The sequence below is a fragment of the Phoenix dactylifera genome, chromosome 9 (genome assembly GCF_051530095.1).
Source record: "Phoenix dactylifera cultivar Ajwa chromosome 9, Ajwa_hap1_PhDact_Kaust_v1.1, whole genome shotgun sequence".
NCBI lineage: Eukaryota > Viridiplantae > Streptophyta > Magnoliopsida > Arecales > Arecaceae > Phoenix > Phoenix dactylifera.
In genome coordinates, this window is record NC_143198.1 from 25,935,860 (window position 1) to 25,987,881 (window position 52,022).

At 39.5% G+C, this 52,022-nt stretch overlaps 4 protein-coding genes across 8 annotated transcripts; 1 reads left to right on the forward strand and 3 right to left on the reverse strand.

Annotated features, from left to right (window-relative positions):
• Positions 1-224: 224 nt before the first annotated feature.
• LOC103715143 (uncharacterized) lies at positions 225-4,827 on the reverse strand. Its single transcript, XM_008802680.5, has 4 exons — positions 3,301-4,827; positions 3,120-3,201; positions 2,743-2,859; positions 225-605 (listed from the first exon to the last, which is right to left on the reverse strand). The coding sequence occupies exons 1-4, from the start codon at positions 3,420-3,422 to the stop codon at positions 555-557; spliced, it is 372 nt and encodes a 123-aa protein (XP_008800902.3). The 5' UTR covers positions 3,423-4,827; the 3' UTR covers positions 225-554.
• Positions 4,828-6,069: 1,242 nt separating this feature from the next.
• LOC103715142 (protein transport protein SEC24 A-like) lies at positions 6,070-21,824 on the reverse strand. Of its 5 annotated transcripts, XM_088704580.2 has the most exons (15): positions 21,406-21,605; positions 21,082-21,214; positions 19,957-20,033; positions 14,574-15,681; positions 14,354-14,492; positions 13,034-13,224; positions 12,770-12,877; positions 12,390-12,593; positions 12,028-12,259; positions 11,784-11,933; positions 11,499-11,655; positions 10,445-10,572; positions 10,037-10,359; positions 9,531-9,716; positions 6,070-6,652 (listed from the first exon to the last, which is right to left on the reverse strand). In XM_088704580.2, exons 4-15 carry the CDS (start codon positions 15,639-15,641, stop codon positions 6,422-6,424), a joined length of 3,117 nt encoding a protein of 1,038 aa, XP_088560706.2. In that variant the 5' UTR covers positions 15,642-15,681; positions 19,957-20,033; positions 21,082-21,214; positions 21,406-21,605; the 3' UTR covers positions 6,070-6,421. The 5 variants fall into 5 exon arrangements, with proteins under 5 accessions (XP_088560706.2, XP_008800901.4, XP_008800900.4 ...); XM_008802679.6 differs by lacking the exon at positions 21,082-21,214 and having other exon boundaries at positions 21,406-21,824; XM_008802678.5 differs by lacking the exon at positions 21,082-21,214 and having other exon boundaries at positions 14,574-15,678; positions 21,406-21,647.
• A 9,928-nt stretch (positions 21,825-31,752) lies between these two features.
• LOC103715172 (homeobox-leucine zipper protein HOX3) lies at positions 31,753-37,829 on the forward strand. Its single transcript, XM_017844728.5, has 4 exons — positions 31,753-31,905; positions 32,104-32,294; positions 32,594-32,673; positions 34,509-37,829. The coding sequence occupies exons 1-4, from the start codon at positions 31,827-31,829 to the stop codon at positions 34,825-34,827; spliced, it is 669 nt and encodes a 222-aa protein (XP_017700217.2). The 5' UTR covers positions 31,753-31,826; the 3' UTR covers positions 34,828-37,829.
• Positions 37,830-42,455: 4,626 nt separating this feature from the next.
• On the reverse strand, positions 42,456-46,164 carry LOC103715141 (auxin efflux carrier component 3a). Its single transcript, XM_008802676.6, has 6 exons — positions 44,457-46,164; positions 44,063-44,387; positions 43,854-43,939; positions 43,323-43,480; positions 43,018-43,094; positions 42,456-42,925 (listed from the first exon to the last, which is right to left on the reverse strand). The coding sequence occupies exons 1-6, from the start codon at positions 45,688-45,690 to the stop codon at positions 42,859-42,861; spliced, it is 1,947 nt and encodes a 648-aa protein (XP_008800898.2). The 5' UTR covers positions 45,691-46,164; the 3' UTR covers positions 42,456-42,858.
• Between the last annotated feature and the right edge of the window lie 5,858 nt (positions 46,165-52,022).

The following is a 52,022-nucleotide window of genomic DNA, read 5'->3' on the forward strand; positions in this document are numbered from 1 at the left end:
TCATTGGGAGGAGGTTCTAGATTCAAATTTCAAAAAATATTTCTCAAATTTTTGACTTAGTGATTATTTCATATTTTCTATGAAATGATCCGTAACACTGATACAAGTTTTTTAATAAAAAAGTATGAATAATTTATTTCATATGGATTAAAGTTAGGCAATAAAGTTAGACACAAGCTCCAAAAGTAGTTTAGCAACAATGTTCAGACATAAAAGTTAACATGTAAACAAAGGACTTCTAGATAATATGCATAAACACAAAGTAGGTCCTGCAACAATTTAGATACATCTCCATCCAGCCATACTATTAAAATGTCCGAAAAGTAAAGTTGATAATGTATAATCCAAAATATTGCTTTGCGATACAAAAATTGATTCACAATAGGAGTTCCTATCCTTTAATCACTCAATGCTGCTTAACTATATGATTTTGTGTTTATATAATTGACTGGAATTTCGCTACCTTCACTGATGTCCTAGAGGTCCAAAATATTTCTTAGCTGCAGTAGACAGAGCACTTGAATATGCTGTTTGGACAGGTACTTATCTCACCATTAGCCGCTGCCATCAAGTTGTCCATGAGAAAGAAGGTGTGCCATATATTGCTGGAAAAACGCGACACTTCAGAATTTTCAAGAACCATGATAGTGTTAAAAATAACCAAACCAATGTTTGTAAAGCTTCAAGCTGAATGCATGTGATTTGAAAATTTTGGGTGGACAAGCATGTGATCCTTCTCAGATGAAAGTTTCTTGATATCCTCATGCAAAAGGGCATGCATTCAGATGCACTGATATGTACAACAATGCATGTAAACGTCAAGAGAAGTAGATAATTCTTGACTGCATGACATAGTGTCTTAGTAGATATCTAAGATATTGGCATGAACAGATACAAACTTGAGATCATCAATAGATAAGGGGAGAAATAATTTGTAATCCAGCAAAATCTGGGAGAAGCTCAGCCGCGATCAACCTCTGTATCAGTGCATTTTACAGTAGCTTATATCTTAGACAAAGTCAAGAATTCAGAGTCTAGTTAAATACTTTTATTATGGTTTTCTAAAGACAGCTAAATACTTTTCTTGGTCATGAGTTTGGCTTTTAAAGTTGGCAGGCCTTATTAATCATGGTTCATGCATGCCTCCCTTAGATTTTATAAAAGCAATTATTGCATGTGTCTTTAGAAAGTTGTAATCTATTGATGTAAAGGGATACAAAGGTCGTCTCATATAGTGTGGTAAGAAAGACAATGAAGAATTAGTACGAAAATTAAGTTAATATTTATTTGAATCTAGTGCTGGATTCCACTCAACATACCCTTCTTTTCTTTCTCTTTCTCTTTCTCGATCACTTCATCTTGTAGTTAAAGGACTACAGTTCCATTGTTGAAACTCAATATGTTGGTGAGTAAATGAAAGACAAGAATAAAGGAAATTGAGAACAACCCAATAAATAGGAAAAATTCAAAAATTCATGTTTTTACTGATCAAAATCATTAACGAAGAAGTTCTTGATCCATTGTATCCAGATCAACTGATAATTGGCATGGATTGATGAGTTTTAAAATCATGCTCTCTTCCTAAATATTTTAAAGACGATGCATTTGCACTGCCAAGCCTCAACCACTCTGACAACCACATGCAGCCCGAGCTGCTTAAGGCTAAATCATGAAGGTTGCCTTCTATTAAGGACCAGAAGATACCTCTATGCCCTATCAAAGGATGTTAATGCAGATGATGGCACAAATTCTCAAACAATATTAGCAGCAAGTCTGCAAACACTTCTACTTACACACACACACACACATTTTCATATTTATTAATATTTTGTACTTGTGTTGTACTGATGTGCCCTCATGTTAGGGTTGTAGGTGATCTAAGCATTGAACACTTTGCAGCATGTAGACAGCTGTATCCAACATCTAGTCTTCTAAGTTAAAAATAAGTACCACTCCTACCCAAAGTTGACCGGGAATTCAGCACAAATTCATAGAGGTAAGCATTAGATCGAGAATGGGGCCAAAAATATAATAATATCTTGATTGACAAACCAACCTCCTATAAATCAAACTTGTAGATCAAGGTTAGAACTTTTCTTAAGAAAGTTTTTACAGGATTCCTTTTTTATAATGAAAATAAGAGAAATATTTGGTCGAATGAAGGTCAATATTTTAGTTTTGTAAGGCCTAATGTCCTCTCTAATAATATATTCACAAAGGCCACTGTTATTACAACTTAAAAAGCACATTCTCCAACTATAGGATCACACTTCCATTATTCTCTTGCTAATGCTAGTTTAGAGCTTTCCCTCTTAGACCCTTATGTAAATCTGTCTATCCTCTCCGACAGATTTCCTTTTCCACTTCAGAAAAGTATGGTTTCTGTGTTGTTTGGTGTTGTGGTGTACCAGTTTCACTCTTTTTGTTACGTTCAACAGGTGACGATCTTTTAAATCAAAAAAAAGAAAGAAAAAAAAGATAATGTATATCCAGTTAATTGTCACGCTCCTAGAACCTTTTATTTTATCTCTCATATTGCAAGATGGATGTGTTTATAAAACTATATTTTATACCTAAACAACAAAAGGTTGTTATACTCAGATGTTGCCTTGTACCTATTCAACCATGGTTATAGTAGCAGTTAATATTCAAGCATGAATAAGCCTGACATTTTAATGCATATACATACCGCACAACTGGAAAGGCAAAAATTAAAATCCTAAAGAAAGAATTCCTACACACCGCATGGTATGCATATGGAGATTTGCCTTGCCGATCGAAATGCTTTGCCATGATGGAGAACTCGATCGGTCCCCAATCCTCTTCCTCGAAGCAATTACCAAGTGCCGCCTTGTAGAGCTGCCATTCACATCAAAACTCTCAAACATCAAATCCGCACAAAAAAAAAAGAAAAAAAAGAAACAACTCTATCCGAAACCAACATGGGAAAATCCGATTTTGAGGATAGAACCCCCAACATAATCCTATGATCATAACCCTAACCCTAATAATTGCTTAGTGGAACTCAACATGCTGAAAACTAAACAACAGATTGAGGTGAAATCAAATCTGGACAGCAATTTCATCAAGAACGGAGATATGCAAGAAATTGATCGAACCTTTGCGGTATCGGCGAGCAGCTCGGTGCCGGCCGGGTAAGAGGCGTAGAACTGGTCCGCCCTCGACATCCCAGCTCTCGTCCTGTAACATTAACCAAAAACGAAAAAGAGATAAGAGGCTTCTCGTCTCACAGAAAGATCTGGAAACAAGCAGGTGGAGAGCAAGAGAGCGCAATAATACGTGTTGCTGGTGTAGGCGTAGCTAATGAGGGAGACGAAGCAGTAGAAGCCGGCATACGATGCCACCCTCCGAAACTTCTGGATCTTTAGAATCGCCTTCCACTGCTCCAGCATCTCCATCATCGTCGCCTGGATCTCGAAAACAATGGGGCTTTTTATTTTTCTTTCTTTCTTTCAACTTTGGAGCTCAGAAGGGGAGGTAAGAGCGCGCCGCTCGATCCTATGGCATAAACCCCCCAAAAACCTTCGTTTATGGGCGTCGAATTGTGACTCTAATAGGTAACATCATGCACTCTAGAGACAGAAAGAGAGAGAGAGAGAGAGAGAGAGAGAGAGAGAGAGAGAGAGAGAGAGAGAGGTGGAGGTGTCGAGGCCGCAGTCCGCCGTTCGCCGCCGGCGTCGTCGGTGGAATGGTGCGGACGCCCTCTTCGGGGAGATCGAGCCCCTGACGCCAATGGAATCCCTTTGCTATAATTAAACCGAAACCGTCCGGTTCACTCGAACTGGACCGCTTCGATCGAATTGCCGATTCAACTGGATTATCAGAAGGTTTAACCAGGCCTACCAAGCGGTTGAAGAGCTCCGGGAGCCGTATGCGGGGGCGGCCCATATATTTGGGGCAATAAGATTTTTTTTAATAATAGAATTTTTAATAAATATAAAATATTTTAAAAAAATATATGAAAATAGATAACTATTCAGTATACTATTTCAACAAAAATATGTAAATCTATAGGTAAGAAGTCTTTTCAATTTAATATAATTCTTAAATAGGAGCACAAAAAAATAATTATTCTAGAAAAAAAATCATGAAACTGATTAAATAATTAAAATAATGCTTGATAATATTTTTACCCTGTCAAGCAAAAGCAAAATAGGAAAAGGTCATTCCTGGACACGGTAAAGAAAAGAATTTGTCCAGAAAGAATCCTAGAGAAAGTAGGGGCATTATGGGAAATTCACTCCATCTAATTAATAAAAGTCCCATTCCACCCTCTCCCCTTCAAGTGAGTACTCAAGCAGCAACTGCAACATCACAGCACAGCAGCCATTCAACCCCCTCCCTCCTTTTCTCTCTCTACTACCCAAGAGGGGAGAAGAAACCGAAAGGAGAAAATTAAAAGAATCTCCACCCTCCAAGAAGTCCATTTCCAATCCCCCTCTTTTCCTGATGGCCCTGTTGGGTCAGGAGTAATGTGACGGAAGGAAAACCAGGACCAAAACCAAAAAAGAGAAGGGATGAAAGATAAGAGCGGCTTCAGGCGTGTATCAAGCCAACCAAATCCCTTCTCTCTCTCCCTCCCTCTCCACCCAAAACAAAACTACTGTCCCCAACTTCCCAAATTGCCCCTCTGCAGGCCAGGAAACTCTCCACCTACCTTCCATCAAGGGGGAAGACTCGTAGCCAGCTCCTGTTCCCGTTTTATATGGGACTTTGCTTCCTTTTGGTCACGATGCAAGAATCTTCCCTCTCTCTCTCTCTCAATCTCTTTGCTCCCTTCGCCTCCCGAAGGCCTTCCATTGGCCCGAGGCCTTAGGCGATCGCCTCGATCGCCTAAGGCTCGGATCGACTCTGGCCATATGGACGTGGAAGTATTGCATGGACCAGGTCCAATGGACCTGGCCTAACCCGGGGCACATGTACGGTGGATAACAGGCACTTCTCATTTGATCTTGAATTGTTTAAAATACAAAGGCGTAACGTGGCAAGTGACCATTGGGCTGGTTCACAACCCGCTGGTTTGGGCTCTGTTTGGTTTCTAATTTGGAACCGCACTCACTCGGCCGGAAATGGGCTGGGCCATTTCGGAATCAAAAATTTCCACTTTTTTGCGTGGTGGGGCCTGTACACATGGCCCATTGTATCGGCCTAATCTCTCCATCCATAACGACGATTTGGAGACTGACGGAGAATATAAGCCAACTACTTTTCAACTGATTGCCTTTAACAATAAAATGTGTGGGCTTTAAATATAAAATTGCATTGGAGCCTAACCCTTGAACCGAAAAAAAAAAGAGGAAAGAAACTTCAGAACCAGATATCATAAGGGAGTTTGCATTTTGACTCGAACCTCCCATGAATCTCACATCAATTTTATAAATGCACCAATTACTCGTGTTATGCATTAGACTGGCTGAAAAGTATATTTTCTTGGTCCCAGGGTAGCATCATACTCACGAATCCTCCACAGTTTAGTATTGCACAGGAGAGGGCCAGTTTACCAATCACGACCATCCATTTGTGTCAAAACGACTACGATTGAGCAAGCCACCGTAGACATGAGTAGCAACCGTGCAGGCCCCACCCAATCACGTTATACATGGACGGCCGTGATGGGCAAACCAGCCCTTTCCGGTTCAACAGCGAACTTGAGAGGCTCCCAATTTCTTTTTCCCGAATGTTGCATCTGCCTAACCGTTTGTTTTTTTGTTGTAACCCTGCCTTCCAGGTGTTTGCCATAACTTTCTTGGCTACTCATATGTCACACGCTAACCGCTTTCAAATTTAGCTAGGCGAGATTTGATCGTAGCCATGCATATCTAATTACCTGATTCGCGGCAAAAATTTTACCTCATTGAAATACTTTCTTCAGTCGTGGTGTAAATTATCTGGAAGCTGCCAAAAATTTGGCACAAGAGACTGAATGCTTCAATCAAAAAGAAAGAAAAAAAGATGAAAAAAAGAGACTGAAAGCTCTCAATCGAATGGCCGGAGGGCTTTGCAGGTAAACAGAATTGCAAGCTGAATTGTCCACTTGCAACGTCGAAATAAGCCAAGATTAAGGGTCCCGGTGTTGGAATCCCATGCCCAAAACAACTTAATCAAGCCCAAGTACAGTTCATATTGTGATACAACAAGAAATTTCTATTGACCAGAGAAAAGAAACGAAAAAGTAAGCAAACAAATATAATATAAATACTAAAACTAGCAACTCATATTACAAATGGAATGCAAACCAAATGGCAAAACTTGATTGTTGGTCGCCTCTTGATTCAGGCTCAGTGGTTCCTTCAGAACACAGAAAGGCTCAGAACTCAGAACTGAATACCTATTCTTCTTCATGCCACAAAATAAGGACCAGTAGTTCCCGAGAAAATGGACTGAAGCCATATTACCCTCTTCATGAGCTTTGTGATTGGCGGTATATTTGGAGAATCCAATCAACATAGCTGCTCGTTCCAGCAGTCTGATCCTCGATGAGGTTGGAAAGCAGCAAGGAACCTTCTCTTGGCTGTTCACCTTGCCTAACCACTCGGCATAATTGAAAACAAGAAGGATCCTTCTCCCTCAATCTTTTTATTATCCTCATCAGTTTTCTTGAGTACTCATTATCATGTTCAAGCAATGCAAGCTGCAACTCGAGAAGCGAAAATATTAGACTACAGAACATACGAATGTCGATAATACCAACACACAAAATTATAGAATCAGACGATAAGACCATTTCTCTTTCCTTTTTTTCGTTTTTTTTTTTGGTTTGGGGTGGGGGTGGATGGGTTGGTCCCGATTATATTCCACTATAACCCAAGACTATCTATATGAAATCTTTGTATAGAATAGCAACAAACACCAATTGCTAGACAAGATGAACTCAGACCATTGGCAGATTTATGGAGCTCCTTTATTTCTACAAAGTCACTCCCAAGAGGCACCTTTAATGCAGATCGGTGTTGATATTTAAAAATCTGTAAATGAATTCCGATCAGTGCAGCAAAATCTGCAAGGGAAACGAATATATGCTCCCAACATGATCATATTTACAAGCTGGGAAGAACACTAGAGAATCAATATCACAAGAGAGGAAAAGACAGAAGAATAGAATTTAATTCCCTTCACTCATCACAAAAATTGATTTTTACACCATCTCCTCTCCTTATGTATCTAAAGATATAATAAGCTTACTAAATAGGCTCCTCAAGTAACTACAACACCTCTATATGCTTTCTGAGGAAAAATTTTAAAAAAGAAAGCAAATAAGACACTTTCAATCAAACTTTTTAAAAAGCCAAGTTTGTATGTTTTGCAATAGCCAAAAAACCATCCAAGTCAATTAAAAGCCACAGTTGCAGTGGCTTAAAACCTTTCCTACACCAACCTAGATGTGAATAGGACTCTGGATACCATTCCACACAAAAAAGAATTCAAAAACACACAAAAAACTTTGCTCTGCCCAAAGAGTATATAGAATCCAATCTAAACCTAAAACTAAATCAACTTAGTAAAAGTTCTTAAAAAATAAGCCCTTCTTATGCAATTGGCTTGTGGTAATCACATGCACTCCTTCTGGATCCTATAGATGAAAATTTTGATTGCGTACGTCTCGTATAATCTAGATTTGAGTTCAATTTTTGAGCTCGAACTTGACTATTATCTTACCTAGCTAATTTGGCCAAGCTTGGGTGGGGTAGACCTATAAAACTGGAAATTCAATCATAAGTTTTAACACTTAAATCCAAATCCAATATCCAGACAATGGGTTTCTGTTGGACTTAAATCAAATTCAGTTTTGGTAGAATATAGGTCTAGCTAACACTATAAAACCTCCATTAAGATGAAGTAATGAGAATTGCCCTATATAGCACAGTCAGTTCATGTCTAACAAACATGGAGCAAATACAAATAAGAATAAGCAAAAGCTAGTTTTTCTAATTTCTTCTAAAAGGAGTCCTTTGCTCTGAACTTATTTGAGAAGCATTTTTACAGAGATCATCACTACAAAATATATCAAGCATTTTCTTAGCTTAAAATCCATAAAAGAAGTTCTGCATATAAAAGAAACAAACTCAAGCAGCAGACCTTGAAATGCTAGATGAACAAATGTTAGAAAAAGATGTTGCCATACCACTGCGGATCGAGGACAAGCTACAGAACTAAATGCCCCCGTGTTAATCATCACATTAACAATACACAGAAAGCTATGTTTAATGAGAGAATACAGTGCTGCAAGTATAATTAGAGCACAACTTACTAGTGTTAGGGCAATTGGATTTTGAGACAATTACACAAGGCTTACAATACAACTTAAATTGGGCCATAAAGCATTCAAGCATCCTGCTGGCTATGGTGGAGATGGGAGACAAACAGACTCTGTCTAGAGTTCCCAACCCTTTGATGGAGGTGACCCGGGATGGACCCACGCCAAAGAAGTCACAACTGAGTGGTGTGAGGAGAGAGGCAAGGGTGGTCGGAGTATAAAAGAGGAGAGGGTGTGTAGAGGTGTAGGGTTGTGCTTCTCCTTTGTAAGAACAACCAGTGATAGAATATACTGCACTGAGTCTATGAGTCTATTTGTAGGACCACAAGTCTTTCTGCTTCCAATAGGAATTTAGACATAGGAATGACCCACATCCAATAATAGAGGCCAGAAGCATCTTGTGAACTCTTTGAAGCTCTAGACAGAGGAACATACATTGCAGCTTAATGGCTTTTTTGTGGAAGGTGGTGTCTTCCCTACATCTTAAAAGGGGTAGACAACCTCCTGCCTCCTCTTCTTCACTCCCATCAACAAGAATTACTGGATCCCCGTTAATGATGTGGTAGATGGCTGAACAATGGACTCCCAATTATATTGCTCCCTGAATATTATTCTGGGAATAAGGATGGAACCCCTCTCTAATGAGAATGCATAGTGTCCCCTATTTGGCTGGAATTGATAAAAAGAGGCCTTTTTTTTTTTCGTAGACAGACAGTTAAGCTGGGAACTCCAGCCCGTAGGTTTAACTGCATGGTAGACCATTAAATGAAAGTCCAAAGAACCTTCTAGATCTTAGGGTATTTACCAATTCCAAGAGTCCAACAACTCAAGCCTAAATATGGTGAGATAATACATTTGGGAACAAGATTGCAAGTGAGATGCCTCAAGTCATTACAACGGTTGCTTATCTATTGTTTCAACATCATGTTCTGAAATTCATTTCCTGAAGAAAATTCTGATTTGAATTGCATCGGATTAAGTATTCCTACAAAAAACAAGCATTCGGTGGTCTAATTCATAAAGTAGGCAATAAATAACAAGCTCTAACATGGTGCAAGTTATTCAAACAGACGTTTATTTACTATTCCAGTAACATACTAACACGTTATAATATGTACTTCCTAAGAAAAATTTTAAGTTTAAAATTTATACTTGAATCGGACGAAACATCCCTACTACACAACAGGAATACAGTGGTCTAAGTTATAAAGTTAGCATGAATAAGCTTGAGAATGGTTTAAGGCAAGAACCATACCTTCGACAGATCAGGGAACCCAGATAAGTCGAATCCAAGTATACCATTAACTAAATCAGGTGACAGCATCCTGCCTAACCAAATAATGAAGCTGAATCCATCGTCATAAATGTACAGGGCTCTGGGATCTAAGCTTTGTGCACTCAAGGCTAACTGTTTCAAGGATTTCTCAAAATCCTCTGGACCCTGTAAAAATGAAATTCATAATGAATAATTAACTACCAGACTAATTTTAAAGAGATGGCATATATGCTGATGAAACAGTTCCTTAGAAAGATTTCTGAAAGTTAAAACATGTACGAACTTAATGATATAAACATAACATTCATTTTAATTTAAAATTTCATTTAATAGAATCAGAATTTTTTGGAGAATGTGTAATTTTCTTTAGAACTAAATAAACTCAGTGCTCTAATACGTAATGTCCAAGTAAATTTCAGGCCAGTATCTTCTTGAAAGTAGCATAGATTGACTTAAACAAGAAATGATAACGGATGGAATAATACCTTTATGAGGTTCTCATCTATCTTATATAAACCAGGATAGAGAAGTCGAAGCATCCTTCTTATAGGTAAGATCATCATATTGTAACCAGCCGCACAGCGTTCATCAAGAGAAGCATCAGCATATCCTCCACGAAGAGCTACAGACTTGCAAAGAGACAGTACATATAATGGCAAGAATTTTAAGGATTCTGGAAATATCAGCCTCCCACCCAACCGATGTTGCATGACATATAGATTCCGATACTCTTTAAGGCTTTTCACAAGCTTTAACTGCATTAACTGGCGAGCATCGTCCAGCTTATGAGATTGTGTCTTTTCAATAGCTGTAGGTTTTTCAGACCATTAATCAGTAGAAAAGTATAGTAGGATGTGATCATTCTTAGAAAATTCACAAAATGTTTAGCTTACCAAGCCTGCTTAACAACGAGATAATGGCCCCAGTATCAGCCTGGCGGTACATTTCCCCAAGATCTGCTACTACAGGTGCAGCTGCTGTATGAACTCTAATTCGTCTTTCACCTGAAGAGGAAGTATATCTTGTCCATGCTAAGGACACACAATAAAATTTAATCTGACATAAGAAGAAACTCAAGCATACCTAGAGATGCCAATGTATTTCACATGCATTCTTTAAACATTTGGCACAAATTGCACATAAAAGAAAATCTGAAGAAAAATAATAAAAAAAAACAGTTGCCAGTTTAAAATTGAAATCATCATGAAGACCGGAAAACAGGTCCTTAAAATCCAGCAAAGGAAATTAAGTGCCAGGACATTAAATTCCAACTTGCCTACCGACTGCTAGACTAAACAAATTGAATAGAAAGGACGGAATAAAATAATGACACAATAAACCCAAAAGAGGAAAACAACTAATGCCAAAATACAATCAAATAACAGTAACAAGCAAGCCCCAATCTAACTGTTTCAGCTAGGCAAATATATAAGAGGGAAAAAGATTTCAATATAAGGTTGCAATAATGTCTTAGACACATATCAAACGGCAAAGAACCACAATGGGACTGCATCTCCCGCTGCTGTTGTTGATGTTCATAGTTCAAGCATAAGTTCACAAGTTTTGTGACAAGAACTATTATCCCTCCATCTCTTTGCTGCTCTCTTGCCAGGTGCATGTAAAGACATGCTCACACTTCCACATGCCATTCACAAGTGTAATTGTCTATTCTAGTAATTCCCACCCCACCCCCCCCCAGTCTTGTGTGTTTTGCAGATGTGAAGGGGCATTAAGAAATTGCTTCATAATGATGACTATTCTCTTAAGTGTTTTTACTTACTCTGATACTTTTCACCCACTCCCCTTTCTTGCATCTAAAGTGTTGCTTCTGAGAGTTAACTTGTTTGTGAGCTTCCATTTCTGAGGAAAAGAAAGCAAGAAGAGAATAGGATGATTATAAGACCAAAAAAAAAGGACTCTACAAGCACCTACAAAGAGAAAGGATACAGCAGGGCAACTTGAAAGTATACGGTCTGAGTTGTCATCAAGGTGTCCTCCAAAGATAATTGCATCGCGAAGGCTTTATCACAATCCACAGCTGGAAGGGCTAATAAATCTGTTGACCTTAGCATAAAATGGCCATGATAAGTTGTAAAGCGCACCCCTGAAGAACGGCAAAATTACCTTAGAATATCAAATAGCATTTTTAAATTTTCTGAGAATATCAAATAGCATTTTTCACAAGAACATATCAAGAGGTTTGGGGGGGAAAAAACTACTCTATCTACTTACCTTTTCCACATCTAATGCGCATCACAGCTTCCCAGGCAGTTTCCCTGGTGAGGTCTCTGGCCAGTTCATATCTAAGTTTCTCCTGGTGAGTGGTTGCCTGAAAAGATGGATGATGATACACCTGGCCACCAGTATATTTGGCAAGAGATCCTGATATACGATAGAATGAGAGATATACATGTCAAAAAAGGAATGCCAATATTCGACTAGATGATTGCAAAAACAGTTTTGCGCCAATTATTACCTAAGGAAGCTATATCGGTGTACTTTTCACTGAAAGCATATACGTCCACTGCAATTTGATTCTTCGTAAATTCAGCAGCCATCTGCTTATAAAATGGATCTTCAGGCATCCTTAAAGTGTGTTCTTTATCTGTTCCATAAATACGAAGATCATCTCCTCGTAGCCTTAGGCGCCCAACACCGAGAGAAGGTAATGTACTTTGAAACACCAACAACTTTCCTCCAAGTCGACTCTGTCCAAAACAAAATAAAGGGGGGAGGGGAGGTCAGATGCATAACATAATTTGGTATACACAAAATTATCAAATCCACTTAGAAGCACTGACATAATCAACAATAAGTCACCAGCGGATATCATCTTACCATAATCATGAATGCTGCTTTAAGAGCAGGGCCCAGGGCAGATTCTACATTTACATTGTCTTGAAACATGCTAGGCAAGCTATCCAGTAATGCATCCACAACATGTCTAGAATCGGATAAATTGACAAGAAGATCATCAGGCAATGGTAAAAATATATCATCCAGATCTGCTACCACCAGCATTTGAGGCTGTGTCAAGGAAGACTGGAAGAACAAAAATAGTTAATTGATAGCAAGGTTGCTCATCTTAAAGGATCATCAAGAAAATAGGACAAAAGTATCAACCTGCAAAAGTGGAATTATAGGAGCAGAAAATTGCCATAAGATCAACAGAGTAACTATGTTCAGCGTTCAGATCATTGGAATGTAATAATACATGCCTTTAAATTATGGAAATGCAATGCACTATCGAAAGTTAAGAAGCCAATCTGTGTCCTAGGGAAGCCAGGTAGCTCATCAAGACAAGACTTTATGGTCTTTGCCACAATCTGCATAATATGTTGAAAATGAACATGAATTCCATGTTTCAGATGAAAGAAATAGAGTAAAATCACAAAAATTGATCACAAAGTGAATATAACAATCAGGGGTATGAAAGTAGACATAGAAATAAAGACGAGCTTAACAGAGTCAAAAGTGGTTACCTCAAGCAACCCACACTGAACTGCAGATATTGACACATCAATAAGGAAAAAATATACTGGTGGCATGGGTGGCCGCACCATATATTCAGTAGGAGCAACAAATTCCACACTTCCCTTAGAAAGCTCAGGTCTTTGATCAAAATCACATCTTCTGCCACTAGCATCCAAAGCACAATAATATTCCCCAGGAACTAGATGAGACAAACAGATATATATTAGCATAAAACTTGGCAGAAAAAAGTTTAGAAATAAGGGCAAGATGACATGAACTAGAAGCCATGTTATCAAATCTTATCCACAAAGCTTGTAAAAAAAAATACTTCATAGTATAATTTTATTAGTACAGATGAATGATTCACTAAATAATGTTTTTAGTAGAATACCTATCAAGATATATAAGGAAATCAATAAAACTCAACACTCGGGTCTGCAAGAATGTTTTACTGAATGATGAAAACATACATACTAACATTTATATAACAAGAGATGTGTAGTTAATGAAAATGCTCCCTACACAGGAGAGCTATATCCATTGCTTAGATGGGCAGATCATATACAAGATTACATATAGTTGGGCTGTGTGAGTGCATGCCTAAATTAACTATTAGTTGCATTTCATTTTTCATGAGAGGACTTATTGCCTGATGCCTAAACATTAATTTGCTTTATTGCCTCCTACCTAAGGCTGTCAAACAGCCGAGCTGTTAGCAGCTCGTATTTGGCTCGATAATACAACACTGCAAGACGACCATAATACAGCACTTGCAAACTTGTCCTATGTGGTAGACTTGTAAACACTTAAAACTTAAAAAGATCATCAACATCTTAGCTGGTTCTTGCTTCCCTTGCCCTGAATTGGTGCTTATTAGGAGTGATTTTTTCATAAAGATTCCTTGTCCTTTCCCAACTCCACCACCACTAAGATATCAATTAGCCCAATTCACAACACCTTAGACTAGAAAGCTGTCATATGATTTATCAATAATTGCAGTAGTCTGATGATACTCCTTACAGCAAAAGAGACCATCCTAATTTACTCCTAATTTGTCAAAATGGTCCACTCCTTATGAATTTGCAGTCTTAACCATTACAATAAACTTCACCAAGTAAGCAGGAAATATTATCAAAAGGAAGGTGAGATAATATCAAAACTAATCAATTATATAGGGGAAAAAAGCCTTATCAATTAGCAACTGTGACATCTATATCACTACAATAGAATTAAAAAACAAATAATTGCATGACTCAGGGCCCAACATCTCGGTAAACAGAGTTATATAATCATATTTATATTAAAAAAAAACTCAGCTTGGTAATTACCATCATTGAGCAAGGAACAAAGGTTGCAACGCCACTTCCTTCCTGCATCCGTGAAAGTCACATATGGATTCACATATGTGCGACATCTCCTACACCGAATAACACCAGCTGGTCCAAAATTGACAATTGGTACTTCCTCCTGAAAAACAGAATTGTTAACCAGTAGTTCGCAGGAATATAAGAGAACCACTATCATGAGCAAAAGAAATTATAAAGTTACCCCATCAGGAACTTCTGCTAGAGGATGAACCACTGCACCAAGAGGCAAATGCCACCTAGCAAGCAATGACTGAGAAGTTGGTATTGCATGAGTTGTCAGTCTAAAAAATCTTTGGTGACAATTTAAAGGGTATGTCTCTTGAATTTTAATAGCCTCTTCATCACCATTTAATGGTCTTGGCAGTGATTTGGCATCAACACCATGATCAAGTGACCCAGGAGCAGACCCGACAGACAATGACTGGAACTCTTCAATCAAACCTTGAAGGCTACCTCCCATAGGAGGTCCTGTGTTAGGGTATTGCATTTGCTCCCTTGAATTATAACCCAGAGGACCCCCTAAAGGTGGTGGTGGTGGTGGTGGTACAACACCACCTTGGTGAACATGATAAGGAGAAGCATGAACTGGAGGAACATGGAAAGATGGAAAAGCCTGCTGCGATGGTGGCTGTGAAACTGGTCTAGGAGCAAGGAACTGTGTCTCTGCAGGAGAGGGCGGCATGTTACCTCTGGGGAGCACATTGGAGTATCCATGCAAAGATGGCTGAGGAGGTGGTCTGGGTGCAGAGAATGATGATTCTGACAGTGGCGGGGGCATATAACTTCTAGATGACAAGTGGGTTCCAATTTGGGGTGCAGGGCCCATCGGCACAGAGGGAATCTGGGGCTGAGGACGAAGAGACCCGATAGGGGGTGTAACTGGCAGACCCACAGAAGGAGGACCCCGCAAGGGAGTTCCAGGTTGAGCAGGAAGAGGAAACCTAGTAGCATGTGTTTGCTGATAGATAGTTGCATCTTGTCCAGGGTAAGATGTTGGAGGGGGAGGACTGGATGGACCATTATACCTAATTGGTGGTGGTGGTGATGGTGATCTATAATCTGACATCTGTGTGCCAGTAATGGGTCGTGAGGATAAAAATGGTGCTGTGGTTTGCGGAACACCTGATGCCCCCAAGCCAACAACAGGACCCGGAGATATGAAAGGTGTTGAAAGCTGTGGAGCTGCTGGAGAGGGCAACACAGGTCTTCCAGGAACATTTGCTGGCTTATCATTCCCCATGGGCTGCATATTTTCTTGATAGTATTCAGCTTATTGCAGGACTGACCTGCTACAACACAACATGAACATTTAAAGCTTAACATATAAAGTCTCATTAACATAAAATAACTGAATGCACGGATGTAATATTTTCACGTTATATTAATAAATTAACCACCTTATCTGAAATGAACACATAATGAATAAAACAAAGAAGACATCAAATCAATTTCAGGATGTAACTCTGTGGATTTACATTTCCACTGATCATAACCTCCCAGGTAATTAGTAGATGCATCCAATAGTAAATCTACAAGTTATCATTGTGCCATATTTTTAACATCATGAACAACATGCTTGACTTATAAGGAAAGAAAGGTTATGATTTCATACAATTGTTATTCAATCCCTCATATTAAGGCTGTTACAATAGTCTGTGATAAAATGCAACATGAGATTCTCACAACGGATTTAGCATCTGATCTCCACTCTTTGCTGAGTGCTCAACAAAAGGCCCCTAATATAATCGATATACCATGTCAGAGACCACTATTGGCAAATATACCTTTACATGCATAATACTTTACCAATCACACTCCATGCACACAGCTAAAATAGTTTGGAAGATTCAGAAACAATCAGTAGCATATTAATATCCACTCAAATCTCCTGTTCATATTCAAAGCAATTAATGTGACTATCCCAATTAGTTGCTGTTATTTTGAACTCCTTCGCAGAAAATGGCTTTTCAACTCTAAGATGAATAAAGATGTGTCAGACAGGCAAGCAGTTAATTATCCCCATTAAAGGCTGACCTTCAAGCTGAACTCTTACAGCAAATTCTTTTGGGAACCTGGGACCTTCCAGCATTCGAGAGGCTACGAAGGATCATAGTGACGAGGTCCTCATGGTCTGTGAAAGGCATCAAGAGAAGGGCTTTTGCTTCCTCTCAGAACACTAACTCACATTTAATTATATGCCCGTAAAGTCATTAGTAGGATTAAGGAAACTAGGCCAATTTAGAATTTTTGTTGCATCTGATATAATATTAAAAATGATAGCAGATATATAGTGTATTCATGAAGTATTTTTAAAGAAAGTTTTGACCTATATTGTTGGTATGTGGAAGCAGAAAAACAAGATCTTTATGCTGGCAAATTATTACTTTGTTTCACCTCTTGGTGTTTTATTTCTATATTTTCACTCAAACAAAATCTAATATTTTTTAATATTTTTTATAAATTTATAATTATGTTGCTCAACCTTAATAATATATATAACCAATTAATCATCTTCCACATCTCATTCCCATAACTTGTTTTAATTGCATTGGAATCCTACAGATCTGAAGTAGATTCAATATGCCTTTATATGTCTTGACTAACTACCAATGCTTTCTATAAATAAAACAGCTCCTTTAAAAAACAACTCCCACTCTAATCTCCATCATCAATTCAGCTTCAAAGAACAACTCTACATTAGCTCATCACTCCGAAGATTGATATCAACAAAATCAAATTCCAATCTTCATGTACATCATCAGAACATTGGGAGAGACTAGAGAAAGGCTAAATAAGTTGTTTGAGTCACCTGCTCAGATCCATTTAACAAAGGTTTCTGGATGTTTGAGGGGTTATAAGTTAAGGATAGGATTAGGACACACACACACATAAACACAGAGAGAGAGAGAGAGAGAGAACCAGAGTCTCCGGTAGCATAGCTGAGAGAGAACGGGTTCTCTACCCCTACAAGAATGGAGCAATAGAAGTATTGAGAATCCAAGATAAGGTCAAGGTAAGACGAGCCATTTATCATTGGGCAAGAGAGAAGACTTTAACATCAAACAATCAAGAGCTGTTTCATCTAGTCATTGCATAACACAACTATGTTAACTTATGGTGGTGTAGTATGAACAGGGAAGTAACTTTATGCACACCAAGTATCCATGTGCTTGAATGACAATATAGTCAAACCTATCATGAAAACATGCATGCTTGCACATTACTTTTAGGGATCACATGTAAAATGTAACAATTCAATTATATAAAAGTAAGGCAATTTACATGTTATAGTAAGTCTTAATTAGGCATATATTAGAATTTCACTTAAGAAAGATTTCACTAAAGGGTTGAGTAATTATTAATAATTTAAGCAACTTGTATATGACAAGAAAAGATCATAATTGCAAGCAAAGACCAATAATACGACTGTTTATTATAGCAGTTTCTAAGCTTTTACATCCTATGCTTCACTAAAAGAAAAAATCTTGAAATTTGGAGAAAATCATTCGAACATGTCCCCCCATTTTCGCAATTGGTTAACAAAAATATATATAGCTCTGTTAGGTAATCTTATTACACCTAACTATATAACATCTCTAAAGTTTCTTCGGGCAACTTCTTTAAGCACTCTTTCCCATAAATTCGCCTTCTATATTACAGTCAACTATGTCAACCTATCAAATATGATTACACACTAAACAATTGAAAGAATTGAACACGTTAACTCAATCCACCAATCCCAACCCTAGATTTGACTTGTGTAACTTTTTCATATTCCATCTTTTATTCATTTCTACTGATATCTTCCTCTGTTTTAAGTGTTGTACATTAGTACTCTCTTTCTCTAAACACAATTTCCTCCATAATACTCAGAATTTGGATAGAATTTGGAATAGAAGCAAGAGCAAACACAAAGATAGAATGTTGATCCAAAAGAAGATGGATACAAAGTGATGATGAATGATGCATATGGTTGGCAAAAGGAAGAATAAACTGGGAGGGGCCTCTATTTCGTTATATTCTTCAGAAGCATCTAGTGTAATTTTAACCTAATTTTATATAAGAATGATACCATATTAGGCCAAGATTTTGTTAAATCTTGTAACTAAAGGGTATAACGTTTTTCTTACTGTTATCCCTTTTTTTAAAATTTTGTTTGTACAAAGCATGCTTGTACTCTAAATTCTTTTCTTTATGAGATACTCTTTGTTACTAATGCTTTCTTCCCCTTCTCCAAAAAATGTTTTGACACAAGATTTAACTAACTATGATTAAGGCTTTGTATTTTTTAAGAAATTTTAACATTAGTACCACATCTCTCTTGATGCTAAGATAATGCGTATAATCATCAGTTCAATTTGCCTGAAACTTTGGAAACAAATTGACATGGTTAGGCCTCTATCAAAACCAGGGCTGGTCTGGGAGTTTCTAACAGAACTCTGACCATATAGATCATTTGTGCATATTATTTTGTCGATTCTTCATTTTTTCCAATTTCTACAAAGCATTTTTCCAAGATTAGATGAAACTTTGCAGGTTCTGAGAATATATGAAAGCATCTTATGTAACATTCCTAAAAACATTGAGAAAGTGTAAATAGGTTGGGTATACTAAAGCTCAATTCTCAAAGATACATAGATAGTCATGTGTCAAATGAAATCAAACAATGAATTGATAAGTTATAGTTTAAAATGATGTGAAACATTTTTAAATTTTCTTTTAAAAAATATTAAAATGATGCAAACAAAGGTCCCAAAATTCAGTATATAAACTAAAATGATGTCTAAGTTATCTTTTTTGAGTTATTCTATTTTATATTTCATTTTCTCTAATTGGATCAAAAACTGAACTTCTATGGGCTGCTGAAGCCAAGATTTCTTATTATGATATAAATTGTGAGTATACCTTAGCATCTTATATAATTGATTTTTCAATACCCAGACTATTGTTATTAATATTATTTTATGTTTAATTTTGAATTTTGATTATGTCATAACTCCTTGAAAAACAAGGATTCACAAAGCCAACCGCAAATAGTTGGGAAAAGATTTGATGGTTGTTGATATCCTAGTGATATGTGAGAATATCAAACTGCTTTCTTCCCCATATATAATGCAATCCCAACATGGATAGACCACTGCTCTCTCTTCTTTATCAAACACACTTCCGATTCTCTCTAGATAACAATTTAAGAGCGAAAGAGACAAAAGAATACATCGACATCAAGCAAATCTTTATGTATCAATTGACATAACACAAGATGTTCTCATGTCGAAACACCAAACTCCCGAAAAATCACTATTCTATGAAGGTTACAAGCAATCCATCATATAATCCCTTTTAGATCAGCTGCACGCATCATACAATGCCAAGCATTGTTGCAGATAATCAGGAAACTAGAAAAATTAACTTTTTATAAAATAGTCTTTGCATCAAATACCGAAGGCAAACCTTATGTAGCAAAAATTACCTTCAAGTGCAGATACATTAAATATAAAAAAAGGACTGGCTTAGCAATCAAATCATAATACAGAAAATATAAAAAAGTTGAAGCAAAAACTCACCTTGACATCGTGAGGACAAAAATACAAGAAAGCCAGTCTACTTTCCTTATCTGATATGCACAGCAACAGATCATTACCTTGACATTATAAGTAAAGGAAAAAAATACATAAGGATTGTAATCATATCAAAGGAAAATCAAGAAAATAATGTGAAAGCACACAAACCCCAAAAAAGAAAAATTATGCTCAAAATATTATCATAAACATCAAACAGCGGAATATCTAGTCACAACAAAATGAAATTTGTGCATACCAATGCGGGCATCAAACCCTCAACTTAGCATACAGGAACAGTAATTCAAACACTAAAGTTCAGACTCTAGGGTGACAAAACCCAACAGGACATATTTCTCTGACAACAAGGAAATGAGGCAAGTACCTGCATGAAGAACTCCCGGAATATGTCAAAATTCAAACAAAGATTGGAGGAGAGAGTACAATTTAGAATTGTAAATTCACCTAGACATATTGGCCAAAATCCAAGAAACCTAGACCAGGAAGTTCTAGAGCAGGTCAGATAATGGCTGAAGAAGGAACATGCATGCACAAGGAGGGGACGGTCACAAGTTGAAGATTTAAACCGGTCCCTTGACCGCACGAAGTAAATCATCAGTCTGCACATCCTAACACTGATCAAAAGGGTTAACTGGAAGGGGCATACCTCCCAGTTCAGATTGTAAGAAGCACAGTTCAAGCAGCAATGTTACAGATTATACATCGAGTTTAGCATGCCAAACAAGCAATCACACATCATGCCATAATAAGCAGCAATGCTATAGATACTAAGCAGCAGTATATAAAGACCCCAGCATTAGTAGACATCAAAGCAAAGCATGAATACTCCATAGCATAAGCAAAATACCAAAACATGGCATAAATTCAAGCAGTATAGTAAGATCTAAGAGTGAATTATTATATCAATGAAAAGACCAGAATTTCGCATAATTAACCATCAGAGCACAACGTTAATAATCACACCACATAGAAAAGATCCTAATATAAGAATAAGCAAAAGACTTAGATCGAGGCACAAAAATTCATAGCAAGAAACAAGTGAAGTAAACATCAAAGCAAGCTAGAAATCAGAAAAAAAAAACAACAATTAAAAATCAAACAAAAAATTACAGATGCAAACACACAGATCTACAGTGGGAGTAGGTTAGGCCTTGAAGGATAATTCCGTGGGCCAAGGCATGAAGCAGAGGTGGGCGATCCGCAACTGGGGTTAAGGCCAGGTCTTGAAAGAGAGGTCGGAGATCTGCACATGGATTACGATTAGAGCCCGAAGGAGAAGTAGGAGATCGGCCGGGCGTCCAACAAAATGGTGACCTTCCATTTAGGGTTAGGATTAGGTTTCAAGTAACGACGATGGGAGAGAGGGATGAAGAGAACGAAATAAAGACGCAAGGAAAAGGAAAAGGAATCCAGTGACAGGAATTGGAGAACCACCAGAGAGGAGGACGACCGGCGGAGATCCGAGGGGCAGCGATGTTGTCGTCGATGGAGGGAGGGCTGTCGATTGGAATGACGGGCGGCGGAGTTCGGAACGCGGACGATCGGCGGAGCTCGCCGGCCGGGGGGTCGGAGAGCGAGAACCCGCGAGAAGGGAGGGAGAGGGCGGGGTCAGAGAGAGAGAGAGAGCGAGGGGTGAAGGAGCTCGACGAGGTAAGGCGAGAGTCTTGAAGCGTTTCTAAAACTAGTCCAATGTCATCAAGGTTCGGCCCAGTCCATCTACGGTGCGGATTCCAAGCAAGTCATGGGCTCGCTCTCCATTTGATGACGCCTCCACCCACGTCGTCGGCATCTTCTTGGCAACTCTGGCGAGGTACGAACTCCTAAGAATTAAGATTTTCTATCATAAATAGTATAATTGCCCTAAAAATTTAAACCTTTTTATTTTTTTAGAACAGTGTTGTAAGAATCAGTGCCAAACATCTCTTCTATAATAACACGAGCTTCCGTCATATTTTGGTTCAGACATTTGCTCATATAATCTCACTAAAGAAAAAACTATTTTTATTGTTACTAACAGTTAAAATTAAATCCGGTTATCTAGGATTCGATTTTGGAACCATTTGATATGTATGGTCCATAATTTAATCTTATATACATCAACAAGTGGCACAGATTCTAAACATGTGCTTCCCGCTCTCCTACCAATGTATTTTTACATCCCATAACTTCTCTCTCCACCTTTTTAGATTAGCTCGAATTAAAAATAGCACTTACAATGGGGTGGTTTCTTTTTCTTCTTTTTTTTGTGCACATGCTTCCTTTCAAGCTCAAGATGGCCCATCGTACCAAAGAAATAAAAAAAGAAAAAGAAAAAGTTCAAGGTAGCCCAAGTTTTAGGATAGCTTAATTCCTTTTCATGTGATGATGACCTACAATAGGGTTTATGTCTTTCATGTCCTACACAGCTGGATTTTTGTGATATTGTATGTGTTCCTTTTTTTTTTTGATGATATTGTATATGTTCTTTGGAGGTTACTTTGTACGGTCATTTGATCCAAAAAATTGTGGTATGGTAGTCCTTATGATTAGATCGAGATCTTACTATTATATATTGATTGCTGTCGTTTTTCTTGTACCTGTGGTTTCACCTGAATGGTAACTTCCTGACTTTTGGCATTAAAATATTGCATCTGAAAATAAGCAGCCAAAAAATTTCTATCGTGCTATAAAATTGATATGGTGCATGGAAAAATCTCTATCTCAATTAATTTATTCAGAGGTAGAAATATATCTTAAACATGAAGTTGAATTTCGCGTATCAACCAAATGGATCTCTTAGTTGCACTCCCGGTTGGTACCAAAGCACGATGCTCGACCTTTACACCTGTGTCGAGTCTCGCTCATAATCACTTGGCTCATCAAAAGAATCTCAAGAAAGTTTCTCCAAACTCGTCATCATAGCTATACCATAGACTACTTGCCCTCTTCTTAATTAAATGCAAACATAAACTGCACAAGCTAAGGCTAGCTGTTTGTCTTACACAAAGCTTTAAGCAAAATTAAGCATGTAGTCCCAGATAACATTATTAATTTACTGTACGGTACCAGAATTATTCCATCCATGGAATGCCTTGAATCATAAGAATCTCCATTTTTTTTCATCAGCATCTTTTCGAAAATTGGTCATTGGTATATGAGGCACCCGAGTCAATAAGAAAAAGGTGCGAGGTTTTTTCTATAAAAAAAAAAAGAGAGAGAGAGAAGAAAGAAGAAAAAAAAAATTAATACAAAAACATACAAAAGTTGCTAGACGTTGGAGAACTGTTATTTTTTCCTGTCTAGCTGTGCTTTTTTGCAATTTCCCATTCATAATCCTGCCTCTTATAGAAAATAAACAAGAAAACATAAGCAAACAGTTTCTATATAGCGCACGTTAGGGAAGAAAACAAGGCACGCAATTATGAAGAACTTCCAACTGTTCTTCTCTTTTATTTTTCAGTTGAAGAATTGCACCATATATTAACATTCTAAGCTTAAGGGGGCATCACTTGATCTCAACCCCTTTATTTTCATATACAAGGTCAGTAGAAAAAGACTAGTACGTTCAGAAAGTCTTCTTCAGAAAGTATACAACTCTCTAAGCCTAGACCTTATTCATGTCTAAACCCTAAATGCCAGTTGAATTCAACCGTCTTAAACCCTTCCACAACAACACCCATCTTAAACCCTTCCTCATACCCATGACATGAACATTTCCTTCTCAGCTATATACAAGCGAACCCTTAAACACAGCCTTGAGACGAAACCAACTTAATCTAAATCCCTTCTAGTTAACCAAACCTTAAACATAACCCAACTAAAAACTTGATCATTCCCGACCCAAAAAGCCATGCCCAACCTGAACCCAACAAACCCCAGTTATCCAACTCCAAGACCTATCAAAGTCCATCCATGAGCCTGAGCCTCTTTAGTGAGGCCCGTGACCCATGGCCATTACAACCCAAGACACACAGGTCCATCAATTTTAAAACTCATTTATGCAACCCAATTCATGATCCAAACTTCTCATTACATTTTCCAATTAGAATAATTGTTAGCCATCTTTGTGGCCACCATAAAACCACCCTATAAGCCACCTTCTCCCACACCTAAAACCTTTCCATGACTATAAATAACCCCTTTTTCTTATTCCGAAGGTTGGTATGTTTCATGTGTCAACCTTTCAAGTTAGTACCCTTGGACGTTTGTCATCATCTCCTGCACGCTACGAAGCTTGATACGTAGCCACCACTCACCATTTTCAAACCACAATTAAGACTGAGCTGAGCTGATATCTACTATTATAATGCGAATGCTCGGTTACGACTCCAAAAGGAAGGTTAATATAGCACTATCAAATTGATGTAATACAAACCTTTATATAGTAAGATTATTGATTTGATCATGGTTGAGAAACCTCAGCATACTTGTAAGTGTTGAATAGTATGACGACGGAGCTTATTCAAGAATCAATAAGAGAAATAAAAACATCCTGCAACAGGATCATCGTCGTCAAATGTTTGGATTTCGATTGTTGCTGTAATAATTTTGATAGAAAATTAAAATTAAAAAATAAAATAAAATGAAAGAACATTTCACATATGCAAATGTTTTAACATGCATATATTTTCCTTATAATTAGAATTTGCAGTCTAGCTAGTCTAGGTAACGAATTTGTTAGTAAATTTATGCTTCAAAACTCGACGATGGTGGTGTTTAAACAACTTGATATGTTGCATCAATTCCTATCATAAGAGCCTCCAATCTAGCTTCGTAACACCACCAATTGGAAGTTCTGCCACCTGGCATGTTTGGAAACTAAATTCATTTGAACTGATAGAAGAAAGTGATGAGTTTTGCTCTTCTAGAGGCTAAAGCAAACATTGGTACATATGAAAGCTAAGAACCACTTACTGGTTCCACTTGGAATCAGCAAACATCCTATCTCTTCTTCAAGAGCAAATTGAGCTCATGGATTATCTAATGCCAATGAACCAATCATCTTTCAGTATTTCCCGTGCTATTGATTGATTTTGAGTACTCTGCTTTTTCACCAAAAATACTGCACCTATCAGAGGAAAAATAGATGCATGATAGAAATCAAAAGAAGATTAAATACCTTTTAGCCTCTTATTTTTCCAATCCTATTATTTTATTTACTACTCTCATATCTATTTCAAAACCATTTGGTTTTTCTTCAGGTCCACGTCTCAACTATAAGATACATCAATAGAGTAACACATGATTCTCCACTGCTACAGCCTGCTCCTTTAGAAGTTGTTCATGCACAATGGGTTACAAAAAAAAAAAAAAAAGGTGAAGCCCTCATTCAAAATTCCATACCTTCTCTGAATCGCATTGAATCTAGTTTTTGATAAAACCATCAAGACATCTTACCAACTTTGCAAGCTAACACCTTCTTTCTATTTCCCTTTTATGCCCATTTCTTTTTAGCCGTGCTATCTCAAGCTCCATATGTTAATCACTCAGAGAATGCGCTGGTAGAGACTTGAATTTAGAATCTCTAATTGCTAAGCAAAGGAATATATAACCACTGAGAATCCAATTATATGCTGCTAAATAATCTTGAAAAAAAATATTAGTTGTACTCGATTCAAAATATCTTGAATGAAACAAAACTGCCTTCAGTTTATCTAAATTATACATCAGCAAAAAGCTCAACTCAGAATAATCAAAGAACAACTTGAAAGAAGCTGACAATTGGTCGTTGCATTATAGTCAACCATATTATTCAATTATTCAACAAATTGATGTCGTTCTCTGCATTAGAGCTATCGAAACCACCTCCCCCAAATAAACCTTCAAACTCGTTCACCCTAAGTTACCTCATAGAAAATTCATAGGAGAAAAGAGAGCATTTTGTGTAATTGTAACATTCTCGAGTGAGAGACCATCCTACTAGTAGGAATTTGAGACGTCATAAACCTTGTCTTATATGGCTTACTAAGTAAGGAGGATAATGGATTAGGTCCAATTATACCATAACCAACTTCAAACTACTTTTTAAAATTTAAACCTAAAATCGCACTCAACTTGCAACCTCATGCCGATAAGTAGCAGTAAATCCAAATAAATTATGATACATTATCCTAATTTGCCTTCAATATTACCGGTGAGAGCCATCACACACCAACACTCATACTAGGTGCAACATATCTAATCCAATAAGATTCGGAATCCTCAGTACCTAGACCCAAATTTTTAGTTGATTTCAGATCGAGCTAGTGGATTAGTGCCTCCATTTTTGGTTTTTTTTTTTTTTTCCGAGAAGAAAGATGTTTTCTAATGTATGAAGTCTAACTTAACGTAAGATTTGGGTTTAATCTATTTGAGCCTTGCCCTGGCTGGGCAGTGGAAAAGCCACCCGGGTCGCCGCTTTCCAAAAGTCTTCGTGCGCCACGCGGTCCCGGTGCCTTATGATGCTGTGGGCCCCACAAGGCGAATGAGAAAGTAAGGTCATGGTGGGTCCAGGTGTCCGCCACCAACGGTGCAACGCCTTCCACGTTGCTGTCTGAGGCGTTGCATGTCTCCTCAGTACCCGTCTTACTCGGACGTAGGGGACCCACCTCTTTGTCCAATAAAAAGCTCGTCGTCTCGCCTGGTGATGCGCCGATTCGAAGAAATCACATGCTCTGGGGCCGGTTGGCCCAAATCTTTGTGTTTTGGTTTTTTTTTTTATTTTTTTTATTTTTTTTATCCTTTTTGGGTCGTAGGGGAGACAGGTAGGTTGGAGCTTTATCGATTCCAAATGATGGGTTTGAGATTTTATGGGCCGGGTCAAGTCAGGCCATTTTCTTAGATCTTTTTATTATTTAATTCTTAACAGAAACAACGAGTTAAGATTGATGAGACCATCAATGCCAACAAAAGTATGGATTATAATTCTAACAAAAGCATCACTCATCATTGATGCCTCCCTTTTTTTTTCCCCCGTATGGGATGGTGTTCAGGTTGATGAGCTTAGGCCAAGGCATATATTATAATCTAGTTTAAAATAAAAAAAAACACAATTTCTCTTTCTCTTGAGTAATTAATTTCAAAGTAGAGTTTGATAAATCTTCAGTGTTGTTTGGATAAAGTATTTTAATCTTATCTAATAAGTATATAATACTAGGTGTAGCTGATAACACTACATTTACATTTTTGGTTTAGTTGAAAGATAAAATATACTTGGCCTATTTTGTTTAAGTGAATTTTTTAAACTTAGGTTGGCTGCTCAGTTCCAATGCAATGCAACCGATCCCCAATCATCCAAAGTTTGACCGGAGTAGGGGGATTAGTGGCCCAACCTACAAAAGTGTAGTGTTTAATGTGTATCCTCGAAATAACTCTTTTTCCTCAAATGTTCTTTTGTTTCCAAACAAAATCTATGAGTTTATACATAAAATTAGATTAATTAATCTCAAGTTCATATTTACATGGTGCAAGTTAAACTTACAAATGATGTGTTAATTTAGTGGGATCTATTGGCACCTCTAGAATTATCGTAGCAAAAGATTTAGCACAAAGATGCAATTTGTGGAAGACCTAATATCCTTGATGCTAATTATGATGCAGGAGTATTGCTGGAATATAACTGAGAGTAGATCAAATTCAATTAGAGCACAAGGTACCTCGAACTTTGTATGACTTAAAATTTGAATCTAGATATTGTTCAACTTGGATAATATTGATTCAAATTGCATTTAAGATTTTCTCCATCAATTTTTTAAATATTTTGGTCAAATCGAATCAAAAAAGACCGTACACAAACCATGAAGAATATATACATATTTATTCATATAAACTAAAAAATAACAATTAAATAATATACAAAATAAATTGATGATAATTAATTACATGAAGCTTTGAGTAAGCAAACATTTCTTATTTAAATTTAAGTAGAATCATAAGAAAAGGCACGGTATATTTTTCTATGGATTATTGTGAATTTGAATTGGACTACTTAATGATCCATATACGTAATTACGTATTTATCATTCAAATTCTTATCCAAATTCATTTGATTTGTATCGGGCCAAATCAATCCATTTTTTTCCGTTTACTTGCTGGCCAGGCGCGGGCCAGGTTTTACTTCCAGACCGAATCATTTCACTTTTAAGAAGCTTCAGGATTTGACGACACTTAGAAGCAACAAATAAATGACAATTGATATGATTTGAGATTTGAGGCGTATCTGAAAAGACGAGAGGCCAGTTGGTTCCCCGTCCATCCAAACGGTTTCAAGGTCGTCTCCCTTTGAGACGGGGAAGGCGTCGCCATCTCCTTTTCCCCAGATGCCCCTCCTCAATTCACGAGAGGCACTTGGCCTTGAAAGGTCCAATGGCCAAAATCTCACTCCTGATCCACATATTAAGTCATCAATCCAGTCAAATGTATTACCACGTGAAATCCAAAAATTAAAAGTCTCGTTTGGCTCCTAAAAATATTTTTTTAAAAAAATTAATATCTAAATATATAATCCAAGCTTTTGATCATAGACATATTCTGAATCATCTTTATATTTGATTGGACATTTATTTATTTATTTTTTTCTTAGAAAATAATGAGAAGAAGGGAGGAAGGGACAAGCCCATCCCTGCATAGCAACCCCCACTAACCCCCGCCCCGCCATGAGAATATTCGATGCGGGCAGAAATGGCCGTGTGCTGAGCACTATGATCGATTTTACTCATACCCTCCTCACCCATAAGCCCGGTTCAGCTATCCCTCTGGAGTCTGGCTCGAGTCCCACGTGTGAGTACGTCACACCTAGCACCACCCCGGCTATTAGAGGTTCAAGAAGCATTCCTATGCCTCATGTCTAAACAGTGGCCGAAGCCACATTTTAATCAACGCCGCAATGATTCGAACTTGGGACCATGAGAATAGAAATTCCATCCAGTACCACTAGGCTACCATCTTGGTGGTAAAATATAATATATAAAACTTGTGTAAAAGCAAAAAAATTCTATTTAAAAGCTCGAATATTTTTTTAAAAAAATTATCTTAATTTTTAATTTGATCAAATATAAAATATTTTTTTAATTTTTGTTAAATATATGTGTGTATATATATATATATTAAGAATCAAATTAGTTCTAGAAAAATTATCTCATTCCAATGACACTTGTACAGCTGTTGTTTGGATGGTCTATAGAAAATGGTCGCTGACGAGTTCATCGTCATCTCGTCCACAAATTCCCCCCGCTCCCGGAATCTAGTTATAAAATTTGATAAAAGATTAAATCATTCAATGTGACAATACAGGGGAACATTTCGAAGTTACGTTGCTCGGTTTACAAGGAGGCAGATCGTTTTCAATATTTGAAGATAAATATTAGGCAGTGCAGAATATAAATGCTCCCATTTTTTTCGGTCATAGATATAAATGTCCCTTCAAGCATCGAACAAAGATACGTACATGATAAAAGTGCAGAAGATGATGAATTAAAGCGATGCATACTATGGAAATAATTAAAAGAAACCTGCTATTACTATTTTATGAGAGAATGTTAAGCATTATGTACGTTGCAAGTAGCACTTGCATCAACTACTATTTATTAGGGAGGCTGTTGCAGCATTCAATGTATTATTGAGATCTTTTATGGAGGACAATAAATTTCTTGAAATTATGGACCCTTCATACAGTACTTGAACTAAAAAAGAGATGACATACCTAGCGTACCAGCTACAAGTAATTTTGACAAAAAAAAAAAAAACTATAAATAACTATATTTTTACAATGAACTCGTTTGATTTGTTAGAAAAATAATGTCTAAAAAAAATAATTTTAGTATATTTGGTTGATTAAAAAAAAATTTAAGTGATTTATATTTAGTTGCCCATTTATTTTTCTAAAAAAATTATATAAAATATTTATTATATTTAATAAAAAGAAAAATTATATCTACATATTTTGATAATTTAAAGGTAGTTTTGAAAAAAAAATCGATTCTTAACAAGTGAAAAAATAATTTTTTTATGTTTTCTATATATATTTTTTTATAAAATATAAAAATTTTATTCTTATAAAAATACTATTTTTTCACTTTAACCAAATAGGAGGCCTACTTTTTTTTTTTACTTTTGGATTGACCACATTTTTTTCTCTTTTTCTGCGAACCAAACTAGTGCTAGAGATATGCTAACTAAACTCCACGTATATAATAAATCTTGTTAGGGTTGTTGAATGTATAGATCACCCATGTTGATTTCATAGAGGAGTCTTGCATGCAAAACTTTGAAATTATATATTACGAGTTAGATGCCTGGATCATCAGCCAACTTGGATAATTTTATGGAACAAATTAAAGAAATTGTTGAATACCCATCTCAATATATTTGGTTCTAACAGGCAGTAATGGGTTGTGACATATATATACATACATACATACACACACATATACATATATATACATATATATATACATATATACATATATACATATATACATATGTTGGGGGAAAAAAGGACCACCCCACAAGTATAATTAAAGCACCCAAATCCAACAGCAAGCCTGACCTCATGCAGGCCGAGCCGAGCTCATGAGGTCAAGCTTAAAAGGCCGAGCTCATGCAGACCGAGCTCGTGCAGGCCGAGCCGAGCATGCAGACCGAACTCGGAAGACCGAGCTCGTGCAGGCCGAGCCCAGAAGGTTGAGCTCATGCAGACTGAGCTCATGCAGGCCGAGCTCAGAAGACCGAGCTCGTCGTCTACATGCTGCAGTCACGCCTTGCAGCAGTCTCACCGTACCATGCTTTGCTTGCCGGCCACGCCACGACAGATCAATCAGGGACTATACCCTGCTACGACTGTAAATAATTAATGCGCATGATCTCTACGGATTTCCGGGTTACTCAAAATCTTAGGCCATCCACAGCAACTCATCGACTCATTCAACTACGTCCGGTCATCCACAACAACTCATTGGCTTCAGTCTCATCCTCTACGGCAACGCATTAATTCAGATGACCACACTCAATCATGACGGTAACTCATTCAATTCGTCCAGTCACATCACAAGTAATTCTGTATTCCTCATATAAAAGGGGAACTTCTTCCTCTTTAAAGGAGGATTCTTCTTCTGGATTCTAATTTTTAGACTCCGATATACAATTCGTTTTCTTATCCAAATCAAGTCCCCCTTTGACTTAAGCATTGGAGGTCGGCGCCGGAAGTCTTGACCACCGGCTGTTTGCAGATCCTTCGGAGGACGCAGCCAGCCGACGTACCGCCACCCGCCACTCTTGCCAGAGCTCCTCTTTTTCAGCCAGCGGTCGTCCTCGATCCAATTTCCAGCAATAATATATATATATATATATTATTCAAAGTCATAGAAAATATTTGAGACACTGGCATGGCCGTGGTCAGCAGCAGGGTAATGTGAAGGAAAGGATTGTTGGAGGACCCGGAGTGCAAGTGTGGGCAGGCAAAAGCAGCGGTGTGGGAGAGCTGGCGAGGTTTTTTTCAACCAATGATTACGGCAGCCGACGTGAGGCCCGACAAGCCGACTCGCCTTCTCCCAACCGGGGGACCTGCCGGCTATTCCCCTGCACTCCGCCATGCGTCCGGACACGTGTCGTTCTCCGGCCCCGTTGCATCCCCTCCCCCTCCATCCCAGACTTTGACGTGACGACTCGAGTCAAACCCCACCTAGGGGACCACACTACTCCTCTCTTTTACTGCGCCCCGCCCTCCCTTCCCCCAATTAAATTATATTAACTATTTTCTTTCATTTTAATACTTCCTTGCCCCTATAAATAAACCCCTCAAAACCCCTCCACCGTCATATTCTTCTTCTTCTTCTTATACTTGTGCCCTTTTTGTTGCTTTCTTCTTTCTCCCTTCTGCTCCTCTTCCTCTGTGTCCTCCGATGGCGGGCTTTGGGGGGAGCGCTTCTGGGCTGGAGCTGACCATCGCTGTCCCTGGGCTAAGAACCTCCACTGGCTATGGTAAGATCGAGGAAATCTCTGGTCTTTTATTTGTTGGATGAGAGGTTTCGTGAGTTTCGTTAAGCCATGTGTTGTTGCATGGTTTTGATATATGAGATGATGATGATGATGATGATCTTAATTTGTACGCTCACTTTGCATGATGATATTTGAGGCCTCTCACCCTCTCTATTTAACTTTCTTTACACGTTTTTGTAGAAGGGGGTGGTTGCAATGTGAGGGAGTTGGACATAAATCAACCCGCTAGTGGTGCTGAGGAGGATTTCCCCATGGGAAGCGTGGAGGAGGAGGAAGAAGGGGGAACCCCCAGGCCGAAGAAGCTCCGCCTATCAAAAGAGCAGTCTCGGCTGCTTGAGGAAAGCTTCAGGCAGAATCACACCCTCAACCCTGTGAGTTCTTATATTATTTATTACATCACAATATAAAGTAATCAGCCCCCTTATATTCCTAGTGTTCTTTTATTTTCTCGCCCCTTAATCGATATATATATTTATATATACAACAATTTCTCTGGTTTTATTTTTATTTTAAATCAGTGGTCCAACATCTTCTCTCGTACTTATGCTTTTATTTATTATTGATTATTGTTGTTTGTAATATTGTAATTAATGTATATATATATTATTCGGTATTTATTGGGTGGTTTATTAATTGGGAAAAAAATTCAATGGTTTGTACGAAACGGCAGAAGCAGAAGGAGGCGTTAGCGATGAAGCTGAAGCTGAGGCCGCGACAAGTGGAGGTGTGGTTTCAGAACCGCAGGGCCAGGTGCGTGAAACCCCTTTCCTTCTCTCTCTCTCTCTCCTCTCTCTCTTTGGGAGGTTTGTTTTCTTATTATTATATGCTTGTTTTGTTTCCTTGTCAGCCGTTGACTTTTCGAGAGACAATGAGTTGTGGAATAGATTTTTTCCGGATTTTTGTCGCAACGTGGATCATTTCATCGAAGAAAGCCAATTAGAAAAGCTTGCCCAAAAACTAATATTGCTAGGTGTAATTTCCATGGTTAAATCTGGTGCGACCTTTTTCTTAACCCGTCGTCACTGACGTGAGAATTTAGTTTATGATAATATTGAGTCGATATAATAACTGAACTTTATTTTGATGCTTTGCTGACCGAAGGTTTAAAATGCCAGGTTGCGTCTGATATATTTTCTGACAATGTCTTTTTTTCCTTTAAAATTTCTGGTCAAGGAGGCTGATCTGTTTAAAATAATAGAGAGGTGATGTAACTTAATATTAAGTTCACATTAGTGGCCACCTTATTATGAAGAACAAGTTGGTAATCCTTGCATGAGATTAGCATGATATGGTTAATACCTTCAAATAGTGCTTGACATTTAGTATGCGTTCACCATGGGTCTGATGGTGCAAAGCAGTAGTTCTCTGCCTCCTGGTTAGGATGGTTTGGCATAAACCTTGGAAAGCCGAGACCGTGTGTCCAATTCCCTATTAAGTGGTCGAGCACCATTACGATGCAACTGATATTATTTGTTTGGCTCGCAGTATTAGCACTCCAGGTTTGAAATCGAAGTAATGAGAAATTACGATTAGAAGTTAATGTGGATAGCATGTAAAGGTCGTCAAGAGTAGGAAAGGCATGGTTTAAGATGACAATTGGGTATAAATCCTCATATTTGGGTCATGGTTTTGCAAATGCAATGCAGGAGCTTCATTTATGTTTTGAGTCCTTGCTAGTTCCACGCAAGGCACCATGTCGTCCACCATTTGCATTTTGTGATAACTAGGGATACGTTGGAGCTGAGCTAGAACGAGCTTAAATCCGACCGAGCTTGCTTGAAGTAGCTTCAAGCTGAAATTTAGGATCATGCTTGATTCATTTCCTAGTTGATCGAGCCTGATTGAGCTTACTTTTGTGCCTAGCTGAGCATAAGCTTATTTCAAACAGTTTGATATACCCTTAAACCGTTCCTGACTCGATTTTTAGTCAGGTAGTACGTACTCAAGCTCAAATTGATTTTGGTAGTGCAAAAAATAAAAAGATTTGCCCATAGAGCTCAAGAACCTCTGGAATGTCATATTTGTTTACCTCTCAGAAATGGAAAGATGCAAGCTGATAGGTAGGCAGAACTCATCAGCCTCGGTAACCTTCATCAACTTCATGTCCTCAATTTCAGTTGGGAGATCTCATTCTCTTCTCAAGATGTCTGAGGCGTGTACCTCAAAAGGACTGCGTAACACTCACTTGTCCGGAGAGGCAAAAAAAAAAAAAAAGCAGAAAAATCCAATTCCAGAATTTTAGGAATCTAATGATTTTTCTTTGCACAACTGAACAACAAACTATATGAAAGTATCATGCATTCTTTGAAAAAAAAACCTTCATCAACTTCATGCCTCAATTTCAGTTGGGAGATCTCATTCTCTTCTCAAGATGTGCGAGGCGTGTACCTCAAAAGGACTGCGTAACACTCACTTGTCCGGAGAGGCAAAAAAAAAAAAAAAAAAACCCAGAAAAATCCAATTCCAGAATTTTAGGAATCTAATGATTTTTCTTTGCACAACTGAACAGCAAACTATATGAAAGTATAATGCATTCTCTGAAAAAATTACGAGGTAGCGATGCTTTGTTCTGATTGGTGACACAGGACGAAGCTGAAGCAGACGGAGATGGAGTGCGAGTACCTGAAGCGGTGCTTCGGCTCGCTGACGGAGGAGAACCGCCGTCTCCAGCGTGAGGTGGAGGAACTGCGGGCCTTGCGGGTGGCTCCGCCTACCATCCTCTCCCCTCACACCCGCCAGCCCATGCCTGCCTCCGCCCTCACCATGTGCCCTCGCTGCGAGCGTCTTACCTCGACTCCCCGCGCCGTCGCTGCCTCCGCCGCCTCCGCCGCCACCGCCACCACCAGCTTGCCGTCAGCCTTCCCTTTCCGCCCCCGCCGCCATCCCTCCTCCGCTGCCTGTTAGCTATGCGCATGCTGCATGTGAGGACCAGAAGATGAACTCCTGAACTTCTAATCTTTGTCATAAATTTTGTAAATGGAAGATTTTTTTTTTTTTTTTTGGTCTTTTGGTGCAAAAGGCAAGTAGTTACGCTATTCTCTGGAAAAAGGGCCAGGCTTGGGCCTGGAAATTTAAACCCAGTCGACTTTTGGGCCTAGAAGTTTTGTGGAGCCCAATTCCGAGCATGACGCACCCCGAAAGTTTTGTGTCGGGCTCAGGCCTGGTTCTTTTGGGCCAGGTCTGGCTCAGACTTAAGTCCAAACCTTGAGCCCCGGGCCTGGATCCTACGAGGTACAACCGTACAACGCTGTTCATCAACACTCCGAAGAAAGGGTCGAGCAACAATTTGCAAAAGATTTTGTTATTTAAATAGTCTATATATAATAAACATGGATTATTAAATAATGTAAATTTAACTAAAGAGTTGCATTCAGGATCATATTAGCCAAATGACAAATAACAAGACGCACATTCTAGGATTGATGTGATATCCAAGCCTCAATTGTGATAGCCAAATCACAAATAAACTTAGGAGTCTTGGGTTTCGAAAATCCAGATTTTGAGAAAAAATAATTTACAGTTTTTTATAAAATTATGAATTCTAAAAATCGATTGATCTAGTATTTTCTATTTTCTATACCAGGATTAGTTAATTATTACTTCTTTATTATACATGTTTTCCTACATACATGCCTCAAGATATATTATATATTTTTTATAAATTTTGATGATAACTGTGGTCCATCACGTTGGGAATCTATAATTTTTACAAAATCTGGATCTTTTAATTGGTTACAATGTTGGGATTCCTTTAATGTGTTAGTACTACTAAGCGCTATTTTTTTTTTTTAATATTTCTTATGTATTTCCTCTTCTTTTTAGGAAATGCTAAAATGGTTGACAACCCTAAAGAAACAAGATTAGTTTGCATGAAAGGTTATACCTAAGCGCATAGTAACCATGATTCATTACTCAAGTGCTAATGTTGTTTCTTTAGGTTGTCCTTGAGTGTTGATTGTTTAAATTATTCCTTGTATGTTTCCTTTCTTATTGATGTTCATGCTTTAGATCCAAAGAATTTATGCTTGCTGCTCGAGATGACAACTACAAATTTGGACATTCCCATTAAATTGTTTTTATAAGCTTATACCCACAATGATATAATTTTATCTGCATCTTCCCATCATGATGTTGATATATGGAAATGGACACTGTCCAATGTAGACAGAGACTTTGTGGCTCTTACTACGGATTTGTTAACAATACCAATTAATACAAATGGCCTTCCTGAAGTATGTCTCCTCTACAACCTTCGTATGAACTAATTATATTTGGAAAACTAGACAAACCTTTTGAGGCTGTCTTAAGTCAAGTCTCGTTCAAGTCATTACGGTGATTGGTTCTCTTTGGGAAACAAGATTTCACCCATATTGTTTTAGCTAATGATAGTTTGTTGTTTATTCACATTGTATATTTGGAGACAATTTGTTGTCGCCCTCTTGAAGCTTTACTTTAAATGTGTTAACTAAGCACATCTCTAGCGATATAAAGGCAGCAATATTTCTATACATATTCCAAAGGGAATATGTAATCTAGTCTCAAGGATATTTGGAAGAAATGTCAAGTATTCGCTTGCATCAGCTTCAGTTGCTTCGATATCATTTCGGTAGGGGTAAAGGCAATGTGTTCGCTGGCCTAGCTTCTTCTTTTTTTTATTTTTTGGCTAAGGTGGATGAATCATACATGACTATTATGGATGCACCCAATAAAGTCAAAAAACAGAATGCCTCGGAGTGCCAAGGACAACTCTCCGTCACCAACCCACAGAGTGTTACCGGAGTAGTTGGCTGCATAAGAAGCCACCCAATCTGCAGCTCCATTAACTTCACTGAACACATGCTTAGCCTGAAAAGCTTCGTCATCTCTCACCATAGCCCAGATATCTCGCAGCAATGGATGGGCGTAACCGTTGCCCCTACAGAATTCAACTTATGACAGTGGCCGAGTCTCCTTCCAGGACAATGGAACTAGCCTGTAGGACTTACCGGGCATGACGAAGGCCCGCCCAAGCAACCCACAACTCCGCACCCGGAACCGATGTGTCGAAGAGTTGTAGGTTTTTCTAGGCTTCTTTTATGGAAGCCCACAAATTATACCCGAAGAAAGCTAGATTGCTGCATGGCACTCCTTTTAGATCCCCAGGGGCTGAAATATGGCCCATACAAGAGAAGGTGGTCAAATGTGGTCTATATTGGATTTTGATGGAACTTTTTAAGACCTAAATAGGCCCAATAATGTTTGTAGTTAGGTTGGTCCCCATCTATTTAGGCCACATAAGCTCAAGATTTTCAAGCAAGTTTGAGTATGAGCAATGGTCCAGCCTGATCAAAGTATGAAACTGGGGTTCCTACTGAATCTAAACTTGGATCAAATTCCTAGTTAGGCCAAGGACCGAGCCAAATTGGTGGGTTCATCATCTTTGATCCGATAAGACCTAGGTCTGCTCAAAGTCTTGGGAAGTTTTCATTGTCCAACAATATGATAATACTGTAATATGGTACCAGACTGAATCCAACTGGCACCGTAATAATACTTATTAGTCTTCAGGAGGCCATTTTCGGCTGGAAATAATGCATTAATTCGACCGACCTCGAAGAGTTTGATCTTCTTTGTTTCGATTTCAATTTCCCATCATCAAATTAAGGTGGCCTAAAAAATGAGTTGGGCGAACATGTGTCGGTTAACTCCATCAATCTTGAATGGACTAAAGACTTCTTTGGAACCTAATTTAAGGATGTGACTCAACTGGACAAAACTAGTAGGACCCCGCCGAGGTGATATTGTTGGCGATTGAACTGCACCACACCAAATTGGAGAGGATCCTACCTCTACTTGGAGTTGATGGCGGCCTAACCATTCCATGGGGCATTTACATTGAGGAAATAACATGCAATATGCCACAAGCTCTGTATGTGGGATGGAAATGGATTATTGCCGTCAAATGAGACTTTTCATCACTTGGAAGTCTAATTTGCTTTCAGTAGCAGAATGGATATAGAGCGATAGCGACTCTATCGGACTTTTTGACTTCTTTTTTGTACGTAACTACACCATCATTTTTGGACATCTTTTTGTACACACTGAGTTTCTTACACCCTTTTTTTTTTTTACTTTTTATTTCTTTTTAATTCTTCTAATCCTTATCGAGTTTCACCTTCGAGTGCACTAATTATTGGTTAGATCACATCCAACCCCTGAGCTGATGGTCTAGTCCAACCACAAAGCATTACACATAAATGCATGTGTCTTGCATACCTTTTCTATTTTGTCCGGCTTTATGTGTGTGAGCTTTATTTCTTACAGATAGCGACTTAAATTGTGAGTGTTCCCGCTTTGGAGAGCAGCCCACCTGTGAAAGGGAACTCAGCCATGGGTTTCTGGCTCTCACGCTTTTGCCTGATGGGCCTAGGAAGAAGGTGGCTTCTTTTTTTATCCTCAGCCAGTACTTTTTATCGGACTCCAAGCTCCACAATGTTAACCATCGTAGAAGAAACTAAGGGTGGAAGGCTTTCACTTCAGCACGGAGCATGCCGGTCCCCATCCACACAATGCCTGTCCTTGTCATCCCTTAAATTGTTCCTACCCTGTATATGGATCAGCTGCCATGGTTTTGATATATAATAGCTACGACAGTAGTTATGGAGGTGATTACTATTACAACAGTGTTGTGTAAAGAAATATATGGTAGTTAGTATGTTTGTTGATGAGATAGTTTGGACTGTCAAAAAAAATACTAGAAAACTGTTGTAGGATATAAGAGAATTAGAAGGATGAGAAAGGTTAGCAAATTTATGAGTTAGTTCTATATTCATTCTCTCTTTGTATTCGAATCGATTTAATTAGTACTGTCTAATGAGTTGCCTGTATTTAAAAAGTATGCAACTGTGGACTTGACAACCTTGTTGTTTTAGTTAAAACTTGAATGATTTTCGATAAAAGTATTGTGCTTCAGTTCGATCGGTCATGGATAGATATGGTGCAGTTTATTAGAGCTTGGTAGCTTGCCTTCACAGGCACTTCTACAACCATACTGAAAAGATCATCTTCTCTTTTCTAATTCCTTATGCATCACAAACTTAATTCTTGACTATCCTTGCTTTATTCACCAACTTCATTTGATTCTACATAGTACTCTTGTCGTGGAAAATAACTTTGTAGACCCTATAGGACAGATCTGTAAAACCTTTCATGTCAAAGTTGTTTTAACTAGATTAGTACATCATATAGGCCCTCTCAAGATTTAAGAAAATTGAACAAAAATATTTTGCATCGTGCTTGTGTACTCTGCAAGCATTCTTTATAGTTTTGAGATTTTTTTTTTGGGGGGTTCAAGTGTTAACTATATTATCGGGAAACTTCTTATCATGTTGTATTAAATGATAAACTCTAAGAATCACCTTTTTAAGGTTCTTAAAAACATCATAAAACAAATAAAAGTTTCACGTTATATGATGATAATGGTATCTGTGAAAGCATATATATATATACCTGATTTCCTATTTCTGCTTCTTAATATTAATTGGAATTTACTTCAATCTTTTCCTCAGTTGACCTTCAAAGCAACCATGATATGTGTAGAGGATTGGGTTAAAATACTTTTCTCCTTACAACAAGCATGCAATTAATCGCACCAACTAGTTGGAGGGATCAAAGAGAACTTACCGGCGAAATACTTTTGCAAGTATCATGATATTTGCTTGATTGATGGAAAAGTCTAACAATTTCCTTGTAAGCATGTCTATTATAATAAAAAGAGATCCTAAATTATTTTTTAGCTTAATTAGCTCCTAAAGTGCGATCTTCGATCGATATATAATATAGATAGGGTGGTTAGATAAAACAAATTTAGTTATCCATTCGAAGATTTCTTAAACACAATAATCTACTTGATAGTGAATGCACTTCGAGGAGATTCATGTGCGCAAAATTTCTTCTTGAAGGGCCAAAACATGTCTAATTGGTTGAAATAACCAAGAAAAAGGTTGGAAATATATACAAATATTCTTCATCGAAAAATCCGTGATTGCTCCTCTTCAACGGCCCTCGACCAACCAAAAACCGACACCTCAAGCAAATCCCTTGCTTCCATGATCCACCATGGCGTATGTTCCCCTCCATTCCTACAACAATGACAGAATCAAAGCCAAAGGAACGGGGATTAAGAAGACAAGTGACCCAAGGAGACACCACGCCATATTTCCCGGGAAATATTGTATGAAGCCCAAGACATCTGCTGTGGCTTCAAACATACTTCAGCAATTATATTTAAGCGAAGGCCAGAATACAAATAGCGAACTGTTGCTCCCCAAAACCGGCCTGAAAAGAAGAGCAAATCCCATCGAGATAAACCCAAAGAAAGAGGAAAGAACTGTGGCTGAATGATCCGTCAACTTTGTCGACATGGAAGAATGTTGCATGCATGGCCCCTTCACGTGCCCCCAAGCCTTGGCCTATTCGCCGGGCCCACGTGTACTTGCCTGGGCGGTGGACCCAGGATCAGGGACCGCACGAGGATGATCAGACGGCTGCGACCGTTGATGGCTCGTGGACGAGAGGAACGGGTGACCTGACCGGCATGTGGGGCGGGAGCATGGGACGGCGTGAGAAAGCGAAGTCCGAGACCGCACGTTCTCTAGCTCTCACCTCGTTGAGTTCTCTTTGCTCTTCTTTTTTCGTATGTTCAAAGCTTTGAATGGATTGAAGTTTGTGCAGCGAGAGTTGGGAGGGGGCCAAGTTTGAGACGAATTCTTAGGCTGCTGCTTAATTTGCGAGCTAAGGTTCTCTCCATTTCTTGAAAGAATTAGGAAGTTCATCATTGATTTCATCAAATTCTAACTTCTTATTGTATTATCACACCAATTGATCATATCAAATCAATGGTAGATGCGTAAACTGTGTAGAGTAGAGAATGTACTCTACTTCTTAAACTGTATAGAGTAGAGCAAGTTGGTCCCATGATCTACTCAATTTCTTGCAATTTATTGCTAGAATCTTCATACGTGGATTTCAGTGGGTGGATACCAGACCTTTCAGCTATTACACAGAGTAACAAAGATCTAAATTTCGGCTTTAAGAATTCAGCTTTATTTGTTGAAGTGACTGAAGGTTGTTTCCGTGGCATCTTGCCACATTTTGCCACTTAGTGGGTCTAGATAGATAGATTGGTCAATGGTTCATGTCCAATCTTTTTTTTTTTTACACTTTTTGCTAATTCGGATCTTGAGGATTTTCCTGTCAAGTCGAGTAGGGGTGCTACTGATTGGCTATAGACCAATTATTTTTCAACACTTAATTTTCAAAAAAATTAAATTCTATCAGATCTATCATTGGCTAGAACTATGCTTGAGATTTTTGATCATTGATCAGATGCAAACTATGGACCAGATCTTCATGGATCAAGCCTAACGAGTCTAGCAAAATTAAACTTGACCTGGTCCTACTTAAAAAGAAAAGAAATCTGCTCATAAAATGTAGATTTACTTGACCAAAAAGCTGACTTGACCTTGTTATGTTATGTGTGACAAACACAGATGCTACTATACATTCCTCAAGTGCTAAGCTGAATTTGCAATGCCCCGACTTGGACTCGGCACGAACACATTATTATTGTTTACATCTGATGATTTTAAAAATGATTTCATTAAGAATGTCTCAGTTTCAATATCTTGGCCAACGAATTACCACAAATGAGAGAGATTTCTGAAGCAGTTTGCTCGGAGAAGAGGAGAATTATCAGACTCATTAAGAGCTTGCAATGGTTTCCCACCCACTTCTTCCTCACTATTTGAAGAAATAGAGCAGGTTTCCAACACCAAACCTTCCTATAACTTCTTGTATGCTTGCTCCCTGCCAAATTTTACAACAATAAGAATGAGATTAAACCCCCTACGCTGAAGTCCATCATCAGAGGAGGTGAATATGGCCCGAATTCGGGCATGCAACAAAGGAAGAACACGCCATAATTTTGTGAGGTCCAGCGAAGACAAGGATTCATCACCGACCGTTCGATCGCGACCGGTTGTTGCGCGAACCCTGAGGTCCACCTTGTCCGCACGATGCCTTCCCCCTCACGGCGAGCCAGCATCAATGCACGTCAGCACAGTGGACCCTAATTGCGATAAGATGGGTTTAATTTTGTTCCGACCGGCTCGCGCGAAGGGTACGGGACCGCCAAAATTTGACGATTAGCGCTACAGGCATCCAATCAGCGATCTCCTGCTTTAATTGTCGGGGCCCACTATTCGCTGCGACGTGTCGTGATCTAGCGGTCCCAGGAGATGCTTCTAAATAAGACTCTCGGTCGGGCTCTGATCAAATTCAGAAACTATATAGTGGACAAGAAGAAGGGTCCAATTTAGCGTGTTCCACCGTCCAATGGGGGATCGAACAGTGACCGTCCGATCAATGAACGTATTCGATAATTCTTACGACAGAGGATGTACAAGAACAGTGGGACGCCTGAAAGCCGGGATTCTCTCCCCAGTTGACAGAACGCAAGAGAGAGAGAGAGAGAGAGAGAGAGAGAGTACGAATTTTTCCGTATTTTTTGTGATTTTCATAAAGGACGGCTGTCGTCTTTGATGCCAAACAAGACCTTTCCCCATTTTGAGAAAGACTCCTTTTCACTACACTAGAAATAGAGCGAAAAAGTAAAGAAGTCTTAAGAAAGAGAAAAAAAAAGGGAAAGAGATCGCAGAAGGCGAATATTTTAAAATAAAAAGAAAGAGAAGATTGAACTCTTCTATTTTCCTTTTTACAGAACGAACAATTCGAGCTTCTCTTTTGCTGCAAAATAATTCGCCTTCTTCATGCCGTCCTCCTGAATTTCTCGGTCGTCGGACCCACCATGCGCCGGCGAACAATCCATCATCACGGATTTCCTTCCACTTTCCGTCGCAGCAATATGATGATTCCTTCGCCTCGTTTCAAACGGAGTCATAATCCCAGGATAATGTAGTAGACCAATGTGATCGGAAGAGCTATCAGCATTCCAAAAATAACTCTGCGGCCCAAAGTATTAACAAACAAAAATCAGCAAATATTTTTCAAATAAATATAAATATTATTTTTTTTCTTTTATTTTAATATACTTACGCAGTGCTTAGAATGGCAGGATGGACGCCATACTCTTTCGCGAACACGAAGGGGACGATGCCTTGGGGAAGGGCCGCCTGTCATTATACAAACCGAACAACAATGTTAGATTAACGTCATCAATTCAGAGATCCCGCCGACTTGGTTGTCAGAACGTGATCTCGCGGCGGCGGCGGCGAAGCGACGGGTCGCCCAGTTCCTGTCCGTCAGCTGTTCGTTTGTCCACTGTAGCGACCCTTATTTGACCGCTGGGAATTCGACACGTATACTATATAATGTACGTGTGCCAGCCATTCGAAATGTACCTGTACGATGGCCACGTGGAGGAGGACGCCACGGAGGCCGACGGCGATGGAGGCGGCGGCCATGACCGCCGGACTGGTGAGGAACCGGACGGCCATCGCGAACGTCGCCGCCGAGTTCCCGCACGGGATGAGCTTCGGCTGCAGCGCCATGAACAACCCTGCCACAAACACCACCCAACACCCATCATTCCACCCAGAAGCAAACCCACACACCCTTGGACCCCACCCCCACACCCCTATAGCTGGATGGGCCCGACAAATGTTGTTCCTCTTCATCTTATTATTATTATTATTATCAGTAGAAGAAAAACACCATCGTAGTAAATTCCATGCTCCGATCCATTCGCCATTATTTCGGGTAGGGACCAAAGGAAGCAAGGATCGAGGAGTAGAGGACGAGCAACACCTCCTTGGGCCCCACCCCTTGACGGACAAACCGGGACCGGTTTCCGAATTTAAATAAAAACACAAATATACGGCTTATTGTAGAATAAAAAGGATCCGTATTTCTGGTACACCATCAGAACCCACCTAAGCTGAACATGGCCATCCCCAGCCCGGCGTCGGATAGTATAGAGATCGACTTTTCTATTATTTTCGGCATCGATATGTGCCACCTGTACCCATAACAGCATAAAGAAATCGGAAGAAAGAATTCGTCAATTAATTAAGCAGCTAAAAATACGGCAGGAGTAAGAATAGAAAAAAAACAGAGACAAACAGTTAGCTGGGAGACGGACCGGAAGGCGACGAGGGACCAGATGAGGCCGATGAGGCTGGAGTAGGTGTTGGGGTTGCGGATAAGCTTGCGCCACACCATGATGAGGATCAGACGGGTCATGACGCTCGCCGGGGGCATCACGTGGTGGGTGTGCTTGCCGCTGTCGAGCGGCCCGCCGCCGCCCTTCAGGTCGAGATCCGCCGTCGAGCTCGAACCCAGCTTCGATAACCCCTCCGGCCCGTTTTCCTTGTCTTTCTCCTCTACATCTTCTAATCCCTTCCCTCCTCCGAAGCTCATATCCTCTGCTGCACCTCCGTAATCCTCAACCTCCGGTATCGCCGCTCCTTTAAATTGAAATAAAATTAAAATGAAATCTTGATAAATATAGATTTGTTCAATATTGCGAAAGTTACCTTTGGTTACGCCGTGTTGGGGGAGATCGGTGGGGACGAGCATCCGGATCTCCTTGGCGCCACCGTGGTCCGGCCGGCCGTCGAGGTCCGGGGCGGCGAACTCCGCGCCGCCGAACACATGCAGACCGCCGACCTCCGACACCGGCGACGCGCTCGAGCTCCACACGAACATGTGGAGCTCCTTCGCGTCGTGTTGCGCTGCCCCGTTCTGCGGCTGCTGCGTCGCAGCAGCGGCCGCCGGTGGGGTCGGATTGGTGGCGTTGTTTTTCTTTGTCGCGGCGGCGGAGGCGGAGGAGATTTCGGGGTTGGGAGCGGGGTAATGCCCGAAGCGCGGCGATCCGGCGGCGGCGCCGCCGTCGTCGAAGTTAGAGGGGCGGGGGGTGGGGCCGTGGGAGGATTGGAGGGAGTAGAGGTCGGCGGGGCCGAAGTTGGAGGGGCGGAGGGGGGGCGGGGCGCCGCCGACCATGGCGAAGAAGTCGGAGTGGTTAAAGTTCGAACCCCTCGGAGTAGGATTCCGGGAGGAGCTCAGGGAGTAGATCTCGGCTCCGGTGAGGTTGGAGGGGCGCGGCGTCATGGCCATGGAGACGGAGCGGCGGGAGGCGTTGGAGCGGCGGACGGTGACGTGGATCTTGCCGTCGCCGCCGACGTCGGCGTTGGCCTGGAGGAGGTCGCGGCCGCCGTCGAGGGAGACGACGTCGGAGTCGACGCGGAAGGAGACGATGGAGGCGGCGGTGTCGGGGAACTGGTCGGCGATGAGGAGGCGGGCGGCGCGGTACTCGAAGAGAAAGAGGAGTAGGGTGTACCAGATGATACACTGGAGAACGACGATCTGGACCATGAGCGAGCCGGAGTAGGTGCCGTACATGGCGATGAGGAGGGGGATTCCCATGACGAGGGTGTTGGGGAGGGTGGCGAGGGAGAAGACGGTGATGGCCCAGTCGAGGGAGCCGCGGGAAGAGAGGCGGGCCCAGGCGGCGAGGGCGGCGAGGACGATGAGCTTCTGGAGGGTGTCGGCGGCGATGAAGCGGAAGTTCATGGCGTAGGGGTCGTTGGTGGAGATGAAGTGAAAGGAGAGGAGGGGGACGGCGAAGATGGCGACGAAGCGGTTGATGCCGGAGCACTGGTCGGGGGAGAAGATCCCCCACCACCGCACCGACCCGTAGGCCAGGATCATTGCCACGTACAGCGGCACCACCGCTGTCAGCACCGTGTACAGGTCGTGCCACGTGATCATCGCCCCTGCCTTTTTTTTTCCTTTTTACTCCTTCGCCGCCGTATCGGGTGGTGGTGGTGGTGCTATCGGCAGTTGGAGCAGTGGCATGCGGTGGGCAATTCGGCGATGTTCGAGTGGTGGTGCGGCAGAAATGGAGCCGTCTGGAATTTGGAGGAGTCGTACTACTTTGCTCTGATACGAGGGAGTGAAGCTTTGGGGAATTTTTGGGGTGTTTTGTTTATGGGGTGGGAAGTTTCGTTTTTAGTGCCGGAAACGGGAAGCGGAAGGTAAGCAAGCGTGCCCAAAGCTATCGATCCCCCCCGGTTGCCGGCTATTTATACACCCGGAGGAGAGCAGCAACAGTCACGGAAACTTTCGCTTGTGCTTGGAGTCGGAGTTACGGAGGGAGAAAGAGTCAATTGCGTCGAACAGCAAACAGCCATCTATCATCCATGTTGAGTTGGGCTTCCCTCTCGCAGCTATCTCGAGTTAGACAAAGATCTAGCTTCAATCTAAGGTGAGATTCTTATGCCATGTCAGATAGCTAGATTTAATTAAAAGAAGTGTACGTCTCACTAGGAAATGTCCCAAGGATACTCTAAAATTCCAATGCCGTGTCAACACTTCAACGGAGGCTGGCCAGTTTATAATCTTAGCAATTTCAAGTTTTCCTCTAGTCCATTGAAGCGTAACGTAATACAACGCCTTCTGGACCGCAAAGCAGGTCAATGCTTCCTGCCAAATTGTGCTACCTTAAAAGTTTGAGTACATTGTATGATATTGTTAATGTCTCACGCTCGTTGTCACATCTCCTACTTTATGTAACACAAATGGCACTTTCTTGGCTTCTTGCAATGCATCCGAATTCGATTGCTGCAAGGTACATTGTGGCCTTGCACTTGAGCTTTGCCAGCATTACATCTGGAAGTGGTAGAAAAAGGCATGATTGATACTCTTAGCTCACTACGAACCACAGAGTTTTGTCCTTTCACATACCGTCAAATCAATTCAAGGAGTATATTTTGTTGAGCTGGGTAAAGAAGTTTTTTAACCAAGAAGATTGGAATAAGAAGAAGCTAAAGTGGTGGAGCTCTCTGCATGGGGTGCAATCTTTTTTCCTCCGGCATCTGTTGGACCATAACAGGCCTTTCTTGCACTCTGTGGCAGTGTGATTCACATCCCATTTTCACGTGTTTATGCGATCGATATGAAGCTTTCTTCCACTAGGAACTGTTAGAGGGTCAAAGCACTGCATTTCTTTTGGACAACGCTAGCTTTTGTGTCTCAAGCCAATCTATCTTTGTTGATGGATGATCCATAGGCAAGAGTGGGGTAACTTAAAAAGATGGGCTTGGTACGAGAGACGGCTTTCATAGGGATAATCCTTTCAATCCTTGTCGCCTTCCTCATGCCGTCTGCTTGCTCTCACATGCTTGGGCGTCTTTTGGATGTCTTCACCTGCTTTGCTTTTCACCAGTGGGAGATTGGTGCATTTGCAGGAGCTGGTCCACTAACTTTTTAGTAAATAGGTTGAGAGCTCCTTCGGCATTGAATTCTCTCTCTCTTTTTGGGACATATGTGTGAGTAACATATGACAGTTTGTAGACAGGAATCTGAATTATTTGTATTGCAAACTCTGTGAGCATGCCATGTAGTAAAAACTCAGATTGTTTGCGTTCATTTTTATGTACTGTCGAAGACTTCCAATGGAATTCACTATGTAATATCCAATGCATGAGGGTGTTAATTGGAGATATGGAACTTGGGCTGATGCAAAGCGGGCAAGGAAGAATACTTCTATTCTTTTTTCTTCTTTATACGACAGATATGTGATCTTTTAGACATTCCAAACATATGAAAGATGATTTATTTGTATCTTGTATGCGAGGCTGGTAGGTACCTTGAAAATAAGTTATGTGCGATCATAGCAAATCAGCCAAGAAATCCTAATCTGGTTGGCACCCCCTTTTCTTAGTGCATCGTTTTATAAACTTTCTGGTTTCAGATCCAGGGTGCTCGAGAAGAGAAATCATAGTAAACAAGGGTAATAGCTGAGAAAAGTTTTACTATCTCAGAGTTAATTTGACTAGAAATTAATAAACTCCTTTCTCGTTGAAGCGCTGTAATCATACTTTTTTTTTGTCTTAATTCTGAAACTATATTGTGTATGGATCTACTTTAAACTTCTATCTAATTTTAGCTTCTAAGAGAACAGTTACAATCTTGACTATTACAAATGCATTTTAAAGACAATCATTAATATGTGTTCCTATGAAGTGCATTTCAAGTAATTCAACTCGAGTTGTCCAATATGCCATTGCCAGCAAACAAACATACCTCGATTTTTTTGAAATTCCCAAAATTGCTTATTTCTCCTACAGCATCAGATTCTCATAGAGGTTGCCTATTCTAGTTTATCAAGCTACTATTCCAAATCATTCAGCTTTTCCCCTGCACTTGCTCCATCCTTCACAGGACCACCCAGGCAAGATCTATCACCACAGATAGCATTCACAACGAATATGAACATGCATGGCAACATGCTTCCTTTGGCGATTGTGACCATGCAACTAAAAAGCAATCTGATGGCACCTCAATCAGAAGTGTCATCTATAGTATGGAATTACCCTTCCATCCGTCATTGTCAAAGATCAATAAGTCCTCTCTTTATTCCAGTGTGTGACATCACACAGGAGAAAACAACATTTCAGTCGTCTAACTAGCATGCTTTCAGAACATGGATATTTCTAAAAGGTCTGACAGCACAGCAGCAGATTTATTTGACCGTTCGAGTAGTCCTTTTTATTTTAGAAAACCAAATTTATCAAACCATTCTGGAATAAATATATCCATAAAAATCAAAAAAAAATCTAAAAATTTACCAGGAATATCTGTCAAAGTCATCTAAAAAATAAATCTAGTATGATGCTTCATATATTGTCATCCAATCTGCAGCATTGTTAGCCCCTCTCTTCCTATAAATATATATCACTTCAAAAGACTGTAGAATATCCTCTATTTTCCGGTAATCCTGTAGAGACAGATGGGAACTGGTAGTCACCTTCACTTTATATCGAAACAAAGCCTGGGGTCTTTGGAAATCCATAAGCATCTTTTGTGCAGGAGTTACTGTAACTAATATAGCAACTTTTGTATTGTCTAAAAGAGAGAGTTGACCGTTGAGAAAGAACATGTGTTGCTCTCTCACTAGTCCATATGCAGTACTCCCATATCATTAAACATGACATGCATGGTTTGAGCTGGTCAAGGATACCTGTAACAAGATGCTGCAACCATGGCCCACATTACCCCCAAGTCAGGCTGGCAATTGAGTCAGAAAAAAAAAAGTCATGAACCTCTCATGTTTGGCCTGAGTATAGGCTTATGGAGACTGAATGGGATGTAAGTGAGCAGAGCTTCATCCTTGTTTTAGGCACAGAATTAATTTCAAGTCAAGCTCATCTTTGAATGTCTACATATATATGGTTACCTCATGATGGTATGTGCAATGCCCAAGAAAATTCTTTTATTTATAATATCTTTATTAAATTTCTGCTTTTGGATGGAAAGCAACGTATCTTTTGTATGGATTTAGATATTTTGACATCTCTCTCATCAAATATAATTAAATATATAGATTATTATAAGATCTTGCTTGACTACATCTAGTATGATATTTTAAGGAGAAAAAACGACTCGTGTAGGAGATACAACACAATGAGAAGTTCTCTTTTTTCAAAACTTAAAGATTGTGGAGGGATGGATGCTGGTGGGAGCGCTTAACTTGAGCATGACTTTGTTCAATCTGGGACTTCTTTATCTCTTCTTAGAGTTTCAAATGGGTCAATTAGACTCTGGTCCAACTTGACTTGGATCTTATGAACATCTATAAACAAAATCCCAATTGAATTCTGAGTTGAAAGCTTGCTCCTAGCTGACCCAATTTAGCTCCATGTAATGCATCAAGTTCAGAGCCAATATTGAAATGAGGATGCAGTTGGGTCGGTCAGGCCCACATCCAACCCATGTCTGAATTGATCTTGAGTAAAGGTGTACCAAATATTAAGCTCTGCGTGGATCTCTTGTAATTGGAATCATCAAAGTCTTGCACGTGAATGGGTTAAATCTCAACCTAAATCAGAAACGAAGCTAGTTAGGATCGAGTCAAATTAGATCCGAATCATAGACTCAAGATTTGGTCTCTTCGAACCGTAAATGTGTTAATGTTTATCAAGCAGAAAAATTTCTCCTTTTCTTGTAGATTGGAGTGCTACAGACAAGCTTCAAGATTCATCTGTGGAATATAACCAATTTTAAGTGCACTTATAGATAGCTCGTAGTTGCTGATCAACTAAACTCCAGCTGATTGTCTAAGTCTATCATTTATTGAAGTCCAACCTGCAGTGGAAATAAAGTTTCCATTCTACAAGGAATCTATAAGCTAGTCGAAAACAAATTTTTGACAAACTCGAATTTAGTCAAGGTTGGTCCACATCCAATGTGAACGAATCTATCCTAAACGTTAAGACATATGGATCAAATATGGATCCCATAGAATTGGAATTATGTGGCATTTCAAAGTGAAGGGCTGAATATCTCGATCTAAATTGTAGATATGAAGCGACACGGGTTAGGCGGGCCTGAGTCAAATCAAATCTAAATATTTGACCCAAGATTTGGAGCCTTCCAGTAGAATATGCAATCATACTTATTGAGCAGTAAGAGGGCAAAAATGTAATGGCAAACAAGTCTTAAAAATATTTATATGAGATAATTGTTTTACAAACGCACCTAGGAATATCGACGGTCATCATGCATGCTGCAAAGTGCCAATGTCTTTATCAACTCCATAATTCACACCAGCAATGAATGAAAAGTTTCCATTGTGCAGCAGACTGAAAATATGCAATGGGACATGAAGGATATAGTGATGTCAAAAATCAAAAGCATTAGATTTTTCTGGGTCAGATCCATATCCACCTGGATCCTACCCAATCTAGGTTTGGAGTGCAACTCTTCTCCCCAACCCTAAGCCTAAAAAATGCATTTCTTGGATTTTTTTTTTTTTGCTGTGATGGATGACTCATATACTTCTAGTATGGATACATCTAAAAAAGTTAAAAAACAGCAAGCCTCATAGTGCTTTATGCAACTCTCTCTTCCTAACCCACAGAGCCTCTTCTGACTCCATTAGTCTCTCTATAAACATGCTTAGTCTGGAAGGTAACATCGTCACTGACCATGGCCCGAATGTCTTCGAACTTGGATGCGCTTCAAGGAGTTAAATTAGAAGCAAGAGGACAAAGGAAGGCAATTAAAAGAACAGTAGGAGGAATGGAGAAAAGGAGAGGTGGCCATATATGACATGCCCCAACCTCCTGTCTTCACCCTTTTGACCTCGGGTTGGTGGTTCGGGTTGCGTTCAGTTGGGGTGAGGCGAAGGGGTCCCTCCCTCCATGTTTGGAGGGGTCTCCCACGAGCAAAAGAATTGTGGAGACCCATTCCCTAGCCTAGAGCTTGCTGAGATGTCTCTTCAGTCTCCGGTCTCTCTCGGTAGGATGGCTTCATGAGCTCCAATGCTAGAAATTAAAAGGAAGTGGATAAGTATCAAGTGGGGCTTTAGATGGGTTGAGTTCCAACATTGTTGCGTGTAGGACTGCATCTGAATCTGATTAGCTCGTGAGATTTCTTAGTCAAGCATCCAACGAATCTGTTGGACTTTGTTCCATGTTTGGATCTTCTCTTTTACTATTATTATTAAGAACCTGGTCCCTCTCGCGAAGGCTAAGGGTGCCAAAGAGCTGATCCAAGTCCGATTGGCCGTGTTCCAATCCATCTATCAGGTCAAATACTAAGAAATAACTTGGACCAATATGATGCTGATCATGCTATAATTAATTACTAGACATGTCCATATTTGTATGTTATGTTTCTATCGAGGTGCCCATGGGATTTGATCAATTTTAGAGAAAAAAAAATAAAGATATAATAAATTCTAGTTGGAATTTTTTACTGCTATGATGTATATGTATGTTCTTGAAAGGGTAAGTTTCATATGGAAGGAATATGTTCTATGGGTCCAGAGTCCTCTCCACGTCATTGTAAGACTACGGATTCCATCAGGGAACAACAAGGGAAAAAGGACCTATTTTTTTCTGCCAAAGGAACATACATTATTTTCAAGAGCAATATTCGCTTAGAAATATGAATTCATTCTTCAGCAATTTTTGACAATAATAGTAAGGATTTATTCTGTAGCTAATGAAGCAGTTTGCAAATTCATGAGCAATTGGTGCATCAGCATGCTTCTTGGCCATTAAAAGCTAGTCCTTTTTCCAGAAAAAAGATTTTTT

Excerpts from the sequence above, each read along its gene's own strand:
- LOC103715143 (XM_008802680.5), bottom strand. The coding sequence starts at position 3,422 with ATGATGGAGATGCTGGAGCAGTGGAAGGCGATTCTAAAGATCCAGAAG. Across the intron at positions 3,202-3,300 it reads TACGCCTACACCAGCAACAC|GACGAGAGCTGGGATGTCGA; the intron begins GTATTATTGCGC and ends TTAATGTTACAG. Across the intron at positions 606-2,742 it reads CTCCATATGCATACCATGCG|CAATATATGGCACACCTTCT; the intron begins GTGTGTAGGAAT and ends GCGTTTTTCCAG.
- LOC103715142 (XM_008802679.6), bottom strand. The coding sequence starts at position 15,641 with ATGCAGCCCATGGGGAATGATAAGCCAGCAAATGTTCCTGGAAGACCT. Across the intron at positions 12,260-12,389 it reads AAGCAGCATTCATGATTATG|AGTCGACTTGGAGGAAAGTT; the intron begins GTAAGATGATAT and ends TGTTTTGGACAG. Across the intron at positions 10,573-11,498 it reads TACTTTCAAGTTGCCCTGCT|ATATACTTCCTCTTCAGGTG; the intron begins GTATCCTTTCTC and ends AGCATGGACAAG.
- LOC103715172 (XM_017844728.5), top strand. The coding sequence starts at position 31,827 with ATGGCGGGCTTTGGGGGGAGCGCTTCTGGGCTGGAGCTGACCATCGCT. Across the intron at positions 31,906-32,103 it reads AAGAACCTCCACTGGCTATG|AAGGGGGTGGTTGCAATGTG; the intron begins GTAAGATCGAGG and ends ACGTTTTTGTAG. Across the intron at positions 32,295-32,593 it reads AGAATCACACCCTCAACCCT|AAGCAGAAGGAGGCGTTAGC; the intron begins GTGAGTTCTTAT and ends ACGAAACGGCAG.
- LOC103715141 (XM_008802676.6), bottom strand. The coding sequence starts at position 45,690 with ATGATCACGTGGCACGACCTGTACACGGTGCTGACAGCGGTGGTGCCG. Across the intron at positions 43,940-44,062 it reads TGGTCCCTCGTCGCCTTCCG|GTGGCACATATCGATGCCGA; the intron begins GTCCGTCTCCCA and ends TTATGGGTACAG. Across the intron at positions 42,926-43,017 it reads CCTGCCATTCTAAGCACTGC|AGTTATTTTTGGAATGCTGA; the intron begins GTAAGTATATTA and ends TTTGGGCCGCAG.